Source organism: Lissotriton vulgaris, chromosome 10 (assembly GCF_964263255.1).
Source record: "Lissotriton vulgaris chromosome 10, aLisVul1.2, whole genome shotgun sequence".
NCBI lineage: Eukaryota > Metazoa > Chordata > Amphibia > Caudata > Salamandridae > Lissotriton > Lissotriton vulgaris.
Window position 1 is genome coordinate 545,390,345 of NC_141698.1, and position 72,089 is coordinate 545,462,433.

At 45.9% G+C, this 72,089-nt stretch overlaps 1 protein-coding gene across 5 annotated transcripts; it reads right to left on the reverse strand.

Annotated features, from left to right (window-relative positions):
* Window positions 1-7,691: 7,691 nt before the first annotated feature.
* Window positions 7,692-52,911, reverse strand: TFAP4 (transcription factor AP-4). 5 transcript variants are annotated; one of them, XM_086941390.1, is made up of 7 exons: window positions 52,595-52,911; window positions 25,195-25,360; window positions 24,202-24,300; window positions 23,526-23,699; window positions 20,572-20,706; window positions 12,708-12,875; window positions 7,692-8,686 (listed from the first exon to the last, which is right to left on the reverse strand). In XM_086941390.1, exons 1-7 carry the CDS (start codon window positions 52,681-52,683, stop codon window positions 8,492-8,494), a joined length of 1,026 nt encoding a protein of 341 aa, XP_086797516.1. In that variant the 5' UTR covers window positions 52,684-52,911; the 3' UTR covers window positions 7,692-8,491. The 5 variants fall into 5 exon arrangements, with proteins under 5 accessions (XP_086797516.1, XP_086797518.1, XP_086797514.1 ...); XM_086941392.1 differs by lacking the exon at window positions 52,595-52,911 and adding an exon at window positions 30,467-31,049; XM_086941388.1 differs by lacking the exon at window positions 52,595-52,911 and adding an exon at window positions 30,597-31,003.
* Window positions 52,912-72,089: the final 19,178 nt, after the last annotated feature.

The following is a 72,089-nucleotide window of genomic DNA, read 5'->3' on the forward strand; positions in this document are numbered from 1 at the left end:
ATCAAGGCGAGCAATAGGGCAACTTTCCACGTGAGGAATTTTAAGCTTGCTGAATGGATGGGTTCAAAAGGAGATAGGAGGAGCTGAGACAAAACCAGGTTTAAGCGCCAAGTAGGCGAAGGACGTCAAATGGGTGGAAACATTCGGAAGAGACCTTTGAAAAACTGTTGAATAATTCTAGACGAATACAGTGAGGTAGACCCATCATGACGGAAGCGGGAGAGAGCCTCTAGAAATACCTTCAGAGTGGAGTGGGAAAGTCCTGACTTTGCAAGGGATAAGAAGAAAGGCAGAATCTGTTCTGGTTTAGCGGTCATCGGATCCAAGGCCTTGGTGTGGCACCAGACACAGAAACGATTCCACTTCAACTGATAGGTTTTAATGGTGGAAGGAGCACAGGCGTGCGCTAACACCTTTCTACAGTCTGCGTCGATGGTCAGACGCGCAAATTCATGGTGCTCAGGTTCCAGGCATGGAGTTGGAGGTATGCTGGATCCAGATGGCAAATCTGCCCCTGCTGCATCGTGAGGAGGTGAGGCAACAGATGAAGTGGAATTGGCTCGCTCTGGGAGAACAAGAGAAGGTCCGGGAACCATGGGCGCCTCGGCCACTTCGGTGCGATCAAGATGACTGGACAGGGTTGAAGCCTCATCCTGTGCAACAAGCGTGGAATCAGAGGAAGCGGAGGAAAAGCGTAGCTGAATGCGTTCAACCAGCTGATCGAAAATGCATTTCCGCTTGACTTTCTGTGGGGATGAAGACTTGCAAAGCGTTGGCATTTCTTGTTGGTGATAGTCGCAAAAAGATCTATCTGCGGATGGCCCCACTGGCGGAAAATGAACTCCAGAGTTGGGTGATGGAGTTCCCACTCGTGGTTGTCCGAGAAAGACCTGCTGAGTGTGTCCGCCAGAACATTGGAAACACCCAGCACATGTATGGCAGTGAGATGAATCTGGTGATGAATTGCCCAATTCCATATCTCCTGTGCTTGTTGGGAAAGCAAAAGGGACCTGGTGCCGCCCTGCTTGTTCAGGTAATGCATGCTGGTGGTGTTGTCTGTTCTCACCAGCAGAGATTGACCTTGAACGATCCGTTGAAAAGACTTCAGGGCCAGGAAGATCGCCAGAAGCTCTAGGCGATTTATATGCCAAGTGCGTTGGACCGCAGTCCATTTTCCTTGTACTGACAGGCCTTTGAGATGTGCTCCCCAGCCCTCCAGGGATGCATCGGTCGGAAGCGTTAGAGTTGGAGTAGTTCTTGAAAAGGTTGACCTTTTGAAATGTTTGGAGGGTGAGCCCACCACTCCAGAGCCTTTTGGATGCGGGCGTGAGAAGGATCCCGTCGTTGAACGATCCTGAAATCTGCTTCCACTGCTTGTCTAACTCCTCTTGGATGACCCTCATATGTAGTCTGCAGTGGGGAATCAACTGTATGGCAGAAGAAGCCATGCCGAGGAAGGATTTCAACATCCAGACTGAAACTGACAGTTTTCACTGGAGGGATCGTACCATCTGGAGCATACGGTCTTGTCGTTCCTGGGAGACGACAACCATTGCCAGATGAGAATCTAGTGAGGCTCCTAGAAAATCTCGCTGTTGAGATGGGCGAAAGTGTGACTTCTGGCAATTGATGGAAAGGCCCAAGTCTTGAAACAGGGAGAGGCAAGACTGTATGCTGGATTGCCAGTTGAAGATTCGGAGCCTTTATGAGACAATCATCCAGGTATGGATAAAATTGTATGCCTCTTAGGTGTAGAAAGGCAGCTACCGGGGCCATGATCTTGGTAAAGACCCTCGGTGCTGAACGGGGGCCGAATGGTAGGCCCTTGAATTGGAAGTGCAGGTGTCAGACTGTGAAGCGCAGATACTTCCTGTGTCTGGAGTGAATTGGCACATGGAAATATGCGTCCTGTAGGTCGATCGTTGAGAAGAATTCCCCTGAATTGAGGTAATTCAGGATTTGAAGCAGAGTTAACATCTGAAAGGTTTTGGAAATGATGAATTTGTTTAGGGCTCGTAAATCCAAAATTGGACGCCATTCTCCTGACTTTTTCTTGACTAAGAAAAACCGTGAATAGAATCCCTTGCCGCGTTGACCTAGCGGCACTACTTCAATGGCTCCTTTTTGGATCATTAATTTTACCTTGGCCAAAAGCTCTTTGAGGTGGGGAGAGGGTGGCCCGAAGGTGGACGAGTGGGAGGGAATTTTGTGAACTCCAGGGTATTGCCTTTGGAGATAACGTCCAGGACCCATTGGTCGGAGGTGATTTCGGACCATTTGCAAAAGTACTTTGAGATGCGACCTCCAAGATTCAGTCGGCATACGAAAGGAACTGAGACGGTCAATGTTTTTTGTTGTTTGCGCCACCTCTAAGTTGTTTTCTGTTGGTATGGTCTGGAGGATGACTGACGATTTTGGTTTTGGCAAGAACCTCTCTGCCAGTTATCTCTGTAGTTATTGTATGAGCGATACTGGCCTGATCCACGAAAAGTAGAGAAGCCACCGCCTCTACCTCGTGCCCCCCGAAAGGGACGCTTTTTATATTGGAGAGTAGCTAAGGACTTTGCGGTGTCAGTGTCCTCTTTGATCGCCTCAAGAGCATTGTCTATATGCTTGCCAAATAAAGACTCTCCATCGTACGGCAAGTCAAGGACCTTTGCTTGTACTTCTGGGCGAAAGGTTGCAGATTTCAGCCAGCCTTGACGCCTCAAGACTGCAGCCCCAGCTAATTGGCGAAAGCCTGTGGATGAAATGTCGAGCACGCATTCGATAACTTCAGACGAGATTACCTCTCCCTCCTGGATAATGGCATGCGCTTCTGCACGGATGGCCTCAGGTATTTGAGGGATCAGTGCGGCAATCTCGGACCACATCTGGCGGTCGTAACGGCCCAGAATAGCCAAGGTATTTGCCGCTCTGACAGTAGTGGCCACCATTGTAGTAAACTTTTTTCCTATAGAGTCCAACTAGCGGCCTTCCTGATCAGGAGGAGACGTGAGTGGTGTAGCCGGATTACGAGATCTTTTCTGTGCTGCGTGAGTAATAACCAACTCTGCTTTTGGTTGTGACACCAAACAGGCTGGAGCGGACGCTGGAGCCTTATATTTTTTTGTCCAATCTGGGTAAGACTGCAGGTACTGAATTTGGATGTTCCATTAGTTTAAGGCTCTCCGTCCAAATAAAGTCAATAATTGGAATTGTGTGAGATTGTCTTTGTGAAACGTCCTTAAAATCATACAGGAAGCATTCACTTTCATGTTGCTGTTTCTCGACAGTGATATGAAAGAGTTTCGCAGCACGGACTATTAAATTATGAAAGTTGGCAATGTCTACTGGAGGCGATGCAAGAGGTGAGGTGGGCGGAGTGGAAGGTGTTTGAGCCCTGTAATTGTCCCACTCATTCATATCGACGTCATAGTCGTCATCAGTGTCGTGAGGAGCAGGATCCTCATTGTCAGTGTCAGGACGAGTTCCTCCCGGTGACGCGGGTGGAACCAGAGCAGGTGCTTGTGGAGGTTGAGGTGGAGGCTGGGTAGGAGGTTGTGATGCTGGGGAGGCAGGTGTGGATGGAGGGAACCTGCGGTTATAGTGATCAAGCATGTGCTGCAAATTTTTGACTAAAGATAAAGGTATTTGTGTAACTGGTTCTGAAGTTACTGTTACCGCTTCGTCAACAGGAAATAAATCATTCCCACCTTCGACGTATTACTCTTCGTCACCCTCATCACTGTACTCCTGGCACTTAATGTGCAAATTAGATGGACTAGATGCCTGTCCAAACAGTTGTTCCACCTCAGATTCATGGTCGGATTCTTCTCTACCTGATTGAAACAATTTGTATTGGAATGAGAGGCACCGTCTTCAAGGTAGAAGCAGTAACCACTGTAAAAGTGGTAGCTGTGGCCGGAGGAGGATGAGATGCCAACAAGCCCGTTGATGCAACAGCAGTAGTTGTACGACCAACCTGAGGCGCTGAAATTGAAGATTTTTTCGACGTCGCCGAAGATTTCTTACCCGTCGACGGAGCAGTCGACAAAGCAGTCGACGATATTGGAGCTTTGGTCGTCGATGACGAAGTAACCCTCGACGAGATAGCTGTCGACGGAGTCGTTATCGCTGATGTGATGGCCGTCGACGGAGGCGTCGTCGACGATGATGGGCCCGTCGACGAGCTTCTTTTAGATGACTTGGTCTTCGTCGTCGGTATTCACGTCGACGACGGAACCGTCAACGGTGTTCGAGTCGACGATAGAAGCGTCGACGATGATTTCTTCGCCGACGGTACCGACTTGACACTTGTCGACGAGATCTTAACAATCGAAGTAATGGGTCTCGTCTCCTGGGCTGTCGTCGACAAGGTGATCGTCGTCGACGCAGCAGTGGATGACATGGAACATGTCGTCGTCGACGTAGAGGTTACAGACTTCATCGTCGCTGAAGACGTCGACGGGCGCGTCGACGAGCCCGCCGACGAGCCAATGCTAGATTTCTGAGAGGGAGGCAAGGCTTTGGGCGCAGACGTCAGAGAACCAGGTCCCATAGACGTGCCCTATAGCAAATCCTATGGGGAAACAATCTTGGAGGATTCCAACAGTCTACTCTTCTTAAGAAAAGGAGATGGAACCTCAGTTTCAGACCCACGCTTCTGAGAGGATCTGGAAATACCTGAAGAAAAAATGTCCACATCAGAAACCACAGACTCTGAAGTCTTCAACTTCTGTAGCCACAGAAGGAAACGGGCCTCTCTATCCCTCAGAGTCTTGGGAGGAAAAGTGAGACAGTACTTACAGTTCTTAACCTCGTGGTCTGGGTAGAGACAGTAAATGCATTTACTGTGAGGATCCTCATGGAAAAGGCGCAGTTTACCACAGAAAGGGCAGGCTTTTTAACAAAGATTTATTTGAATACATTTTTGAAGTAATAACAGCTAGAGTTGAAGAAAACTGAGCAGAGCTCAGGGAGGCTCCCTTCACACAACGTGCGGTAGAAAATCTTAAGTCTTGGGCTTCTGAGGAGAAGGTTCTAGAGGGAGCTGCGGCCTGACTGGCCGGAATTTGGACCAAAACATAATGACACTGATATGTTGCCAAGTTGAGTTTCTCCCTTAGGCTTTCTATGGGCCTAGTCTGTTCTATGGTACTTTTGAGCTTTGTGGATATTTTACTGTATTTTATTTATGTATATGTATTTTTTATAATTATAATGATTTTACTTATACATACATATATATATTACTGCTAATTTATGTACTGTGGGACTCCCACTTCGACGACAGGGAATATTCAAGCATGTGAATCTATGAAAGACAACCCTAATACTGGAGAAGCTAAGCTTCACTTTAAAGGTGTGGGAGGTGTGAGGAGTTGTAAAAAAATGCGGCTGAGGCAGAGCGCACGCTGGGGGGAAGTTTGTGGGGCGGAGCGGGAAGAGCTGACAAGATAGTGCATAAACATGTAGGAAATATAAGTAAGCGGGTGCGGAAACGCGAATTATAAGCAGTTAACCCAAAAAATGTGGGCACATTCAACAGCTACAGGGCAGCGGACTAACTGTCACGCTTCACAGGGAGAGTAACGGTTTTGTAGAAATTAACAGTATAATAAAGCAGACGCGGTGAGTCGAACATGGTTCAACAGATGTGTTCATTACGCCACATCATAGATAAACTCTAAAAAAAATTGTTTTAAACACACAAATATTGTTCTTCACGGTGTCTGCATTTTAAGAATCTCTCTAGATTTTGAAGGTATGTATGCTTAGAAGTGTCAGTGAGCTCTGAACCAGTCACGACAGTCGCAAGTTGCACTATATGTACAAAAAACACGTCAACCAGCAGTCAAAATATAGACAACGCTATATAATGAAACTTTAAGTTACCAGCATTTGTAGATAGCTATTTTTAAGTATTTCAGAAGTCGGAATTGAAGCATTTTAGGCGCTTTACTCACCCATTCGACGGGACCTTCACCCCCTTACCACAGTGCTCTGTTAACACCACTGAGTCAAGTGCTCTTAAGTAAACAGAAGTACACACGCAGCGCTTTGTAAAGCTCCTTTATGATGAGTAAATAACGGACGCACTTTCCGTTCACTTGTGCGAATCGCACAGACGGGAGCCACAGTGGTTTGATATCTCTGTGTTTGGTTAATGAAAAATTAGTTTGTCCTGTTGCCACCTGGATGACTAACGGCTCTTAAAGGGCTTCCGCCGCCCACAAACATTGGCAAACCTAACAGCGCTTAGTTTAATGTGCTAATATTACACGCCAATAGAAGCACGCACACATTTTATGTATATGTATAAACACATTGAAGCCGTGCAGAGGCAGAGGAGAGACGGAGAATGAAGGGTAGAAAGAGAATGAAGGGTAGAAAGAGAATGAAGGGTAGAAAGAGAATGAAGGGTAGAAAGAGAATGAAGGGTAGAAAGAGAATGAAGGGTAGAAAGAGAATGAAGGGTAGAAAGAGAATGAAGGGTAGAGAGAGAGAGAGAGAGAGAGAGAGAGAGAGAGAGAGAGAGAGAGAGAGAGAGAGAGAGAGACAGAAAGAAGGTTTCTGCAGCTTAGGGGCGGAGCGGGGAGAGCGGCGATGAGGGAGAGACGTGAAGCAACAGGGGCCTTTGAAGTGAAGCTAAGCTTCACTTCAAAGGTGTGTGAGGAGTTGTAAAAAAAATGCGGATGAGGCAGAGCGCACGCTGGGGGAAGCTTGTGGGGCGGAGCGGGAAGAGCTGCTGGGGAACATATGGCTGGCATTTGATGCTGTGTACGCGCATTTTAGATCAATGCGCTTGCGCATTGACCTAAAAGCGCACTGGCACAGCACCAAATCGCCAGTTGGGTAAAGTCTGTTTAAGTGCCTGTAGTCTCGCTCTGCTCAATGCGCATTGAGAGGCGAGACCTAAAAAAGGTTATGGCTTGCTGTTCTAGGTCACCTACGAGGTTTCTTCTACTCTACCGGAAACAACTTAGGCGGATTCTGCAATGCCCTTTCCCTGTCTGAGCTCCTCAAATGAGCATCCATACAGAAGATGCCTCTAGAGTACAATAAGACAAAGTGATAACTTGTTTGTTCAAAATGTGGCTGTCTCCATGCACAATAAACTAGCATTACTGTCATCCAGTGATAGCTGGCCTTGATGGGATTCAAAGCATACTTGGGAGGCCACTGTAGACGTCACCAAGTCTTCAACTCATGGAGCCATCTTGGTGACTGCAGACAAGGGCTTCAGGTTGGCTAAGCCAGTGACTCCAAGAGAACCATATGAGTGGGACTACTGCACACCAACAGCAACAGAAGGTAAATGTAGGTAATCTTGAGAAGATCAAGAGGACCCTTGCAACCTCATTGCCGACAGCTGCTCTAAGCTTAACAGATACTTACTTTTCCCATTGGCTCAGACCATGGTCTTTTCATCGGCAGCTGTTATCACAACTGACCATCAAGGACACCAGGCATAATATCTCCCAACCAATGGTGGAGTATGATGGTTTGGCAGGGCTCTCTTATCGCAGCGTCTTCTTATAGCAGCAAGTTGGCAGTGGCTTTGACAGTGCACTTTAATTGTTCCTTCAAGGTCAGAACATTGCTCGACTGGTAAACCACATAGCTTCCAACAACTTTAAAATCTCGCAACTGGCTGCCACTCCAAAAAGGCAACTTGCACTAAATTAATTCATACCACATCAGCGAAGTTCTAAAAAACAAAGTACAAACTTTATTTTGTTTCTTTACAAAGGCACCATGGCCTCACTGGTATTTTTTTTTTGTTTGTCACTTTCTTTACAAAATATAACAGCTCCTTAATACAGACCAGACTTTGAAAAATCGTAAAAAAACAGAAATTAAACAGAACAAGAGACAATTTGTGGATGTGAATGGGAGCTTGCCGAAGGCAGGCACTGCGCACACTTCAGACCAGGGACCAAACAGAGGGAGTGGAACAGATGATGGATAAGTGGGCAGGGGGGCAGGATGGGGGTTGTTAACGGGAACGGATGGAGGTTAGGACCACAGGACACCAAACGCCATTTTCCAGACCTACATAATACCCCACAAAGAACGGTTTAAGTGCTTAAGAGGACAACGGTGGGGTAAAGGTAGGGGTGAGGAGGGTGGATAACATGTTGGGGGAATTTATAGTTCCTATTTTATTTGGAAATGCCACTTTCAGAGCTTTGCTTTCCTGCCACCGCACTAGTGTTAGCATCATGTAGGACACTGTACGAAAGCAGCCTTAAAAATGCAGCTCGTCACCATCTGAAGTTCCAGCAAGTCCCTCCCCTTATTGTGCGTTTTCACTCACAGCAGGCAACGCCGGTTGGTGCACTTTCTCCCTTGACTTACAGTATTGGTCAGGTCATAAAAGAGACCCAAAATCTTACGGATTTTGTTTTCAAATGTTCGGCATATGAGATGTGTGAGGGGTGGAGAGCAGGAGAGTTTCCACCCATCCCTAGCTCCACCTTCTCCCACGCAGTGCGTCATCCTGCTGTCAGGGGAGCTCGCCATCCCCGAACGCATCATCCTTGCTATGTTCTGCATCGCTGTCGTCACACTCCGTGTCGGAGGCGGTGTCGGTGTCCGCAACATTCTCCGAACATGGCCAGCTAGGGTTAACGATGACTGCCCGGCGTTGCTCCTCTTCCAGCTGCTGGCTCTCCTGTGTTCCTTCTATGTGCTGGATCGCCTGAGATAAGACAATGAGAACATTATCACTTCCGCTGAACAAGATTTTAAACCACTTTCAAGTGTACAGAATGGATAATAAAGGCCTCAGAAAGCAAGACTTCTTTTCCCATGATCGGTATAAACTGTGGGAGCTTCCCATACCAACAAACTGCAAACCATCCTCTCACTTGTAATCCACAAGCTTGACCAAGCCAACAGCCTATACCTTGGAGCACCCGCATTCATCACATGCAACATTCAAAATGCCAGTGCAAGGCCTCTTGTCCTTCACCCAATCAAACGCATGACTCCAGTCCTGTAATCGCTCCACTGGCTACCTATAGCTAAAAGGACAATGCTCAAAGCACTCTGTATTGTCCCAGAGCCTACAAGTCGAATTCATGCAATACAAACAAAACAGTATACTCCAGGTTTGAATCACTTTTCATACCGCTTTACCATAAGAAATCTGTAGGAGGCATTACTTTCTCAGTACAAGCCGCCAGGCTATAGAAACTCACGACTAGCCAGCACTAGAAGCACTCAGGAGGATATGCACTTCTGAAGATATTTGAAAACATGGGTATTTCCTAGATAACAACCACCCCACATCCCAGCAAAAGAGCCCAGAAAGACTGTATCACCCTTCAAAGTAGTAATCAGCTTACAAAAGACTTTTGATATACAGGTAAGTTCAGAAGGACTAAATACAGCTATGTAATTTCATATATAACATTTAAGGCCCACAATAAAAATAAGACCACCATTTGCTGCTCACCGCTGCATATTGTAATTTATACCACTAACTTTCATGTAAGAGATATCTGCTAAGAGGGTTGTTGAGCAACACTAATGTACACCCACAAAAAACATATCTCCAAATAAACATGCATGACATAACTGTAGAGATCTGTCACACAACGGGACAATTCAGAGAACTCGTCTGCGGGTCCCAAATATCTGTACATTCAGGCTGCTTCTTTACATCTACATACTGCATCCAAGGACACCATAAGTGCACCTCGGTGGGCATCACAGATGACATGGAAACACTTCCCACAAAGGATCAAAACAAAGACAACAAGCTTCCAACCACATACCCTACACAGTGTAGGCATGCGCCTCAGTGGTCCACATACGGGTAAATAAGCACTGCATAATGCTGTAATACAATACAAAAGACGTAGATTACACAATCCAATAAAAACCCATGTGGCCAGATTTCTAGCGCCCCCGCCACCTTCCATGCCAAATGCGCCCAATAATCATCCTCATCATGTGTAACTTGCCTTCTGCTCAGTAAGTTCTTGCACCGAGCTGAACATAAGCTACTGGCCAGCATATACACCAATGTGCCACTTGTTCTGAATGGATTGACAGGGAAGTGCTGGAGGCTGTGTGTAGCGTGTACAGGACATATAACCTTTAAGATCTTCTCTGAGATCAGCTAATTAGGAGGTGGTTTCACTCTCCCCATGTCCAAGATAAGAAAACTGATAGGGTAGAAGATCTAGCAGCCCTCCCACCTATAATCAGGGCCACTGGCATTATGCGGCAGAAGAGGGCCAAATTATGCAGTAGTTTGAGCAAATTTCGGTAAAGAAAAAGCAAATTATGTGGCATAATGCAGCACATTTTGTGATAGTATTGCTTCATTATTTAATCATTTTAAAACTTAGTAACAATGGAGGAATTGGTCGCACCTCATAATTACCAATTTAACATCCAAAATATGGCAATAGAGCTACAGCAAGGTGATCAGTTCAGGTTTGAAAAGGGCCTTCCACTGTGCGTCAACATGTGCTGTCACATTTTTAGTAACTTTTGAACCGTTTGCGCTAGAAACGTTTTTTTTTGTTGGTTAAAATCTGGAGATAAAGCGGCAGATACCACCCATGTCACTGTATGCTCTTGCTAACCAGCAAAACACTTCACAAATTTGTGAAATGCAACTGCTGTGTGTCACGCACCGCGATTAAGATACTGAATTAGTTTCAGAGCCTGGTATTTGAAGAGGATTTATGGGAACACAACCAGGGAACATGTGGAATACTCCATCCAAAGTTCCTCTTTATCACACGGTTACCAGTTACCATGCAGTGCTGGGTCGACGACCTTGGGGGCATGCAGCCAAATCACCGGCGTGCGGTCACCCGGACAGCAAGGTGTCACAGAGGGGGGAAATTACCTTCAGGGCCATTCTAACAACATGACCATCCAACAAATGTAGAAAACTAACACCGAATCAACCAAGGAGCCAGACTGGTCACCCTCATCTGCCTGCCCTAAGAAGCATCAAGCAGAAAAAGTGTCCGCAAGATTGCTAGAAAGTTCAGTCGCAGCAGACATCTGCTGTAATCTGCAGGTTAAGTGCCTGAATATTGGTTTCCCATACACTGGGTATGAATGATTTTATAGTATTGAATGTTCTGTACAGAGTTTGGGAAAGGAAGAGAGGCAAGAGGCACTATGTAAAAAAAAAAAAAAGGTACTATTTATTATTGTGTAGAAAAGTAAATTCCAGATGAGTCGCACTTCCTGGCCTGGATGTCCTCACAGATCAATGGGATACACATTTCTTCAAGTCAGTTTGCCCCATCAGGTTGTAATTGCCTAGATGTCAAAGCTCCCATGACTCAACCAGTTCCCAAAGCCCAGAGATAAAGCCTGGTCCCCCACCCAAGAAAAAAGGATCAATGTGTTACAGCCGGTGCGAGTACCATGGCCGTTCAGGACACCTACTTCCGCCCTCGAAAAGGGCACTGGTTCTTGGCGCATGTAACAGCTCTTATGATGGGGATGGGCTGTGTACGCTGCTCTAACAAGGAATTAAACCTTCAACAGCAATTTGTCAGAGAGAACAGTTGTATGGTTATTGGACTTATACAGCACTTAGTATTCCTAGGCAGCACTGAACTGCTTATGGTGCTTAGCAGGCTACTCCAGAACTCAAAGTCAGTTGTTGATGCAGATTGGTTACTGGGTGAGACCTGTGATTTTAATGTACATCTGGTGATGGTTCACTGCGCCAAGATATTGGTGTTGGGGCAATCGTGCTTTACAAGTAATCGCAACACAGCTATGGTCGTCTATGCATGAAGGTGTAGGTCACACAGTTTTAGGCCTTTGAATTAATGCCTGGGTGAGTTTATACCTTTGCGATCTTGGCAGCGCCATGTAGTTGTGAGCACGGCAGACTGAGTTTCAGTTCAAGCTTGAAGGCTCAAAGCGGAGATTGTAACATCCATGTTATGTACACACTGTGGAGCTAGATGGCTGGCAAAAGCAGACCCCTACATGTCTGCAAGGCGTTCAGAAACTAGAACACCATCATGTGATGCAGCATGTTCTACAGCACAACACTGAGAATGGAGGTAATATGCGCAGAACTGGTATAGTCGCTTGTATCTAGCGGACAAGAGTAGCGAGCACAGTCTTGGAATGCTCCTTATAAAGGTGTGGCATAATAAGAGATCAGATCTATATCCCTTGCTACCCCAGTGCTTAGTAAATAGTAGGAGTATTTTTTGAGCAAGTTCATAGACAAGCTGTTATAGCAGCGCTTTACAAGAAAGTTGATTGAATCTATACAGTCAGATATTGCTTGTCTATTGATATAGTCTGGCTGTGCTGTTGGAGTCTGAGTACATACAGCCACTGGTCTCGAGCATTCCGCCACCAACCCAAGTTCGACTTCTGGTTGTTCGAGATGGATAATTGGTAGCGTGGGTGTGAAAATATATTCCTTTTGTATGTGCATATGGTTGAAACGTGTTATAGTGGTTGGTGGCACCCGGTAACATCTACAACTATGTACGTTTACGAAGAGGTGCTCTGTGGCACATCACCCCATATGTGTACATCCAGCCAGGTGGTGAACCGCAAGCAAGCAGAGCAGTGTCCATCTCAAGCGAGGAGCCCAGTGGACAACTGGCTAATGGACACATTTTTAATTGTGCACACCACCAACTGAGTCTCACACCAAAATGGCCTTGGTCTCCTCCATATCTTTACATCACCCATGCACTTCCGGTACTCACCTGCACAATGGTATCCAGGTTGTGCCTGGACGTGGACACAGTGTTGATTACAGACGGAGGCCCCATGGTGACCACGTTGACGTGATGCGAAGACAGGGACAGAGCAGGGGCTGGAACTATCACCGTCGGGTGATGAGTGGGGGCAGGGGGAATGTTCACCGACAGAAGCTGCAAGACAAAAAAAACAAAAGAAAAGCTGTTAAAGATCAGTGGTTCCTTGTTCACAAGCAAGCACTTGCTCAAACAACTAATATGAATCCATTCACTAGCCATATACAGCTAGTACATGAAATGCTACTTTAAGTAAACTGTGTCCTGCAGAAAAGAGCCAAAGAAAACTTAGATTGTCAGCCTGGTTTGGCACTTACAGGGCAGTCCCACTGTCCCAATCCCATTCAGCCAGTACTTAAATGCCCCTTCTAAACTTTTACAATTCCTGATGTTTACCTGCAACGGGCCTAGCCCGGAGGGGGGTGGGCAGCAGTGTATCTAGCAGGGAAACTTGCAGGGTGTCATAAAAAAGGACTATTGAAGAAGAGAAGGCCTTCGCCTGTATTTTTATTTATTTTATTTTGAAAGTTTTATATAGCGCGAACAAGATCTTTGCAGATATCGGAGCGCTTTACAAAGAGAGGGTACATGATCATAGCCAAAACAGGTAAGTCGGTAGAGCTAACAGTACAAATAGGTGTAAGGCAATAAAACAAATACAAATAAGCAAAGACAATAAAACCAAATAATACAAATAAGCAGAGAGGTCGAACAGGTAGAGGGGATCTGTGCAGATTCTTTCAGAGTCCGAAGTGGTAGTTCAGGTGTACTGTAGAGCACCCTCAGTGTGGACTCAGAGCAGCTCTCCTGCGGGAGCTCTTACTCCTGCACAATCATGGCTCATACCGCAGGGGAAACGCAGATACTCTTCTGTAAAGGAACCAATCGCTCCTCAGAAGTTCTGGTGGGGCATTTGAAGTTACAGAAAGCGCTTTGCTGTAATTTTAATATCACATAACTCCAAAGGACGCACATATTTTGAGAATATCAACAAAAGTAATACATCTGCACTCAGACTGCTTTAATTCTAGGTCTGTCTTTCCATTTTAGATCAAAAGCATACTAATTCACCAAACACAGGAATGGCCACAACATTCGTCTGTTGCTGCAGCCAAGGGTGGGTAATACACACCGACCAGCACTCCTGAACATAAAACAGAACCCGGTCACAAAGCTTGGGACGGTGCGATCCAGTCAGTGCAAACGAGCGACTTTGCTGCAATCATGCACTCCAAATTAGGGTCCATAGAAGAGTGTGTGCAACAAAACAAACAAATACAAAACACAGCCCTGGGGACCGCCGGGTAACACCGCCGAGGTGAGGGGCCAAAGAAGAATGTTCTGGTCCCTCTATCCATGCTCATATTACCCCAAACAAGTTTTAAGTTCCAGAAGTAGCTTGGGTAGTTTACCTCCGAATTTTCTACATTCACGCGTGTAAACAGTGCCACCTCGCGGGGAGTACTAGAAATTGAGTTTATAATCTGGTATTTACGTCCATCGACAGCCTTAATCGGAATGCAGGAAACAGTCAACTGGGGAACAGAGGTGAGAAAATACTCTAGCAAAGTCTGATTGCATTAAAGATGTATGGCAAATTAAGAAAAATCAAGCGATGCAATAAATCGTTTCAAAAGACGAGAAGCAGATTCAATAGTCCTAGGTTGGAATCAGAAATGCTACGTGGGTAAGGGCTTTCATTGAGCACAAAATTGAGCAGGGTTCGGTTAGTATTGAATATGGAACTACAATGTTTGCACGACTGAACTGTAAACTAGCCTTGCCATTTAGGGAGCGGGGAGAATGTATTTTAATAGTGCCTCAGTAGAATAAGTAATATAGAACAACTTTTATGTTGGTTACCCATCCTAGGCTCAACATTTAGAACCCAAAGAACCATTTACATACGAGGTTCCACGTACCTCATTTATTGCAAACCTATCATATCCACTTCATCAGTACAAGAATTTAAGTTTGCAGACGTGTAGGAGCTGGTTTTATGTAGTGATTCCAATGTAAGGCACACCGAGCAAAAAGTCTATACCACCCTCATGTGGTTTAAAGGGCATACTTTAATAATCCCAAAAAGCTCTATTCGTTGTAGTGTGGTCCAGCAGCTTAGGTTTATCAGAGATGAGAGTTAAGCATTTGTTGCAAACAGTCAATAAATGGTTCACACCAATGCTTGATTTGTAAAATGAATACGTTCCAGGGCCCCCGACAGTAGGCCACTGCTGCTTGCAAGTGTGACAATTCAGACTACTCAAGGCCCCAAAAGCTATAAAAATAGCTTGGGAAGCAGGTATGAGTAAGGTTTGAAATTGATAAACAACTGTTATGCTGCTCTCTAAACTACACCTACAGCGCCACCAGGTGGCAGACTGAGATTAGGGCCAGAGATGCCAATTAAGAACCAGTTTAAATTAAGCACTGGTACTCATGCTGGAGGATGTGAGAACATCTTATGCCATGCAAGCATTGTTCCTGGCCTCAGAGCGCAAGCTCTTCTTGCAGGGGGCAGAAACTAGTACGTGGTGGAAGGCTGGAAGATCTAAGTAAGCCAGCACAATAATACTATTAGGGCTACAGGGGGCACCTCCAAGGTGCCCTCTGGGTGCAGGTCTTAATAAATCGGATACTGGCATCAGTACAGATTTAATAAGACAAGATGTTTTATACCAAATACCATTACTCTCAGTGAAGCCATTATGTAGCTGGCTAACTCTTAATGAACAGGGTCTAGTACATTTCCTCAAAATGGCTTCATGAGCACTTGCTATGCCTAGCAATAGAACTACAAAAGGGGGTGGTGATGGACGGAGCATCTGAATCAATCACACACTCACACCCAGTCAAAAGATCTGGGTTTTATCCATCACCGTTCTTTAGGCCACTCTGCCACCCCAGTTCAGACATGGCTATATGCAAATCAGTCTGACCCTGTGCCTCATGGGAACAGTCCAGCCCGAACAGCCAAGCCATGTCTTCCCTGGACCGGAAACAAGCTTCCGAGGACTGGTTTCTGGCATATCAGCCGTCTTCAGCCCGGCTTGCTTGAATCCAGTGGCAAAGTGAGCAAGGGACTCACGTCTGAGCTTACCCTGCCACACTTATGGCGGCCAAAAGCTGTACAAAAGGGGGTGGTGATGGACGGAGCATCTGAATCAAACACTCACACCCAGTGAGGTGTGGCAGAGTGGGCTAAAGAACGGTGATGGATTAAACCCAGATCTTTTGACTGGGTGTGAGTGTTTGATTGATTCAGATGCTCCGTCCATCACCACCCCCTTTTGTACCGCTTTTGGCCGCCATAAGTGTGGCAGCGTATACTCAGACGTGAGTCCCTTGCTCACTTTGCCACTGGATTCAAGCAAGCCGCGCTGAAGATGGCTGAAATGCCAGAAACCGGTCCTCGGAAGCTTGTTTCCGGTCCAGGGAAGACATGGCTTGGCAGTTCGGGCTGGACTATTCCCATGAGGCACAGGGTCAGACTGATTTGCATATAGCCATGTCTGAACTGGGGTGGCAGAGTGGGCTAAAGAACGGTGATGGATTACACCCAGATCTTTTGACTGGGTGTGAGTGTTTGATTGATTCAGATGCTCCGTCCATCACCACCCCCTTTTGTATAGCAATAGAACTAGGCATCACAGGGGCACATCAGCGTGTGCAGATGTACCTTCACATGTAATATAATGCACCCTGCCTCAGGGCTCTAAAGGCCTGCTGTAGGGGGTGACATGTAGTACATGCAGTGTACATCGGCATTGCACAACAGAGAGTAGGCAACATTGTGTTATCAAAAAGGCTTGCACCATTTCATGCATCCTGCAATGGCAGTCTGCCTGCAGTTTGAGTGTGGGTAACTTTGGGTGGCAGAATACTTGCTGCAGCCCTTGGGGACCCTCTTTGGTACTCATGCCATGTGTACCAGTGGTACCATTTACCAGGGTCTTACAATGTTGTTAAAGCCCTTGCCAATTGGGTTGCAATTAACATTTGTACTGTTTTTAGGGAATGAGCACTGGCACCTGGTTAGCAGGGTCCCAGTGTGCTTCCAACCAAAAGCATCAGTATTTGTATTTGTATTTGTACTGAGTTTTGTATCGCGCCAGCTCACCGACAGGTCTCAAAGTGCTACTAACCAAGTACAGCAACAAGAGACAGGGGGAGTATATAAGAGAGTCTAAGGCTAGTAACCGTCTACTGGGAAGTAAATGCGTCTTTGAAGAGTAGAGTCTTCAAGGACTTCCTGAAGTGGAGAAGGTTGGACTCTCTGCGAAGCGCCTCCGGTAGCTTATTCCAGATGATCGGAGCCTGAACAGAAAAGGATCTGCCTCCTTTTGTTGCCAGCTTAAAGCGTGGACAGGATAGCAAAAAAGAGCCGGACGATCGCAGGGCGCGTTTAGGTTCGTATATTTCAAGCCTCTCTTTTATATAGGCTGGCGCCTGTCCGTGGATTGCTTTGTGGCAGATGCACATACTCTTGAATTCGACTCTTTGTACTATAGGCAACCAATGAAGCCTATAGAGCAAAGGGGAGGCGTGTGTCCGCCTTGGCACTCCAAATATCAAGCGCGCTGCGTCATTCAGAATGACCTGAAGACGGTTTGATAAGTTTTTTGGGAGGCCAAGGTATAGCGCATTGCCATAGTCGATTCTAGACACTATAGTGGCTGAGACAATGGTTCGAAGCATATTCCTTGAGAGTATGGGGACGAGCTTACGCAATTGCCTGATTAGATTGGTACAAGAACCAACTACAGCGGACACTTGGTTAGCCATCGAGAGTTCCTGATCAATTTTCATACCGAGGCTCTTAACGCTAGGGCACGGTTTAGGAGTGGGTCCAAGTTCTTGTGGCCAAAACAAATCATTCCAGGGGTAGGACGAGGTTGAACCTACGAGAACCTCCGTTTTATCTGGGTTGATTTTCAAAAAATTGGACGACATCCAGTTTATTGTAAAACGTAATATGTCTTGAGCCATGGACTGAGCCGATGATGTGTTATCGATACTCAGCAGCAGCTGAGTATCGTCGGCATAGTTAAAAACTTTACAGTTCATGTTTGCCAGAGACTCTATCAATGGCTGTAAGTAAAGGTTAAATAGGAGTGGAGAGCGCGCAGAGCCCTGCGGGACTCCACAGTCTAAGGCACCCGCCTCGGAGACCTGATCTGCTACCTGGATCCTCTGCGTCCTCCCAGATAAGAAGGCTGTTAACCATTTGAGGGCTTGCTCTCCTATCCCGAATCCAGCCAATCTGCCCAGGAGCAGTGCATGGCTGACAGTATCAAACGCCGCTGAAAGATCTAATAATATCAGGGCGCTTGGCTTTTTACTGTCAGCCATGCATCTAAGCTCGTCTAGTACAGACAGCATTACAAGTTCTGTGCTATGGTGGGCACGAAAACCGGCTTGCCGCTCCTGGAGAAGATGGTACCAGTGGGCAAAATGTGGGAGTGACCAGGTCTAAAAGAGGCACTTTCCTACAGAATGAGATTGGTTAAAAGTTGGTACTCATTCACTTCTTGTAAATGTGGATGGTGTATGGGAAAGGACAGAAAAGAAAATCAGGGTAGTCTACTCTAGGTAGGTTTTAACAGCCCCAGAGAAGCAATTTTTGGCTAGATAGGGTGCCTCAGCACATTGGCTCTTGCCACCAACCTTTGGACTCAGAAGACTCCTAATAATCCTAGAGACAGAGTTCTGCACCTTAATGGGGCATAAAGATCTTCACTATTAATATGGAAAGGTAAGAAAGAGCTTCTACGCCTTTACCAATGGGACCACCACAGCAGCTTGAAGATGTGATGTGTATACAGGAGGATGCGTTGCAGCAGCCAACAGGAAAGCTGTACTCTCCTGCACAGTGGAAGCAAAGGACCGGAAAAAGAGAGTGGAGGAGGCAAGGTGTTGGAAGAGACGGCAATGGTTTCCATTTTCATGGGATTTAATTTCTCCATCGTGTGCCCCAAACTGTCCAACTGACTTTACATTCTTCGACTGCCACTCTAGGCTAAGAGGCAACAATCCACAGGGAGCACTGAAGCCGCATAAAAACTAAATATGCAGGTTACCCGTAGGAAGCATTCTACCTTTTATGGCATTTGAGCACGTGCAATCTGGTACATCTGATCAGTTTTGAGGTTATGCGGACGAACTTGGCAACTTAACTTTGGCTGCCTCTGCGAGTTCCCTCTATCCAGTCTGGCACCTGCCATAGGGTCTTGTCATTAGACGGAATGCCTCCCCATAAGTGGCTTTTTTTCCACATAAATGGATCAGGCGTTATATATATATATATATATATACACACACACACACACACATACACACACACACACACACACACACACACACGTCATCCTTTAAAAAGATCCAGCACCACTTGCGCACTAAATTCGAAGCATCCGGACCGAAAATTCAGGCATGATTTTACTGTAAAATACATACCTCACTGAGCTGGGAACCGTTTTTGTACCCAGCCCACATAGTTTACAGACAGCGGGGAGAGGTAAATTTCGAGAGTTCCAGAATTCGGTTATTTGCATTCACTGTTGAGATTAGTTTTGCACCCATTTTCTTAAAAAATGCAGCATTTTCCCCTGCTTTCCAGTTCAGTTATATCCGCTGAACAGGAGTCACGATAATTGTGAGGTAGAGGAAAGAGAAATTAGTGTATTATTGAAAAGGGCGTCACTCCTCCTGGGTCTGGCAGGTTTTTATGGCTCGTAATTTGTTAAGTAGTAGCTAGTTACTGGTTTCGGGTGTATAGTTTAATTTGATTCCCAATCAGCTCTGCTAGGTGAGCTCGCCCTCCTTCCGATGGTGCTACTTGCGTCCAGAATGGGTTGCATAAAATTTCCTTCACGACTATGGCTCATTCTTACATACCCACTAACATCAGTGGGCACGTAGGCACTTTATATCAAACTACACAGTGTGAAACCTGCGTAAGATATTACTGGTCTTTCCGTGTGTCTGTGCACAGTCTTCTCCAAACATGTATCAGCCATGTTGGAGTTAACCATTTCCCCTGAACGGGCACCATCCTAGCCAGGTTCTCAATATCATGATTTCCAGCCACGATGTACAGCAAAGATCAGCTATCATGAACATGCTGGTAAATACTGGTCCCAACATGGGTAACCTGCAGACTGGCTTGTGAAGCAAATTTCTATGAGATTTGGAAGCTAGATAGTCCTTTATTGATGCACTGTGATTAGCTGAAATCACATTACTGGTTTCAAACCTTCAGAGCATGGGTCACATGGATAACCACATATTAGCTTGTTAATTCCGCAGCATCATAAAAAAAGCATCAATTTTGGAGCAGGATTTCATTTTGCCGCATTAATGTCAACAATGTAGAATAACAAAATATTCCTCAAAAATAAAACTGCAATGCTACGCCACATAAGCTTTTCAAACAATTATAGGACTGGAGGTAGAATGGAAAACATACTTTCTGAAAAAATTATGTATCTTTGCAGGTGAGACAGCTATATAGAGCTCCAGGCGTTTTAGCATATCACATCAGTCGAATACACTAGAAATAGAAATTACTTTACGAAGAGAGGCCACCTGAGATGAAAGGTACTGAAGCCTGAAATGCAAGTGCAGCCCTTCCTTTACCACTCACGAATCAGATATTGGAATGGACTAAACCAGAAAGGAGTAGGGGGCACCATCTGAAGGCTACCCAATGATCAAATCTAGGATTTAATTTCTGGAAAGACAGAGTCAAATTGCCGACATTGAGGGGGGCGTGCTAAATCCAAAGTCTTCTATAAGAGAAATGGAGCCTCACCTGTGTGTGGATCTGCTGCCCGGGATCTGCCGTCTCCTGGTGCAGAATTCGCACAGGCTGCTCTTCCTCCATCTTGACTTCCTGGGCTATCTCCTTCAGCTTCTCAGGGTACATGTGAGCATCCAGGAAGCGCACCTGCCAGCCAGCCAGAAAAAGAGAGAAGCCCACACCATTGGTCTCCAGAAAGAACTCATTTTGTGCCAGCATAACGGGTCAAGGATCAAAGATGGGGGGAGGGGTTGGGATCATGCACAAGAGTGTGGCCCAACAATACACAAATAAGACAAAGCGACTGAACACACCCATGGGGATGAGGATAGAACTACTGAAGAAGGTGAGCACAGATTACAAAAAGTGACAATTTGCAAATCTGATAAGATGAGTTAGTCAAAGTTCACAGCACCAAGAGGATTGTATCCTGTCCCTGACAGATGGACGAATTGTAGAAAGCTGCTCTCCACAACCAGAGGGTGCCAAGAAAGAATACACAGCGAATTCCTATTATATATTAGAACCAGCAAAACACAAGACGTTGCCAGTGTCTAAGCAGATAGAGAGATCTAAAATCAAAGCCCCTAAGCAAACTCAGTCTCTTCTTTCCTGCCATCGGCCAGGCACATTCAACAAGCCTGCAACGGAGATACGGGTGGCGCAGCCTGTACGGAACCAAAGCAGAAGGTATTGGGTCAGAGGCGCAAGATGGTCTTAATGGATTGTTATTCAACATACGAATGAAGTGGTCTTTCAAAACAAACACAATTTTAACCTCCAGATGCTTTAAAATGATGAAGCTCAAATGGAGAGGGACTGCGGATCCTGTTCCAACTCGAGACATACAATACTTCATCAGGCAGCAGAAGCCCTATTTTTCAACAGTTCCCCTCCCACCTGTGCCATTATTAACAGGCGTCCAAGACAGACCTCTGGCTGGTCAAACCATATATATCTGCACATCAGACGCATGCAGCGTTTGTTTTCGAGTGTGATCGATTACTTGCAGGTAATCTTCAATACCACAGGTTCTAATCACACTGAGAACAGTCCTCATCCACACTGGCACCGAGCTACCACTTAAAGGTATTTAAGACGTTTTCCAAACCTGTTGGCTCCATTACACTCATACCTATAAATGCAGACCCAGCATGGAGAACCTCTAATACATAGCAGATCTTTGCAACTGAGGAAGCGAGATCAAGACCATGATAAATAAAACCAAGACGCTGTGTAATAAGGATACCCAAGGCAATAGTATGACTGTGCCCTGGAGGGGGGGGGGACGGGGGGGTCACAAAAAGCATTTGATCATGTCTTCTCACCCCCACCCTCCCACACCTGTAGCATACATATTACAGCAGAGGCTGCACAGGTGCATATTTCGCACTCACACAATTTCAAGGGAGGTGTTCCCTCATCAGTGTTGTGATCCCCATGCTAACAGAACACCAGTGACAGAACATTATTACTGACATAGGCACATGGGCACACAGGCAGTCAGAAGGCGCACCTCTTGCGCACCACACAGAAGAGGTGGAGTGTGACCAACACTACCACCAATGGAGCTGCTTGCGAGAGGAACGGGAGTTTTAGGGATTTACCAACTTACGGTATGCCACCTCAAGTAGGCAGTGTCTTACATACTGCACACACATGCTCCTTCAACTCCAGTCACACCCTCTGCATTAAAAGCAGATGGTCAGTTTCAAAACAATGGTCTGTCTTTCAATGCTGTGCTCTCAGGTTTGCAGGCTCAAGTTCAGAGATGGACTAGGAAGTATTGTGCAAGCTAGTTATTGTGTTAACTAGAGCACGTGTTAAGTTATTTCACTAAAATATATTCTGTTCGGCCAATCTGCTAAGAAAGCTGGTCAGTCTTCAAGACCTTTTCCGAAATTGTGCTCTAATTCGGTCACATTACCGAGGAATAACAAGGTCCAAATCGTGCCAACAATTAACGCACTTTAAGGTGCAGGTGAAATCCAGCTTTATCTTATATAAAAGAGTGTGCAGGTTCAATGGGTTCCAAAGGCTGGTTTTAAGACAGATTCCGGCTCAATGGAGACACCACAAAAAAATGTGAGTGTAGAGGTATATATACGAACTGAGATATGGCTATCTTCGAAAAGTATGCGTTCGGACGTCTTACCCTCCCCCACAACTTCCCAGCTGGATCAACATTTGGTCTGGGTCTTATACATACATATTAAAAGAACCTTCTTCGCAATTAGGGAAGTGGACTTGGGTAACAATCACACCACGGGCAGAGAATTGATCTCCGAAAAAGAGCTCCTTCACCAGGCCCATTGGGCCTTGCAGTACACACAACGAGGAGCCGACCCAATGAGAAGCATGCAACTTCAGTGGGTGAGGGTCTACGCATCCTATGGAAAGGGGTCTATGTCAATCTGAGAAAACTAGCAATTGGAGCCTAGGAACTACACGACAGACCTGCGCACACTTTCGTAAATATCATCAACTGGGAGGAAGTGTGCTGGATCATAACAATTCTTCTCACCTAACCTTTCCCTTCTTTCCCATATGAAACCAGTTTTTTCCTCATTACAGTGGAAGTGAAACTGTACTGCATCACTACCTAACTTTTGTGTTCATATCTACCTAGAAAGAGGTAGGTTATAGAGCATCTTTGTAGATGCCGGGGTAATCCCTTTAGCATAAGTAGCTGAGTTCAGAGGCTGCGGGGAGATATAAAAGGTATATCCCAGCCACTGACCATGTGGAGCACCCTCCACTGCAGGTAAAGAAGAGCCAATCAAAGCCTTGCATTTAGAACCTGCTAAGTGTGCATACTCCGACTACTTTGCAAGCTACTTTTTTGGTTCAATCTGGGGAGAATCAGAATGATGGAGACAAGAACAGCAAACACGTGCCACACAAACCTCCCTACATGCAGCGATGTTGCCCCCCCCCCCCCATATGCAAACAGTTGCAGCCCTCACCTGTTCCTCCAGCATCATGCGAACCGACCGCTCCTTGTCCAGCTTCTGCCGCAGTTCGAACATTTCCCTCCTCAAATCTTCTGCCTTCTCATCCTCCCAGATGTCAGGGGACCCAATGCCCTCATCCTTGTCTTCTGCTCGCCGCCTCTTTGGTGATGAGCCACTGAACTCTTGCTAAAATAAAGAAAAAGTCAAAGTCAGCTCAGTGGTGAGCACAGAAAAGGGCCAGCAGGGCTAGTCCCCAGATGTACAGAGGCATAATCAGTACAACAGCGTGAAGATTAAATAATTTGCTACTTAGTGGCCACAAGGTGGGGAGACAGAGACAACCTAAATTTGGCATTTGAATCTGCAGGGGGTGTCATTAGTTAATAAAATTACAGTTTTGCCAATTTTCAATATCGGCCAGCAGAAAGGTAAATATAAGGTTACATATACATCAAGGACAGGAAAAGCTAAAGACGAGGCCAGAGCCGCTCAAAATAAAATTTAAAAAGTGAGTAAAATCGCAAACACATGAAACAGGAGTCTCAAGGATAAGGAAACGGCAGCAGACAAAACATGCTCCAATGACATGAAAACAGAAGGGAAATCAGGTGAGAAGCGTGTGGACGACCGACAGGACACACAGCGGAGGCAGAGGCCAGGCAGGCGGCAGTGCAGTCCGTCAATGTACCTGGATAAATCTCTTCAGCTGCGTGTTCTGCTGTAATAACCTCGTCTTCTCCTGCTCCAGTGAGAAGATGTATTCCGCGGTCTGTTGAAGAATCGCCGCCTGTGAAAAGCCAGATAACATCACGTCACCACAAAGAGCTTCCTTGAGAGTCCCAATGTAATCCTGGCAACACTGCGCCCTCTCTACCTTGACGGGTTACTGATCCTAGGGCATATGAGTGGGACCCCGAGGTTCGACTGAGAAAGGAGGAAGGAGGAATTTCCAGGAATACTGGGCCAGATCCGCTAGTAATTCCTCATCCTCCCCAAGAGATCAATCAGTCAAGAGATTGACTCCTTTCAGCATCTGGATCCCACGGGTAAAACTTTACAATTCAGAATTACTATGGGGCAGGTTATGCAAATTACCAGCACCCCTGGAAGCTCGCAACAGGGGCCTACATTCTAGCAAAAAGCCACGGCTGCTCTGGCTTGAGATGGTTCAGTGACAAAAGGCGGCCAACCCACATCGAAGATGTAGCATGGAACAACACTGCAGATCCATACCAGTTTGCTTACCAACAGACAACACCATGACAGCTATAATCCTGCCCTCCACGAAACACAGCAACTACTCTAAAAACTCCATTCTCTCAAGCCAAACAAGAGTATCTGGCTTCTCAAGAATTAGAACAGGGCAGCTTAGAGTGACAACACTGCAGGAAAAGTGTGTCCTTTACTTTGGAACTGGGTAGGGTTGAACCTGCAACTCTCTGAATACTACTAGGCCACACAAGCATTCATGGACTAAAGAAAACGATTCTGAGATCGAGGCCATTCCCACCCTCCCTTGCAACTTTGCTGAGCCTTTTGCCAGGTTCCAGGCCCCTCTTCCTCAATTTCACCCTAACCTACTCGCCATGCTAAACTTTGTCCAAAATACTGCCTTTTGCAGCTGCTTTGCTCCCCGTCCAAGTTCACTTTTTCCAAAATCCCTGCAGACCAGTGCCTTTACCTTGCTGAGCTTCTCTCCGTCTGTGTGTGGAATGAGTGTTTTCAGAGACTGGAAACCAGCGTTGATGCTCTGCATGCGCCGCCGCTCGTTGCTGTTAGCAATCTCACGCCTTATCCTACGCTCCTGGTCCCGCTGGGTTTCTGGCGTTAATGGGATGTTGGCGAGGCTGAGGAAACAGGGTGCAAGAGACTCGGGTTAGTTGGACATTGATGTATAATGCTTACAAGTTGCTAACAAGACACAAACCGCACGGAGTCACAGTGCATCACTTTCCCTAAAGACACAAACTAATGGTAAGGTGAGAGAGGAAACAAACTTGGTTGAAGCAAGACATTTTTAAAGTTAAGAACACATTCCGATTGCAGCAAGGGAAAGTAACACTAGATGAAAATAGCCATCTTCATGGCGCCCAGGAAAGCAGATAAGTCTCAATGGGAGGCATAAAAATTATAGCTCAGGCAATGGAGCATTATTTCTAAGCGGCAACTACAGCGGCTGGAAAACCCAAATGGGAGTAGAGTAGACTATCATGGCAAGAGCAGACAGGAGGCACGGAGGATGTGGTTGGTATTCGTGGAGGAATTAATCGGCTTCACGTATAACCCCCGAAATAACCAAATCTAAAGTGTGAAATTCAGTAAGGCAAGCATCGTCCTTCAAAAAATACAGCAAGGTAATGGCAATGGCCAAATAGTATCGATAACACCTCCGGAAATTCCTGGCCTTTAAGTTAGCCGTACTTTGCATCCAATAATTTTAGGCCATAAAGTGCTTATGTGAAAAGAAATAGTGACAAGGCTAGGAACGCAACACGCTTTTTGCAAAAAAAGAAAAAAAAAACCTTAGGGCTGATCTTAAGGTATGTGTGGCTTGGATAAGTAGCCCGTGTTAAGAGGGCGATCTCTAAGCACACAAAATATTTATAGAGTCCTTACCCCAAAACACCCCACCCCAACATACAGCAAATCAGGGGGCCTAGCCCTGCAAATAAATTAGAGGCAGAACTGAGGGTATACACATTTTCACTGGGGTAAACCCCGCTGTATTACCCCAACGATTCCAAGGAAACGCTCACGATAGTGTTATGTAGAATTCATCATCTTGATTAATTAAGTTCTTGCTCCCTAAATAAACCACAGATTCAGTGCAGAAAAAGACCACAAGATGGCACCCGTGTGCTGCAACTGTACGTACATAGTCCAAACTCTCAGCTGCACATGTTCGAGGACAAAGCAGGTCTGATTGTATACTACAGCCACCAAAGTGAGTTACCTTCACGTGGTGAAGAGAAAACAAATATGCACCAAAGTTTCGAAAGTTTAAACGATGCACATTAAAAATGCGAATGCAAGTGTACAATTAATCTAAATGAATGGCATTTCATGTTTACGTTTAGCGTACCACGCCAATAACATGAACCATCGGCAGTGCACTTCTCAAGTAATGAATGGACTGCTCGACAAAAATCATTTACATTATGACACTACTTTCCCCCCCCATTATGTTCAGTTTCCCCAAGTAAAAAGTATATGAAAAATAAACCATGCAATTTATAAAGACTGAAAATAGTGAATTCATTGTAAAGTAGGAAATAACATAAGGTATGGGTTAGATTTTTCCAGTACTTTAAATATTATAATTTTTTTTAAACACAAACATCGGCATTGCCAATGTCTCGGCCCTCACAGACAGGTGAAACCTACTGGCTTTGCCTATGCTTAATTTAGGGAACGCCAGTTTGCAGTTTCTCTACTATCAAAGCCAGTGATGCACAATGGAAACTTTAATGTATAAGTACCTTGGAGACCCTATCCTTAACCTTTTTAAACTTCGTGAACATTATTGCACACTTCACATCCCCCTTGACAGAAAGAGACAAACAAAATTAAAAACAGCAGCACAGTCAGACACACAACTATAGAACATTTTGTGCAGATTGGTAGAGACGAATAGCATTGCAACTCTTTAAATACTGAACTGTCCGATGGAACGCCTACTAAGGGCCCGATTAATAGTTTCCGATGGGGGAGCAGGCGCCACAGCACCACTTGCTCTCACACGACAAACAGAGCTGCCCTGCCAGATTAGGAGTATTATCGTGGTCTGGCGGGTTGCGTGGGGGTCCCGCGGGGTGCAGTTTAAAAGCTCATAGTGAGCCTTAAACTGCACCGCCGCGGGACAGCCAGTGCACGTTCCTACAGTAATAGGTGCATGCACACGGCGGGGGTTGGGGGGGCTAGTGTGGTCTTACATTTAACAAAATAAAAAAATAAAACATAATAATATTAATAATAATGTGCACAAACTATTCGCTCACAAGAAGAGCTACTTACTGCCTTAAAACAGGCATCACTATCCAACACAACAAGTTTGCTTTTATTAAGCATGACCAGGTGGCAATCTTCTTCGACCAACCATACTAGAATGTAAATGCAACAGATATATAAATATGAATATCTAGGGGAAAAATGCACATCAATGTTGCACGATGTAAAAAAAGTATAAAAAGTGTCATTGGACTTATTAATGGCTGCTGCAGAATTTGTGTTGCATGCAGGATGTTCAGTCAAATCTGACCAATCCTTCATTCCTTGGCAATAAAACAAGAATCAGGAAAGCCAACCGGACATTTGTATGAAGTGGAGACGGGGTGTGAGCACAATGTACAGAGTGCCAAATTTGCTTTGTTGTCTGCCAGCACTGGCCTATCAAATGCATCTAAAGAAATGGATGCTACAGGACAAAAACCCACTCTGCGGTGCTGCCAGCCCACCCGTGAATCAGTTTCATATGAAAAATGGTCCCTTATGTACTCCAAAGGAGCAGTGCACACCCATCAACCAAAAGAAAAAACAATTAGGCAAAAATACACCTGTAGGCTGGGCTAGTCCAAGATGCGATTGACAATGTCTCAAGCCAACGGCTTAAGGGGGCTGACCCAAAGGCATTTACAGTACGAATGATTATGCTTGCTATGAATGGCACAGGTGGTATTCCGATTAAGCCTAAAAAGCACCACACGAATTGCTTATAGGCGATATGCCTAAATACAATTCAGCTATGTTGTACATGTGATCAATATTATTATACAGTTTCCCTGATCCAAGGGCCAAGCATCTACAGCGATATGAAGTCTTGACAAACTAGAGAAAGTCCCTTCCGCTCCCGAAAAGGATTAGAATAACCCCTCTTTCCTGACACCTATTTTGTTTCAATAGACTCTCGAACGCATCCATATCCTATTGGAAAAGTACCTATTCGCTGTCTTGGGATGCATTATCCGGAGTTTTCATAATCTGTTACTGGATATGGACTGTGAAAAACCTAAATAGCGATTAATGTTATCCCGCTCAGCCTCTCCAGTAGTAACAAGAGGCTGAGGGAGCAGAGGATGGCAGCGACTCCAACACACAGCATATGCCGTCAGGACAGATCGCATAGCGCATAACCTGCTCATTTTAGGTGGAGGGCATGCTGCATGGAGAGCAATAGAAACAAATTTCTAGCCAGGCGGGCCCTCGTCATGGCTAAAGTTCTTGTGCCAAATAATTCCGTGAAGGATTCCCGAGACATACTCTAGTGACATGCAGTAGAGGGGCGAGCAAGATATGGAAAGCATTTTGAAACTGCTTTTAAGCGACCACTTTATGTAAAGCAAAAGACAATCACTGGTATCCAGTGTGAACCTACTGAGGAGGGGTGCTTCAATTTAAAAAGAGGAACCCAATACATCATATCATGGTGGTGCCTTTTTCCATCTGGACTTCGTCTACAGCTACGTTTCTAAGGCTGGACCTCTTCTGAGGAGCAAATAATTACAATTCTGTGATTCTGTCCAGGATCATCACGACATGTGAATCACTTATCTGCAATGATTTTAGGGTAATCCCAGGCCTGGCCACGTTGTGTTTCAGAGATGTTACCATGTTTTGACCATTTTTTGGACAGGGGGTGGGGGGGGGGGGGGGGGCAGGGTGTACAGCTTACAGCCAGCTTCTCACAAGCCTACTGGAATAAAAAAAAACATGTTTTAAAGGAACTACATAAAAGGGTGCTGCGCCACGCTTCTTTATCCGTTGATCCATTCCACTGTCACATTAGCTTCCATCTGCCACAGCCCACTTCAGCCATTGGCTCTACTGCACTTGCGAGCGACCATGTATTGATCACATGTTTACATCTGCATAAAAAGAGCATTTCAGTGGCAGAAATGGTATGCCCTTAATTTACTACAACAATGCTTTTCACTTTCCATCAATCACCATTTTCCCACTTATTTAGTCCATGTGCGTTTGGAATAGGTCTTCAGATTATACCATGAATTCATTTTCTTTGCTCCAACACAAATCATTTTAATGTCATGTGCTTTGAAATTAAGCACTTCTACATCTGTGCCAAGTATTCTTGCCTTCCAGGAAGCACCAATAACATGCAATAAAACTTGTGGGATGGATAGTTTATTTTTATATTTAAAAAGGGTAGTGCTTGCATACAGCGGACATGTTTAGGGTGCTAGTTTGCTCCATATCCCTTATTAGTTGTGTGGCAACTGCGCCCAATAAAAATTAAAAAGAATATTACCCGTGTATCAGCGTCCAAAGGCTTGACCTATTAGCACTGCCAATGCTAGTTTTCAAAGCTGTCAATCTGAGTGACTAACAATATAAACACTAAACTGTCAATAAAGCAATGAATCTTAAAATATCCAAATAATTTAAAAGAGCCCACCTCAGAGAATATACCTGATCTTTTATGATCAATATTTTTCAGGCATGAACTTCAACAGTGGTCTCGATTTCCTTGGATGAAAAGGATGTGAATGTGTAAATCAGTTGCTACTAAAACCATTACCACCAAAGCGGCCAAATGTCATATTCAACTCCTTTCAACCAGTCATTGCGTTGTGCCACAATTCCTTTCAGCCAGTCATTGCGTTGTGCCACAATTCCTTTCAGCCAGTCAACATGCCACAATTCCTTTCAGCCAATCATAGCGTTGTGCCAATCAGCATATAGATTTTACTCCATCCTTAAAAAGCGATACTACATGAGCCAAAGTACTACATGTTGGTTAAAATCCGAGGATTTCCTGAAGGTGACCAGCCAGGAGCAGCTTGGGAATCAATGCACCAATCAAAGGCTGTCACTGACCAACCAGTAAAAGTACCATTATTACAAGGAGCATTTAAAAGTAAATAAAAAAATTAAAACACACAATTGGAACGTCAAGTTACGCTTTTAAACAACGTAAGTATATGTACATAAATGCCTACATTAATTGTGCAGGTGGTTTAAGGGCAGGAAGAGACTAAAGGTAACATCTCATGGGGTGCACCTAGTAACTGCGTTTGAAGTGTCGGCTATTCAATGGGGGCACAATATTTTTTCTCAACCCATGACCACCTGTGCCTTGCCAAACACATCCATGTTCCATTGGAAGTTCGAGCTAGGACCGTAGTATTGTTAGTGCGCCACAAAAACATGGACAGTTGCCAGGATGGCCTTCGGAAGTGGATGTATTGAAGTCGTTGCGCATGCAAGAAAGAGACCAGTTTTCGACTCCAGGTCCTCGGCCACATTCTGCAAACTACGAGTTGGGTGGGCCCTGCACTGCACAGCTCGTCTCGGACATGTACTTCGCCAACTTTCGATGAACACAAGGCCTCTAGCGGCATGCTCTGCACCGACGCCACCGGCCCCTGGCCCGCGCCCCCGCTAGTGTCTGGCTACAGGAGGCAGCCCTGGGGGCGGGGGGTGCTGCGAGACCCCCCCTCCCTTTAAACCTCCTGACTGGAGGAAGCGGATCAGAGACATTCCTCGGCCGCTAATGGCTTCCAGATGAGAATGCAGGGAAGGGCGGCAGGCCCCACCCTGCTCGCAGGCCTCGCCCCTGCTTCCGGACTCGCGGGCCCCCTCCCTCGGCCCTCTCCGTTCCCAGATGAGCTGGCAGCTCCGGAGCAGGCATTCCAAGGAGAGGGAGCGGGCCGCGCGCGGGGAGAGGGGCCGCGGCGCGAGGGAATGTCGCACTCTTTGTTCTGCGCGCGGAGAGGCCTCGTGAGCCTCGCACGTGCCTCGCAAGCGTCGGACAAGCAGTGTCCAGCCAACAAAGGGGTTTAAAGAGCTGCAGTGACGCTTGCTTCTTAGAAAGGTGCACAGCTGTCTTTCAACACACGGGACAGCTGTTGCACTCTCCCATTTTCACAAAAAAGTTAAAAGTATCTTTTAAACTTTAGACCTCCTACTCAATCTGCTGGAACCCAACAGTCAATTTTCCCCTCCATCTCATTCTTGGGATTTACTAGATAGTGTTGTATACAGGGGCGGCTGGTGACATTTGAAAGTGGTGGGGCGTAAACTAATTTGCATATTGCACCGCAGCGAGTGAGCACAGCGAGCGAGCACAGCGAGCGAGCCCGAACCACCTTGCATCCATCCATACATCATTCATGCATCCAGCCATCCATCCACCAATTCTGCATTCATCCTGCATCCATCATTCATTCATGCATCCACCCATCCATCCAGCATCCATCATTCATTCATGCATTCACCCATCCATCCATCCTGCATCCATCATTCATTCATGCATCCACCCATCCATCCATCCACCCACCCATCCATCCATCCTGCATCCATCCATCCATCCACCCATCCATCCTGCATCCATCATTCATTCATGCACCCATCCATCCACCCTGCATCCATCATTCATTCATTCATTTACCCATCCACCCATCCTGCATCCATCCTGCATCCATCATTCATTCATCCACCCATCCATTCATCCACCCATCATTCATCCATCATCCATCCACCCATCCTGCATCCATCATTCATTCATGCACCCATCCATCCACCCTGCATCCATCCTGCATCCATCATTCATTCATGCATCATTCATTCATGCATCCACCCATCCACCCATCCATTCATCCACCCATCATTCATCCATCATCCATCCATCCATCCACCCATCCTGCATCCATCATTCATTCATGCACCCATCCATCCACCCTGCATCCATCATTCATTCATTTACCCATCCATCCATCCTGCATCCATCATTCATTCATCCACCCATCCATTCATCCACCCATCATTCATCCATCATCCATCCACCCATCCTGCATCCATCATTCATTCATGCACCCATCCATCCACCCTGCATCCATCCTGCATCCATCATGCATTCATCCACCCATCCACCCATCCATTCATCCTGCATCCATTCATGCATCCATCCATCATTCATGTATTTTTATGACCCTATAACTTGCACACAGCTTGTCAGTGTTTAATACCAGTCTCGAACCTTGTACTCCAGCACCAATGATACATGATTAATATTAATTGTTTTTAAAAACATGTATTTATTCGACACCAATTTCACACCTTAGTCGGAACATCATTTTTATTTGTTTTTTAAAATATCTATTTATTTAACACCAGTGTAAGTCATGTATACATTTTTATGGTTCGATAAGAGGCTCGAACCTGGTTTCCCATCACCAAAGTCGGCCGTGCTATCCGTCAGGGGTTATGTAACAGGGCTATGTAGTGACCAGCCAATCCTGCGCCAGGATTGGCTGGGGGGGGCACCATGACTCCTCGCCCAGTCGCCCTGTGTAACCCCGGGGGCTGCGGCCCGCCCCCTGGTCCTCTCTCTAAGGGGGAATTCACAAGAAAACGATCTGCGCATGCGCGGGCATGTTTGTGCCCAAAAATACACTTGCGCAGCTGCAGCAGCCCGATCCTTCCCCCCCCCCCCGCGCGCCCCCCCCCCCCTTGCGCACTCCGGGAAGGTCGGGTGTCTCCCGGTTTCCCGGCCGGCAGATAGCGCGATTTTTTTAAATAATTGTGTTTGGCTTCTAGTGACGACGTGGTGGGTCCATGGGGCTTAGTGGGGCTTCGCCCCTACGCCCCAATGGACGCACCGCGCCTGGTTGTATATGGATTCAAGTACCAACACTTCACAGTAGAACACGCGCTTATTTAAGCGCAAGTATGGAGCCCTGCAAGTAAAACAGACCTGCTCAAACAAACACTGGCAAAGCCTTTCGAGCCGATTGGCTTTGCCACCGATATTGGAAACATTTCACCGAATACACATAGCATGTTTCACACGAGTATAGTCTGTTTAACTTTTTTGTTTTAAATCCAATGTAATTGACTGAAGGGTGAATTCTGGTGTGGGAGGGTGTTCTTATTGGGGCACAATTGAGAGCACCTAAGGCAGCAGGGTCAGTAGTGGGACAAGAACTGTCCCACCGTCACTTGCAGACAGTGTTAAACTGTCCAGCCCAGTCCCCCAGGCCTGCTCACCATTCTATACAGACACCAGCTGACGTGTGCTGGAGAGGGTGAACATATAGGGAATCGGGATGCAGCCCCCAGCTAGGTGTTTTAAAGGAGAACTTAAGTTTTGAAAATTCTTATTAGTGGGAACTAATTAGCATACACAGGATGTCATGCCACAACCGCAGAAGTCAGTGGCAAAGAAAGTAACTTCAGCAAAATATATACATAAAGCCAACAACAAAATAAATGTGAAATTAACATAACGCTAAATCGTCACCACTTAAGCCTCATAATTTACAAAAAGTAGAACAGCAGCTGTTATGTGCCCAAAACAACTCATCCTGTTAAATGTCGAGGGGTCTGTGGGAGGGCTTCTCTAAGGTGGTATCACTTAGGTCCAAAGAGCTGATGTGCACGTACACACGTTTAGAGGGCAGTTCTAGTCCTTACCATCAGGTGTGACATTTAGCCTGCTTTTATCGAGATCTCTAAAAGACAACTAAACGTGCATTTTTCACTCAGCACCCGATTTTTTTAAAGAGATGGGGGATTTAAATTATTTTGGGATAGTACGGTTTCGTTGGCCCCTCCGTCCATCTCATTCCCTGTTCACTCACTAATCTAGTAGACTTGTGTATTGAAGCCACTCTGGAAAGAAGGATCACTGCTTGCTTTAAGATGTATTTATTCCGATTTTAGATATTTACTTACTTTATTAGTTACTATTTTATAGATGCACTATGCACTTTACATATGAATTGTTTTAAAGGACTTCTGTGCTGTAGTTTTATTTTTTTGAGCAGTAACTATTATGTTTTATCGTTATTGGATCATTTATCTTTTAGCTTGTGGCCGTTGATCTATATAGATAGCATAGCGATCCAGTATAACGTATGTGAGGTTCCGGATTGTTATGCTGGGATAAATAAAAAATAATTGGCCGAATGCATTTCTCACATTGATTCATATAAAACCATACCCAATTTCAGATGGGAGACAGCTAAATTAAAGCCAGTTTTAGCTTCGAAACCTAGGAGTCGTCTCCCACCTGAATCATGTGTATTAACAATTAGGTGATGGTAACAGAGGAGTTGTTAGCTTCTTCTCACGATCTGTGTCCTTCGGCCAAAACGTTTTATAATTAGCGCACAAGATACTGTCTTCACCCAGGAGCCTGTCGCGTACAATTATGGCAAGATTAGAGGATTTATTTTCCCTTGATAGTCATACTTGCTTAACAAGTTAGCATTTGTCAACGAGCTTTCAAGAGATTGTGCAGATCACACACCTTTATCCTAACCATGCATGGAGCAATGCTTTGGTCAGTTTCACTGGTTTGTTTAAAGAAGTTGTAGAAGTTAACAGCTTTCACTTGAAGGGTGAATTATAGAGGCGAATCAAAAACGGTGTCCATATTCAATAATGTGTACAGATTCTGCCATAGAATTGGATATTATGCAAGAGCAACTGGATGTTGGAAAGGAAGGAGTTCAATCTATTTTTATCTCTCAGCTCTAGGACTTCCATTCTGTTAACAATTTAGCAAAGATGTTTGGCTTCAACCATTCATCAGTATAGAACAGGCACTATAGGGATTAGTTTAGCAGGCTTGTCATATAGCTGGACACAGCAGGCACAACAATATGACGGACAGAGTGCTGAAACTCATTCCCCCCCCCTGTCAAGAGATCTGGGTATAATCCATCGTTCTTTTGCCCACCATGCTACCCCAGTTAGGATTGGCCATATGCAAATCAAACTTGCCTCTGCTCCTCATGAAAACAGTCCAGCCCGAACACATAGGCTCGGACTGGATGCTTGTTTCCCTGGACTGGAAACAAGCATTCTGGGACCGGTTTCAGGTTCCCAGCCAGGCAAGCCTGAATCCAGTGGCACAGCGTGCAAGGGGCACACATCTGGGCATATCCATGGTCACTTAGGGAGAGTGGGAAGGGTAAGCCCATACGTGGGTCCCGTGCTCGCACCACAACCAGATTCAAGCTAGCCTGGCTGATTAGGGGTGATATCCCAAAAACGGCCTCAGGATACTTGTTTCTGGTCCAGATAGGACCTGGCCTGGCAGTTTGGGCTGGACTGTTCCCATAGGGAGCAGGGTCAAGACTGATCGGCATATGTCTTGGTCTAAACTGGAATGGCGTGGCATGCAAAAAACAAATGGATTTAATTTAGATCTGTGACTGGGGGTGAGAGTTTCATTTATTCAGCACTCTGCCCATCATCTGTTCTTTTTGCATTTGTCATACAGCCGGAGCATCAGGATATATTTTAAAGCATACCTAAATTGAGCACTATAATCTGTGATAACCACTCATGTGGATGTTAAAAAGCAATTCATCACCTGCATCCTAGGGAAACAAAGCAGATGAAGCCTAAACTTCACAAAGGAGAACCCGCTCCCATGTACCAAGAAACTAAAAGGCCTTTAAAAACTTCTGGTACTGTGTCCTCAATGGTAGGACATGCCCAAGAACTGCCGGTAGAGTGCAGCATAAAATAGAATGTGTTTGTAGAGAAAAGCTGCACCATTAAAATGTAGGCAGCCCATTGGGGAGGTATTGGCAGGGTGTGTGCATCAATCCAAAATATGGCTGTCTATAGGAAACAGAAAACTGTTTTGAGAAGGAATAAAACCCTGATATTAGGATGGCGATATCTGGGCTTAAATGATGGGGCACAACTTTACTTAAATGAAATAAAACAATTGTACCAGTTTACACTTTGTTCAAACGTCAGTGCACGCTCCCTTTCTTACATGTTTAGCGCCATCTGTGAAAAGCCTTTCAACGAATAATACACCAAGGAGCCCAACAGCATTTAATATGGTTTCATGCTGCTGGGCAATGCATTGCCCTTTGGAAGTAAAAGCAGAAACCGGCATACTAGTCGTAGAGGAGGCAGGGCTCCCATCAGTGCACATTACGTTTTCTGATCACGTTGCACAGGCTCTTCCTGTTGCTTAACTGACGCCAGACCCTTTCCCTACTTTTGGTTTCATTCTAACTCCGAGGAGAACTGGTGATGTAACAAAGATTGGCCTTTTCACAGAGGACTTCTTGCAAGATTAGGATATGCTTTGTGCAAAAGCACAGACTACTGTGTTTGTGAGATGGTGTCTGTCGCATGCACTAGCTGTTTGAATTGTACAGGTTGTGCGAGTACCAAACTGCCTACTTTTTTTAATAGAACTACTGTGAGCACTTATGTCGGTTAGTGTGCTGTGATCATTTAACTCTTCTTCACACGTGCAACGTTTGTCCTGCTTCTTCTAATAAAGTGACAAATGTACCCAGTAACCTCGCCTCGGACAAACCTTAAAAAGAAAGGTTAGCCTCAGTGACCAACGTATTCACACCTGCTCTCTAGGGGGTAACATATCTATGGAATTAAGTCATCGCTACTTTCAACCTCTGGCCTCTCTGCTGAACTAATATTGCATGTGCTCAAGAGCACAAGCCACTGAAACGTACCTCATCATGGGAGACTCACAGTCAGTTTGCGCCTACCATGTGATGGACCATACCACTCTCCTATAGCCCGAGTACAGATATGACCTTCGCAAACAATAGATTTGCACAAGATTCCTCTTCTGTAATATGCCTATGTTCAACCACAGATCAATAGTAGTGTTTTGCCAGTATGAATGCAAGTGAAATGCATTATTCCAAAGCAATTTCCCAACAACGTCACAGAATTTAGTGTTAGACAACAAGCCAATCCAATCAAGGACTTCAGCAACACACAGGGAAATGCAGAGTGGGATCAAGGAACAAAAATAATCATTCGTGGTTGATTCCTTATCTAATATAGGATTACAATCAGCACCAAAAAAAACAATGTTAGTGACTCAAGTTTGCCCAAATTTATTAAAACAAATCCACCAAAAATAACTGTAGATCACCACTCGCAAAACATATTACTCTACAAATTCATAGCATTAGCTTGCACCGAACCCTTTTTTCCCCCCAAGAATCATTAGTTACACACGTTATTATAATTTCAAAGAGTTGATTCGGATACAAAGGTGAATTTGCATCTGTAAGGAAAACATGCTGGTTCTTCCTCGAACCTCCTTAAACCATGAAACAGAAGAGTAAGTCATGATTAAGCAGTCAGCACACATAGGAGCTAAACTATACTTAAGGTATCAGTGTTACCCCACTTGTACTGCAGAGGATGGCTACCTGCCCTAAGCCATCTTCAACTAGTCTCCTTGTCTGGAAGAGTGAGTCAGCTTATCAATTCCAGGGGGGGATCACATAGTCCAGATACTTGATACTGGATATCTGACAGCCCTGAAAGATCTGAACTTTTGCTCACTGTGTTACTCAGATATTTACAGCATTTTAGAGACGAAATTTTGGTGCTAACAGACCTAACCAGAATGCAAATCTGTCCTTGCCACAACTCCGAGGATTTAGTTCAGCTCCACATGCGCCAAGATAAATTGGCCCAAACTGGAGCTTCAAAAAAAATAAAAAGTTCATGTAGTATTCTAAATTGAGCTAAACAGCCTGATCAAACTACGTTTCTCATGTCAATGAATCCTGACAGCCACACATAAAAAGGGTATTAGAAATATAAGTTTATTATATTCATCAAAAGAGTACTAAAAAAACCAACAAAAAAAAATAAAACTTCCATGATCTGCACAAGTATTGACAGACCGGTAAATAAAGATTCTACAGATAATAGCCACCTCCCTTCTCTACCCAAATAACTGAATAACACATCCACTACTCAAATTACTTTATATTTTACTATACTAAACTAATTTTCAACACTAATCCTTTATGGGTTCCAGAGTGGCATGCTACTCGCCAGAAAAGCGCTTCAACACCCATCAGGGGTAACAAAGAGCCATATGAATGCAACCCTTTCTTCCCCTTTTATCTCTCCGCTATCCTTCTCACTCCAAATAATCGGACTAAATATCCACCACTGAAATTACTTCATATTTCACCATATTAATTCACCACTAATCCTTTATGGGCTTGCTGAATAGCGTGCGCCAACGAGCGCTATATAAATGCAAACCTTTTTCCTTCTGCTATCATTCCAAATCCAAATAACTGACAGACTGACTAACCTATCCAACACTTAAAATGTACTTGCATGTTTCATTATACTAATTCAACACTAATCCTCTATGGGTCCTGGAGTAGCATGCTACTCGCCGAAAAAGCGGTTGGACGCCTCGTCAGGGGTAGTAAGCGCCATATAAATTTAATTACAATACAATACATCACAGGTGTCCCCAGTGAACAAACACACATGGGCCCTTTTCTACCCAAAACTAATCATCAATAACTTATCAAAGTAATTGAGACTGTGTTTGGGTCAAAACGTCCACGTCTCACAAATAAACTAATGAACCCAAGTTTAATGTGCAGCGGGTGGGGGCAGAACAGTTCATGGATTACAGTGGACACTGGTGTGAGAAGTTGGCCTAGCCTAGCCTAGCATATGATGTCCACTATTCTACTGGGCACCTTGCACCAGTCCAAACGACCCTTATTGATGATAGGTTTAACCACATCGCTGCTGTGGTTATTTTTCCCCTGTGCTGGAAATTGCCATTTTGCTGGTGTCATGACGAGCTCAGCTCGTCATCAGCACAGCTCAACTGTGCCTCATGACGAGCACAGCTCGTCATGAGCATGGAAGGGGTTAAAGTCAACCTTTATAGAAAGCTATCCTAGTGGTAGCTGTGGAGAGCAGCCTTCAGGCTAAGACTTGGAGGCGAGTTAAACTAGTTGTTTTACCAATTATAATCTCTTGAATTATCAAATGAAAGCACACCACACAAGTTATATATCAAATATATATGTATTTATTCAACAAACCACCCCTCTGGACTCCCTATGAGGTCAGAGGTAAAAGTACAATACAAGGAACTTAATTATCATACGATAAGTTGCACAGTATACGTTATGCCCTAGGGGCCTCACAAACCATATTCTAAAATAGTGGTACAAGAACCCTGTGAGGGTTAGAAAGCAGGCCTAGGGCCTGTAGAACCACTAGGGCTACCAGGAACCACCTAAGGTAGGGACACAGGAGGTCCACAGGGGACGCGTGCAGTGTCTAAACCAGGGGTCTCTAACCTTTTCTGTATTGAGAGCTACTCCTGTTCAATAAAACACAATAACAGCTACTAATATTATTATTGCAGTATAATTTCAATTTCTTTATTTGTATATTAATTCAATCAAGCAAAATATTTCTAATTTAATAAGCTGGGCTGCACACAGGTGAGCTACTCAGTTAGATCACGAGCTACTGGTTGGAGACCCCTGGTCTAAACATAGCCGTGGATCACCATTGACTTTCTATGGAGAACGAACAAGTTACAATTTTAAAGATTAAGGGCACTGAGAGGTGAACTACGATGGAACCCTTTTAGACTAGGACACTTCGAGAGTCAAGACACACGGGAGCACTGGAGTACTTGTGTTACATCACCCAGGGAAGCCGGGTGCATAGGTGACTTTTGGTGTCAGGTTTCGTGGTCTATTCCTATGGAGAACTGCAAAGAAATGCTGCAGGCGACCAGAGGAAAAGTGTCCGGGTGGATTAAAGGGTGATTGGAGATGTGAAGAACCTGAAAGCAGAGGGGACAGTGTCTGGGTCACTAGCCAGTGACCAGGAGGACAAGGAGAAGATGCCAACCAAAGTCAGGTGTTTGCAGGTGAAAGAGGTGAAACAGGACTCTTCAGCCACGGGGACCAGGAGGCGTCGAAGACAACCAGGAGCTGGAAACGAGCCGTCCCACGAAGGATGTCGAGTGCTGCAGCGTCAGAATCCTGATTGAACCCAACAAGCCTAGGCAACAGCATACAAGCAAGATGTTGAGATTGGCTTCGGTTCCAACCGGCAAGATCTGGGGGTCTCCTCCTTTGGAGGGGAGTCAGGGCACGTCTGGAGCAACCAGGAAAGCTCAAGAAATCAAGGATTGCCCTTCGTGGGGGCTCACTAGCCAACAGACTAGGACCTGCGAAGGGGCCTCCAGCTGCAGTGAAGAAAGGGGACTCACGGGTCACTCGTGGAGTGCTGGCCTCTGTACTTCGGTGCAAAAGGTGCTGGGGCTTCAAATACCCCAATGCACAACTTCAGGATACCTCAGGAAGTAGGTGCACAAATGCAGGATGTCCAGGAGTTCCGGTCCCACGTCTCTCGTGTCAGCTACGGGTTTCAGATTTGGTGGGATCTCGGGTCAGCTTAAGAGATGTCTGGAAGTTTGTCGCAGATTCTTCAGGATCCGGCGGGAGCCTCGAAAATACAGACCAGCAAAGATTAGTTTGTTGCCCGTTTGAATAGGGTGGTCACTCCTTGACCACAAGGGAGATTTCTTCCAGTCAATATGGAATGTCGATGGTCCAAGATAGGTTGCAGAGTTTTGTTCAGGGTAATCTAAAGTCCTAGTGACTGGGATCCTATTCTTACAGCAAGTTTAGGTATTGGACTAACTCCAAGCTCCCTCCTATGGGTGGACCTGGGGAGGGGGTGGTTACACACCTTCCCCTTTGCCCAGTTTCGCGCCAGAGCTGGGGCCAAGTGCCCCAGCAACCGGTTTGAACTGGGAAATGCATGGAACACCTTTTGTGCCCCAGGCAGTGTCTGAAAAGCTTTCACTGAATGCAACCACCTTGCCCCAATACACTAAAGCCTGTCTGGGGAGGTGCTAGCACCTCGCTGGACAGGAAACCCATTGTCCAGGCCTCCCCTGCCGGAGTTTCGTCCAGCAGCAGGAGGGCAGACTTGTGTCTGTGGCAGCAGCATCCATTTTGTGATGCTAGGACTCTGTTTAACTTTAATGGGGTTTATCAGTATGTACATGTCTTCTCCCTCTAGAAGGGTGGAATGCTAACCACACCGCCAGAAGTGGTGGGGTGAGGGGGTAGTATTCCAAAGTGTTTGACACCTTACACGACATGTTTTGATAAAGCCCAAGTTAGCATTAACCACAAAGATTTTAAATGCACTTAAGAGTATATGGTGTGGCTATATCATAGAACAGCTTTAAGGAGATGGTTCTGAAAGCTGGAGAAGGGCTCAGCTCATGCTAGGGCACCCTCTCACACAAAACCAAGCGCTCTGCCTTCAGGATTGTCAAGGCCTGCCATAGGAGTGACATAGGTTACTATGTGTCTATATGTAAAGGTAGATATAGGTATACTATAGCCAAGTAAGGGGTGCTCACACCACCTTACCCAGGCTGCAAGTGCAGTCCTATGGTGTCAGTTTGGAAGGCTAACCAGGGGTGGCACAATACATGTTCAGCCCCTGGTAGGCCTCTGGGGTACCTATGCCCTGGGTACCTAAGGTATATACAGGGACTCACAAAGGAGACCCAGTAGCCAATCTGGTATGTACCTCAAGTACATGGAGTCCATTTTATCGAGAAAGCAGATAGACGGGGGCCCTGAATAGCAGGGTCCCAGTCCAACTAAGTCGAAAACCAGCAAGACAGCAGGGAAAAAGTGGGGGTAACCATGCAGCAAGATTCCACCTTCCTACAACTAGCAACCACATTTTGCTCATGCTTTGCTGAACCCTGTTGGGGCATTACTAGACTATTTGCCTCACCATCTGCCCATGCCACCTTAGGCAAGATGGTGCTCTAATTCACATGAAGCACTATCTTGCAAAATGTGGCCCACAAAACAAAAACCACAACAGTAGCTTATGTAGCACCAATGGGTGATAATGATGTTTTTAATAGAATTCATTTTTATTGTTCCAATTTGGATGTGATTTGCAATAATTAATTGTCGTGTATTAACTGTAACACCTATACATCTGACCATGTTTCAACCTGTGCTTTTATGGTATTTTTTTTACCGAAATAAGATTTTATGATGAGGATGATCCACTGTGTCGTTGCACTAAAAGAATGTATTCAAAGTTCTGTTGTCATCATACCTTCACTTCAAGCAATCGATCATGTGTTGGTGGTCCTTTTAAGCACTACTCACCTACTGCGGGAATAAACAGCAAACCACTAATGTAGTTTAGATGTTTACATGTGCTCCTAGAGAAACTGTGGTTTTAAACAGGTGTGTGGTTTTATTCCTCTTTTAGAGGGTTGATCTCCAGATCCCCACAAGACGCAGTACATAAGGGTTTAATGGCGATGTACACAGTGATAGTGCAGTAAATTAAGCATTCCCCGGTAAGAGTTGTAAACCTGGTATGGTTGTTTCGGATTTCCAAGAACCATTTAGAGAGTACAGTTATTAGAAAAAAAAATCTGATGTGCTCCAAAACGGTTATGTAGGAATGTACATATATTGTTATAAAAGATTGATTCGACCACTACCTCTGCTTCCAACACGCCTCTAACTACCCCGTCCCAAACAGTCTTGCCACATTGTTTGTTCACAGAGACTGTGTACTGTGGTTGAGCGACTGTGCTACTTCTGGAGCTGCTAACTCCCAGGGCACTCCCTACTTTTCCAAAATAACACGCGCAGCACACACTTTCGCTTACTACAGACAGGTGTTTAACGAATTGAAACACGCCCGCACCCTGCAAACAATGACTGGCGGAGGTGAATGAACCGCCAGGTGCAGCCAGCGCTGGCACACAACACCTGCACAGGGTGCCGAGGTGGGGAGGACGTACAGCCCGGATACTCTGCCCTACCCATCTATAGGTCGGTGTATACCGCTCCAAATAAAAATCACTTCCTCGTAAAGCCCAGGAAAAAACGCGTGGGCTCACCCACTCGCCGTTCAAAAGTTGCATACCTACGTCTGACAATTTTGCAGCCAATGTAAGGAAGAAACTATACACTTCTTCAGCGTTATCCACTTCAGAAAGCTTTGCCGGACAGGATAAGGGAGGCACTGCAGGAAGACACTTCGATAACTTGTGTGCCCTCTGGGTCACAGTGCAGCAGCTTGCCAGGCCGACGTGCTACCTGAAGAAGCTGACCATTCAAGGGCGTGACCAGCTCGCTCTCCGATGGTACAAGGCAGTTGCACAGCCTGGCCTGCTGAAGCAAACACACTTGTATGTGAACAGCACTTTTGCCCCAAGGGCCGTGTACGATGATGGTGTGCCCAATAAGGGGGCTTTGGGGGCATCCGGCCATAAGGAGGTCTGCCCCCTGGGTATTTTTGGGAAGTAGATCAATCAGACGACTGTTCAGGGTTTGGGCAACTTAGTAGCCAAGAGACATATATATAGGGCCATTTAAGGTACCAGCCACCATTTTTGTATGGTGACACGGTGGCTAGTACCTAGATTTGTTGACCCTCCCCACTGATCCTGTCCTTAGGCTTTGGCAGGAGCAGCTCCTCCGCTAAGGCAGAGGAGCAGTGCCCCACTGCTTTAAAGCAGTGCAAAGTAAAAATACAATGGTAATAACGGAACGTCTGTTATTTTATTTTTGGTACTGCAGTGAAGCGAGGGTCAGGGCGGGCTCCCCAGATGTCCAGGCAGGAGGAGGAATGGTGGCTACACCGTAGGCGAGCATAACATTTTGGCCGGCCAAACCACCATGTGCATATTTTCCACAGGCTGTATTATACAACCTTAGTGGAGAACATGCCCAGCCTCCCAGTCCCAGTCTGAGCACTGCGGCGTTGTGATTGGTCAGGCGAGTCTGGGAGCTTCCTGCTCAGAGGAGACGATCACCTGGTAGGTTTACTTTTCTTTCCCTATTATTTTTTTCCAACGTGCCCCCCCTACCCCTGATCCCTACCCTACCAGCCGCCACTGGGTTTAGGCCCTCATCTCTGTTTCTTTAATTTGCAAGTTGGTGCGATTTGGTAGAATACAGGTATGCAGGGGGCTATGCTGGTAAGTTTGCCGCTTGAAGCAGGTGCACAAGCGATTGGCAGAGACACCTGCCATTTTTTTTTTTAACAAAAGTGTATTGTTGTCAGCTGCAGTTCAGGCTGAAAGGGGATGGGTGAGCACGTTCACGCCTGGGCGAGCCAGGTAGTTTAAGGTTCTGTGGGAAGTTTAATGGGTTAACAGATAAATGCAGGTAGGAAAGAGGGATGGGATTTTAGGGGGCTCATCCGCATTTCACCAGCCCTGGAGTACATACACAATTGATGCATTAAGCGGTTATGAAGGGGGGAGGAATATCTCTGGGTGACTGGTACCGTAACATAGGTGAGTAACTTTGTTTAGTGAGGTTGTAGTTGTGTAAGGCGAAGGCTAAGTTTGTTATATGTGATGTGCGCCCGTTTTAATAAAGCAACATTTTTCACTCAAGTCTGGCATCCGTGGTCTGTGCTGCTCCCCTCTTCCCCCAAATAAACGCTTTGAAAAGTGAAACAGTTTTCATGTTTTACATTAAAAAAAAGTCAGCTGTTTCTTATTTGGTTTCAATGAACTTCACCACTGTAATGCCTATTACGGACTAAAACATACCTCCGATCTGATGTGAAAGCTTGCACGGCAGATACTCGCTGGTTGCCAAAGGGTTTATATAAGCTTCAGCCCCAGCTGCGAATATAGCACGTAAATTAGTGGGGGCGACGCCACGCTACTTTGAAACCCCCAGGACTTGCAATGGGGGAGGAAGAGAAACTCACGTTCTATGTAGTATGGAGTCTGTCACAAGGAATGCCTTGCAACTATTTGTTTTTGACCTCACACCGTGGTAAACGGTAATTTACATATGCAATGTGCTGTTGTCGTGCAATGCACCCTGCAAGGGGGAGAGAATGCATACTTCCACAACTACACTACATTTTTTACGATATTGACAATGTTTTCATGGCTTGGTATACCAATCACTCAAATGATTTGCACTGGCCCCACTCCCATTCTCTAACACCTTTGGATGCATGCGTTCAAACACATTATGGGTATCCGCCAATTACATGCTGAACTTTTTCCAGTCCAGCTTTCATCAATGCCAAAAACAAGACCCTCCCACATTTGCCCATTACAAGCACCGCACACCCAGGTTCCCCTTATCTGACCACACTATGCATCTTATCAGCGATTCATACTAACATTTAACCCTGCAGAAGCTGCCTCAAGTAGTCTAACATGCAAAATCTTATCACACGCCACACCAACTCCCTCCACATTTCCTGGTTCATTCTTGGTTATTCTTATCTACAACTTCCCTGAAAAACAACCCCCATTTGCTTCTAACGGGATGACAGTCTGATATCGCTCTCTGTGCCTTCATTTACAGCCCATTTCCAATCGGTAATAGAAAGTCAAACGTTCTTATCCCCAAATCTACAGAAACTGTGAGCCCTTTGCCTACATGGTCCCAACAGCCATGTTCCACCGGAAAAAGAGTACCCTGGCCCAGCCTGAAATATCAGCATGCAGTTCGGATCCACCACTGCCAGTCAAACAGCAAAATAATCAACACTCCGTAGCACATGCTCCAGAACAAGACTGAGTAAGCTTTACTAAACCAACAGCTAGCTCATGTGACTGACACAGCATTGCCTTCTTTTCAGTAGTCTCAAAAACATGTGTGCAAGTCTTTCATTGGAATGCCCCGCTAGGTCACCACCTCACATTGCAAGATCAGCACAACCGCAAGGCCCAACGCTCCTTAACCCATGAAGAAAAACACCATACCTGCCATTGCGCTAGCCTATCACCAACCAGCTACGAGTTCAATGTAGTCTGCTTTCTAAACGGCGATTGAATGTTCGTTTCATGTCCCATCTGCGGCCAATAACTATCCATTGGTAGTGCAATCATGTACAACAAGCTCTTTGCAAGCTCCATTTGCAAACAGTCTTTCATAACTGCTCCCCAAATGCTTTGCAACTTCTTGTACGAAGATGGCTGCATGAAGCCCATTCCTTTGACTTGCAACTCTGCTACTGCTGTGTTGACTTCAGAGTATACCCTGTATTTGATGCACACCTAACCCCCCACTCCCCAACAAGTTTAGCTTCCTTTGCTTCTGGGCACTTCCAAGGACTATTTTCAGAACGAGTTTGAGGATATCATACAGAGCAATCCAAAAACCGGTTAGGTACATCCCCTCAAGCACAGCTGCTTTTAAAAACACATTTCTCCAACACCTATACATAGGCACGGCTACACTTTGGCTGCAGTACAGTTTGACAATATCTGTCATACAATACATAACACCGACACACTTCCCACCTAGGCCACATTGTTGTTGTATACTTCCACAACGGAACACAGGGCAGTAGGTTCCTCTGCACCATGGGAATGTACACGAACAGTATGCACTTTATTAACTCCTTGCACATGCACTCTATATAAAACAAGCATTAGAAATGCAATAGGTCTCGCAGCATTAGAGTTAGTGCTTTTAGAATTGTTTATGGGTTTTTTTGTAAATCTTTAGCATGAGGTTGAGGGTGAGTGAGGGTGAGTGAGGGGTTGAGGGTGAGGGTGAGTGAGGGTGAGTGAGGGGTTGAGGGTGAGTGAGGGGTTGAGGGTGAGTGAGGGTGAGTGAGGGGTTGAGGGTGAGTGAGGGGTTGAGGGTGAGTGAGGGGTTGAGGGTGAGTGAGGGTGAGTGAGGGGTTGAGGGTGGGTGAGGGTGAGGGGTTGAGGGTGGGTGAGGGGTTGAGGGTGGGTGAGGGGTTGAGGGTGAGTGAGGGTGAGGGTGAGTGAGGGTGAGTGAGGGGTTGAGGGTGAGGGTGAGAGGGTGAGGGTGAGTGAGGGGTTGAGGGTGAGTGAGGGTGAGTGAGGGGTTGAGGGTGAGTGAGGGTGAGTGAGGGGTTGAGGGTGGGTGAGGAGTTGAGGGTGAGTGAGGGTGAGTGAGGGGTTGAGGGTGAGTGAGGGTGAGTGAGGGGTTGAGGGTGAGTGAGGGTGAGGGGTTGAGGGTGGGTGAGGGGTTGAGGGTGGGTGAGGGTGAGGGGTTGAGGGTGAGTGAGGGTGAGTGAGGGTGAGTGAGGGTGAGTGAGGGTGAGTGAGGGTGAGTGAGGGTGAGTGAGGGTGAGTGAGGGTGAGTGAGGGGTTGAGGGTGAGTGAGGGGTTGAGGGTGAGTGAGGGTGAGTGAGGGGTTGAGGGTGAGTGAGGGTGAGTGAGGGGTTGAGGGTGAGTGAGGGGTTGAGGGTGAGTGAGGGTGAGGGGTTGAGGGTGGGTGAGGGGTTGAGGGTGGGTGAGGGTGAGGGGTTGAGGGTGAGTGAGTGTGAGTGAGTGTGAGTGAGTGTGAGTGAGGGTGAGTGAGGGTGAGTGAGGGTGAGTGAGGGTGAGTGAGGGTGAGTGAGGGTGAGTGAGGGTGAGTGAGGGTGAGTGAGGGGTTGAGGGTCAGTGAGGGTGAGTGAGGGGTTGAGGGTGAGTGAGGGTGAGTGAGGGGTTGAGGGTGAGTGAGGGTGAGTGAGGGGTTGAGGGTGAGTGAGGGGTTGAGGGTGAGTGAGGGTGAGGGGTTGAGGGTGGGTGAGGGGTTGAGGGTGGGTGAGGGGTTGAGGGTGAGTGAGGGTGAGTGAGGGGTTGAGGGTGAGTGAGGGTGAGTGAGGGGTTGAGGGTGAGTGAGGGTGAGTGAGGGGTTGAGGGTGAGTGAGGGTGAGTGAGGGGTTGAGGGTGAGTGAGGGGTTGAGGGTGAGTGAGGGGTTGAGGGTGAGTGAGGGGTTGAGGGTGGGTGAGGGGTTGAGGGTGGGTGAGGGGTTGAGGGTGGGTGAGGGTGAGGGGTTGAGGGTGAGTGAGGGGTTGAGGGGGAGGGTGAGTGAGGGTGAGTGAGGGGTTGAGGGTGAGTGAGGGGTTGAGGGTGAGTGAGGGGTTGAGGGTGAGTGAGGGTGAGTGAGGGGTTGAGGGTGAGTGAGGGGTTGAGGGTGAGTGAGGGGTTGAGGGTGGGTGAGGGGTTGAGGGTGGGTGAGGGGTTGAGGGTGGGTGAGGGGTTGAGGGTGGGTGAGGGTGAGGGGTTGAGGGTGAGTGAGGGTGAGTGAGGGTGAGTGAGGGTGAGTGAGGGGTTGAGGGTGAGGGTGAGTGAGGGTGAGGGATTGAGGGTGAGGGGTTGAGGTTCTGTCATCAGACTTTGACCCAGAGCAGGAGTCAGAAATGCAGAAAACAAAGAAAGCAAAAATGGCAAACCCTGCACGATTGAGATCGTCACAGGAGTGGAAGGAAGAGGCGTGAGGTAGAATCCAGAGTAAGCAGCCTTGGTATTAAGCAGCGATCTCTTAAGAAAAACTTTTGGAGTTACACTTTCAATTTGTATAATCGAATTAAGCACTGGGGTTAGATAGATGTGTGTGTGGGCCGAAGGGCGTTATGTTGCGATGGCCTTGCATGACGTGCAGATAAATCAGTTGTGTTTAATCATCTGTGGGCTGTCTGACGTGTTCTGGCGTTTGTTTGATGTTGGGCTGCTGATGTGTCACATGGGCGGGCAGGCCAGTGTCTCACAGTGGATTCTGCTTGTATATCCGGGTTTTCCTTTGTGTTGTTGGGGGTGGCTTTACATGGCACTGGGAGGTGTTTGCATTGAGCGGCTGCCTGGACGGACAAAAGGTGGTGCTTAGCGGGACAACGAATGCTGCCTTCTCTTTTGTTTTGGTGCTGTCATGTATGATGGGGTCCGCCTGAAATGACGTTGTTAGGGACGTGTGTACAGCATCGGTGAATCGACTACCATGGTTGAAGATCTGGAAGGCTTTCCTTCTCTGACGCTGGTTCTGGTCTCTGTGGCGGCTCCCTGTCCCTCGGAGCGAAACAAACAAGGCATCTTTGTGCTTTTTCCCTTGACCCAGTAAGCGCAGCACGGCTTATTATGGCGGACTTAAATGGCGCTCTGGATTGAGGTATTGAGAGCAGAGGGGGAGGGGCGGGGGGACCTTATGCAAGATCCGGATTCGTTGTAGGTGCAATTGGCGTTGGAAGCAGAAAGGAAAGATTGTTGATGCCTTCTGGTTAAGGGCCCCATCAGGATGTGTTTGGGTGGTGAACATGGAGGAAGTGCCGCCCGAGCATGAATACGTGTTACTGGGTATTCTGTTTACCACTGTGCCATGCCGTTCTGAATCTGTCCCTAATCTGTCGTCAAATGTTCTAACAGGGGGTTATACTGGGGGTTGAATAACAAGACGGACGGACGGAAGAGAGGGGAGGGGGGAGGAGAAATGCGACACGGAGGGAAGGGGAGGGGGCGGAGCGGGGAGGGGGCGGAGAGGGGAGAGGTGCGGGGAGGAGAAATGCGACACGGAAATGCAGAAAACAAAGAAAGCAACAAGAAGCACAGTCATGCTCTTGGAGTGGGTTGGGGGAGGGGAGACAGCCTCTCCCGGTCGCACACAGGCTCTCACCATAAGGCCATTAATCTACCCCTGTGTATTGATGCATCAGCTGCAATGAACTGTGTAAAACTTCCAGATCTTGGCAGGGTTGGCTGAGAACTTCAGCGTTTCGTTGCTGATGGGGGTGCTCGGTCTTTTAGATGGACGACAGCAGAATAGGTATCTATCTCTGATCACACACACCAAGCCGTAAAATAGTCAAACATATATGCGAAATATTAACTGCAGCAGTATTCTTGAAATAAGAGCCTGTGGCTGAATCATCGAAAGCGGGACTTGAATGTACCTAGCCAGACAGCGCTTCAAGATCATAATAATGGTAATATAGCGCTATAGTATTCTCAAGTAACATAACACCACTGAGAAGCAGATTCAGGTTGTGCAAAGCAAGCATACTACATCTGGGAAAACAAGCACAGCCTAGAGCTGTGATCTGCTGGACTCACATGACAAATATCTGCAGACAGACACAAACGCACCACATAAGAGGAAAGTAAACGCAAAGGCAGCATCGAGACAGTGAGCTTGAGGGAGAGATTTGATACAGCTTTAACGGTTAGAACCATGATCACGGTATTTCCCACGTCCTGTGAGTGCAATTAATCCAGTATGGCTTTCTATGCAATCTCCTACATTTCCTATTCCAATTAAAACTGTTTGAATCAAAGTATCAGACACACATAAACAGCAGAACCGGATGGACTTACGCCATGCAAGAAAAGCGTCAGTCTTGCTGTAGGCTGCGACACGGCGGGAAGGGGAGGGGGCGGAGCGGGTGAGCTGCGCGAGGGACGCAAACCGCGTGGAGTGTTACCGGGGGAGGGGGGGGTGGGCTTGGAGGACGGAGGGTTAGCCTTATTGTTAGGAAAGACGAGTGATGTGACCGTTGCGGCGATGTTACACAGAAGGAAAGTTAGACGGAAGGAAGAGAGGGGAGGGGGAGGAGGTTACACGGAAGGAAGTTAGACGGAAGGAAGAGAGGGGAGGGGGAGGAGAAATGCGACACGGCGGGAAGGGGAGGGGGCGGAACGGGGGCGGAGAGGGGAGAGAGAGAGTAGGCAAGGGTAAACAAACACGGACGTGCACGCGCCCGTGACTTTTAAGGTCAATGCGCATGCGCATAAGCTTAATGCGCATGCGCATTGACCTTAAAAGTCACGGGCACTGCAAGGAATCGCCACGATTCCTTGCAGTTAGATAAAGAGTGGATGAGCCCCTATAGTCTCGCTTGCTCGATGCGCATGCGCATCGACAGGCGAGACCTAAAAACAGGGGGGTGGATCTCAAAGCTTAACGAGGCTCCTCTGGTCCTAAGTCAACGGAAGATAGAAGTGAGTTTTCGACGAAAGAAAACATTTTTTATCCCAGAAACTTCCTCCTCAGAAATGCAAAACTATACATGTCCATAAAAACACATACTTTAAAATAGTAATCTCAATAAGTCACCGACTAAAGTAATTCAGTGAGCAAGCAATCAAAATGTAGATAGATATTTGACGTTCAAATAAAGCCTATATCTGAGAAGTCACAAGAGTATGATTCGGTTTGGCTTGTAATGAACTGAGAGATTAGTCTCGATGGGGAAAGTGCAAACTTTTGAATGATCTTCACGTATCTATGCTACATCGCCGACTACTGGGGGTGAGATAAAAATTCAACACTTGGGCATAAAATAATGTCTTCCAAATGGATCGGGGCTTCATCAACTCCTTGGGAAATATTCCCCTGAAATATTATTTTTCTCAACGTTGTGCCCCATAGGAGGTGTGGGATACAGGATCTCTAATTATCTAATGTATGGAGCCATGTCCTGTGTGATCTGCTCGCAAGAAGCGTGCACAACCCACTGCCATGTGCTTGAAACAGGAGGAACTCGGTGAGACCACATGTGTAGCCGGTGAACTGACATGGTGGTACACATTAAACTCCGATCAGGGACGTGAGGGGCGGAGAGACCCTAAGTGAGAGGCTCGATTCATTGCAATCCGCATGAAGGGAGGGAGTATACGGGAATCACAAGAGGTATGCTTCGCCCTCTTCCCGGCAGCAGTTTGCAGCACGCCGCTTTGTGAGCTGTGGAAAGCATGGCCGCAGCTGGCCTACACTTCCCAGAATCCGCCAGGTGGAACTACAATCCCCGACAGCCAGCCGGACTCCCAGGAGGCTGCAGAGTCACGGCAAGGCCCAGCTGGGAACACACCCCCTTGCACAAAAAACAGAAAGCACCCTTTTAAACTGGCGCCCACCCAAAGAAACATACCCGCAACCCTCACGCGCGATACCTCATCCACATGAGGTCACCGCCGCAAGCGAAAATCGTTCGTAAAGAGAAAAAGTCAAATAAAAACAAAATATTTTAAGAAATAAAAGAAGGAAGTGGGGCAGCGGCAGTTGGACCCCAAGGCAGGGTAAATCCAAGCATACTACCCACCTCGGATCCCTCCACCAGCACCCCCATGTCCCCCGTGCGGGGTTTTGCAAGAACAGGAGAGGGGGCGGGGTGCGCTGCAGCAGCAAAAAGCATGGCCGGGCTGCAGGAACCGTAGCACGTGGGTCTGTTTGCAGACGGCGCCCTTCGGGGTGGCGGCGCAGCAGAGGCGGGAGCTGCGGCGCTCCACGAGGCCTGACCGCCGGGGCCGCCTTCCATCCCGCCCCAGCCAGGGGGGGCGGGCTGCGCGGACGGCGCTCGCGCCGCCGGATGGAACGCAGCGGACAATGCCTCGTGGAACGGCGAGCCACCTGCAGCTCGCGCCCAGCACCTCTGCGGAGGGCGCCCCGCGTGCTCAGCCGGGACACGTGCACAGCAGGGAGACGCCGCCGCGGCGGGCAGGCAAGGGTGAGCTTGTAAGCGGGGATAGGGGAGGAGAGTCTCGCACCTGCACAGGCCGCCGATGACCTCCTTCTCCGTCTTCCTGAAGTGCTGCAGCGAGGACACCTTTTGGGCTGGCACCATGAAGTACTCCATGCCTGGGAGGGCAGCAGCTGGCACCCCGGGGGGTCGGAGGGATGGAGCAGGGCGCGTGCTGGCCTTGCAGGGGGCGGCTACCCGGCTCTCCCTCTCTCTCTTTCCCTGTGTGTTTGCAGCTGATCAGATGTCTGCTTCAAGGCGGGAAACAGCTGGTGGAAGCCGCAGCACCGTCCGCCCCCTCCGCCGAGTAAGGCACTGCATGTAAACAAAGGACTATTTTTCATCAGAGGAGGGGGCTGGGCCGGAGGCAGGGTAAAGGTGGAAGCAGGGGGCTGAGCAGACCGCGTGAGGGAGTAGCTCGACAGGGGCGAAGCAGTGGAGCGTTTACGAAGAGGGCAGGGGGTTGTGTGAATGGGGGTGTGTGTACAACGGATAAATCCGCCACTATGAGTGAGGTGGCTCCATCAGCTGACTGGGAGGCGAGCAACAACGGGAGAGCAGAGTAGCAACGCACTGACCATGCTACAATAATAGGAAGAAGTGAAATTAAAGTGTCACGCTGCAACCGCAGCAGAGGAAAGTTTCGAATATGCTTGGGCAGAGGCAGCGTGGTGGAAGTGGAACGGTTGACGGTACATTAGCCGCTAGGGCAAAATGTACTCCGACGACGTAGGAACAAAAGCGGAGTTATGCGAGCTGAGTGTGTAGTGAACACGTTGGAAGAGTAGTGACAGCAAGCGAACTGGCAGCCCTGGAAAGTGGCCTGTTTAGCATCGAAATGCTGGTCCAGGTTTAAATTCGTATGAATATATGCACGTTTCTGTACAACACAAGAACCGTGCCATTTTGACTAAAAAAAGGTCAAATAATAGCTGGACTCCCAAAACTAAAGCCACTTGAAAATGCGCACTTATTTTTTATTAAACACATTTCATTGTTTTTACTAGTTTTATACCAATATTACTTCACTACGTTCAGTACTTTACATGTTTATACATTTCTTTACAGCTCGTTCAATAATCGCAAGTTCACACATTTTGATGAGGTTATCAGATCCCTCGCAAAGGGTTAACGAATAGTAATTTTAAATAGTTGAAACGAGCGTGTCGCTGGCATCACTACTTTAGCATTTAAGGCACATATATAGGTGACATAACAACAGTAAAAGCAAACTTTAACCACTGGAGAGACAATGCTACTTTTCCTTTTTTTTGTAGCACAATTCATTATTAAAACTTTTTCAAAATTACATATCAATATCATTGGTGCATACATTGACTATTGAATGATATAACGAAATAAAGATATATGATCACAAGAAATAAGGAAATATGTGTTCAAAAACAAAATCCTTAGTTTAAATCAGTTGACCATAAATAGATAAAATATATTCAAAGTCATCACAAATCAATAAAAGAAGCCCGTACATGGTTAAAATGAACCACATTTTCAGTTAGTTTATAGATCATTATCTCAAAATGAGCCACATGATCGAACATATCCTCAAGCCATGAGTGAAGAGGCGGAATAACTGTCCTCTTAAAACGTAAAATGTAAATTTTTGCTAAGCTAATAACAGTAGAGAACCATTTAAAAGCACGAGGGACATGTGCGGAAGTTTGGAAGTATTATGTTAAAGTGACCAACATTTTGAGAGGCAGACATTAATAAAAGAGTGTATCTTCAAATAATCTTCAATCTGAAGCCAAAATATACAAATGTTGAGACACTCAAAATATATGAACAATATCACAGTCCGAAGTCCCACATCGCCAACAGAGGGAATCAGGATTTAATTTAGCAGAATGTAACTTAGATGGTGACCAATGCAGTATATTGAAGTCATTTAATTTAAGATGAGAATTCCTAAGTCCTATGTTGCATTTAACTAAAATAGTATTCAACTCCTCATTCGTGAATTCTATACTCAAATGTTTGAACCACAAGGATCTTAAATGATACGAAGTTTCAAGAGAGAATGAAGAATCAATTAGAATGGCATATAGACTGGAAACTACCCTTGAAATGTTTACAAGTATAAATATAATGTGCAATTGGAGAGTGAGATGTTATATCAGAATTTTTTGCCATACTTAAAAGGATAGTTGAGTATCTGTTTAATTGTGACGAAGGTAAATCAAATTCTTGTAAACTCGAAAATAACTTGATGGAATGAGAAGGCGTGAGTGCATCGGGTATCTTATGTATTTTATGTTTATTCCAAAGAGGCCAATTGAGTTCAGTACTTATATATATGATGTCTACATTGTCCCATAGTGCAGCTTCATAATGAAGGCGAATATTAGTCTTCGTATGCTGGTGTGTTTTCTGCCATGCTAGTTGCGCAGAATGGATAATGAGATTAGTGGAGTTTGTAAACTTCAATCGTTTGGTATAATAGATTGCTAATTTCAATTCAGATTTGAAGATAGAATGTTCCAGTGTAACCCATAACAGTGTATTCCTAAGAGTTGGTAGCATATAAATAGAGTGTTGTGCTGGCCAATAAAATTCCAAATGAGGAAGACGCAAGCCCCCTTCTTCTGATGAGAAATTATTATTATTTTTTTTTATTATTATATTTCTTATATAGCGCCAGAATCGACCCCCGAAGGGGTATCTCCATGCTTGCCTTGGGAACCCGTCCTGGTTTTTCCCTGTGAGATAGCCCCTACAAGGCATCCCCAAGGTGAAAGCCAGGCATCCTGCCGCGGGGGGGCGTTGTGGAGATTAAGCAAGCTTAATGCCCAGAGTTGCAGAGTGTGAACCCATGATTAGGTCAGGCACCGAAGCGAGAATTATCGAGTCCATGGACATTTGAGCTCAAGACCCTGCCGCGTCGGGAATTGAACCCTGGTCCCGGGTCTGACCTCTGCTTCAGGGTCTGCCTGCTCTAACCAGTGAGCCACAATGTAATTGGATCCGCTTAAACAAGGTTTTTCACTGCCCCATACAAATGTAGAGATAATGAATGATACTACTTTAAAGAAAGAGCTCGAAAAGATCTCGGAATGGAAAGTGGAATAATTCTAAAAACATAATTACATTAGGGAGTTGTATTCATTTTTAGGTCTCGCTGAGCCAGCACATGCGCTCCTCTGCGAGACATTTAGTATCAGGATTTTCAAAGTGCTGCCACAGGCTTTTTTTGGTGGCCTAGCTCTTGCGGTCACGCCCACAGCCGCCATCTGCCTCCCTTCCAGTGCGATCACTTTCACTTTGTTTGTGCTGCTGCGCATGCGCGCCAATCACTAGCGTTTTTTTTTACATTACTATAAGCTTCCAGCGTCGCGTTGCCAATGCTTGTTTTTATTGGCTATGAGGCCATAGAGAGGCTCCGTTGATGTCAGTAGACGGAAGATCCTGGTGCCCCATGTGAACTGGGTAGTTGCTGGCGGGTAGATTTCCCCAAGGTGGGCTCACTTACATTCGAACAGGTCTGTATCATTTTTACTTCCGTAAGAACATGTGTGCTTCCCCCACATCGGCCCTTGACGTTAATGCACTCACCTCTTCCTCGCTGGGTTGGTCTGAAAACCTGCTTGTGTGCCTTGCTGCCTGCTGTAGCAGCGGAAAGTACAATGTTTTCAACTCTCGCCTTCAAAAGAAAACCACCACTATATTTGGACTGCTGGCCCACTTGCCCCGCATTGTCTGGATTTATCTATGTTGCCAATTGCAACGGCAACATTGACTTAAAGCTTTTCATACCACACTTCAGCCATTTCTAAACATTATTATTAGCAGGTGTTATTGCCCATTTGAATAGTACTAAGTTTACCGACTTCTAAAGGATGGCTTAGGTTTCGAACTTGGTACTTGCCTATCATATTTTATTCCACTAGTGAGCGTTTAATGCATTGTGGCCTGAAGCACTGCAAAACAGTTGCACTTGACATGGTACAGACAGACATATTCAAATTAAAACCACTTACGCTGTCTTGTGACGGACCCCTCGCTGATATTTTTTTTTATTTGTGGCTTTGACGTGTATTTCTTTGGAAGAGGAAACAAGTTTCGAGCAAAAAACATATCTGTATATTTTTCACAACATATACAATACACAGATCCTGCACTTGCTAAATTTCTGAGTAGCTCATCAAGTTACGTTTTTCCTTGCGCTATCAAACTTTTCAATTACAAACGTAAATTTGCAAATATATTTGGGCTCAGAGGTCAAGTAAAACACATAACATTGCAAACTAAAAAATAGATTTAGTAGGTTACACTCGGGTTCTCATTTGTATCTAAGCTCAGTTTTGTATATATTTTCTTGTATTCCTGGAACTCCACTGAAAATCATGCTTTTCAATTTATTATAATATGGGTGCACTTCCAATTACCACAACTAATCTGTTTCTTCATCGATTTGATAACATTTTAGTTACATTCAAAGATGTTGGTTAATAAGCAATTCCTTCATTCATAATCCTATTTTAAATGTTTTGAGAAAAAATACACTCCAATCTTAGTGTAATAAGAAACATTTACTTGCTGTTTAGCAATGGTTTTCATTGTTCTTCATGCTTCCAATCAACATTCATAAATGTATTGCTTAACACCATTGAAAACCTATACACGTGTTTGAAAGCAGTACATTATATTATTTTGCAACCCCTGTGAATACTGCATGCTTTGTGTTGTGATCACTTTATTCGTAGTCTGCCTTTTGATGTTCTGCATCTTACTGATGAGCCTGCTTATGAAATACTTGTTTGAAAGAGAAGAGCATAATGTTAGAAAGGACGTCTTATTAACATTTTTCAGCAGAACGAAAATGCTGTGTGGCAGATGTATTGTTAACAAATTTATGCAATATATTTGTTACTCTAGGGAGCCAAACCCTAATAATGTACTGCACCCCAATATTTGGGTCATCCGTATATTTACCTTTGGCAGCTCAGCTCTGGCAGCCATGATCGTGTGATAAGTCATCAGTCTCATTGACATCAGGCCCATAATCTCAAGTAAATAAAATAGTGACTAGGACCACTCCAGTACTAAGTTCTAGATCAAAAAAAGTTAAAGGGTTTTATTGCAAATCTCAATAGAGGCATTACAGAGAAATGCAAAATATATTCCATGATGGATCAGGTACGGAGTACATAGAAATCTGGATTTTTAAAGTCCCAAGAAGCAGCAAAAATCATAAGTGGGATGGTCCGCATCCCTGGGAGGAAAAAGGAAAGGTTCTTAATTTAACAGTCAGAATCGCAAAGGAAGGAAACAGCAGCTCTAGTAGAAAAGAGAAAGCCTCTCTGTTGTAAAGAGAGACCGGCCAGTTTTGAGACAACATGGTGTCCCTGGAAAAAAAGCTGAAAGATTCACACTTCCCTTTTCCTGACCTCTCACCCCGTTTTTAGGTCTCGCCTACGCAGTGCTCTCCCTCTCTCTCTCGCTCTACCTCTACCTCACTCTACCTCTCTACCTCTCTCTCGCTACTTCTCTCTCTCTCTACCCCTCTCTCTCTCTGCCCCTCTCTACCCACCTCTCTCTACACACCTCTCTCTCCCTCTCTCTACACACCTCTCTCTCTACCTGTAAGTGGCAGCCGGAGCCTTAGAACACTGCTTGACCTTTTTTTTAAAAAAAAAAAGCATTGGCATAGCCAATAGGTCTCGCCTTTGGGGCCTTATAAGTGTTTAACCATGCAACAGTTAATGTTGTTGCACCAAGGATATTGTGCTGCATAACAAAATACTTATAAGGTCCCAAAAGCGAGACCTATTGGCTATGCCAATGTTTGTTATATTCTGCACCCTACCCCATAATGATACATTCAAGAGTCCAATGTTAAACATCTCTTTTAGTAAAGTGAATTATAGGATTTCAGTTATCTGCAACCATTTACTTGAAGCCTCTATTTAGGAAAATCCCTAAATATTTTAATTTTGAATGTAGCCATTTAAATGGAAGGCCGTCAATAGCAGCCGCAGTGGTAACATGAGTTATTGATTGGGCTTCACATTTAGCCCAATTAATCTTAAAACTGGAAAAGTTTGAGAATGTACTTAGTTGAGAGATTACATTGTTTGCTGATGTTTTTGGGTGCAAGAGAGTCAAACTGATATCATCTGCATAGAAAAAGGTTTTAATTTCCCCAGCGGCAGTGTCCATACCCTTAATATCCGCCTAAGATATTATGGCTATAGCTAAAGGTTCCAAAGCCAATAGAAACAACAATGGAGAGAGAGGACAACCTTGCCTAGTGCCGCTGCAAATGTTAAAATATGATGATGTGAACCCTCCTCATGATTCAGATGTGGTGGATAAGTCTTACCTGTTGCAAAAATATATATGTATTGTATTGTAATTGCATTTATATAGCGCTTACTACCCCTGACGAGGTGTCAAAGTGCTTTTTCGGCGAGTAGCACGCTACTCCGGGACCCGTAGAGGATTAGTGTTGAATTAGTATAGTGAAACGAGCAAGTACATTTTAAGTGGTGGATAGGTTAGTCAGTTATTTGGATTTGGAATGATAGCAGAAGGATCGTGGGGGACAAAGGTTCGTATTTATATAGCGCTTGTTGACGCACGCTATTCAGGAAGCCTACAAAGGATTAGTAGTGAATTAATTTGGTGAAATATGAAGTAATTTCAGTGGTGGATATTAGTCAGTTACTTGGAGTGAGAAGAATAGCGGAGGGATAAAAGGGGAAGAAAGATTTGCATTCATATAGCACTTGTTACCCCTGATGGGTGTTGAATCGCTTTTCTGGCGAGTAGCATGCCACTCCGGAACATATAAGGGATTACTGTTGAAAATGATGAAGTAATTTGAGTAGTGGATATGTTATGTTATTTGGGTAGTATATTAGTATAGTTTAATATGGAATTTGAGAAGTGAACATGTTAGTCTGTTAATTTCGATTGAAAAGGATAGTGGAGGGATAAAAGAGTGAAATATATATATATATTTTTTTAGGTCTTAGCAATAGGAGGATGCTTTTGGATGAGTAAAAAGGACTTTTGGAGGAGAGGCCTCAGAGGAAAGAGTTTAGAAAGGTTTGTTTTAGGGCATCGGTATAGTAAAAGAGGTGTCATATGATGCAAGGAGGGGTAGAGTAGAGGATATATTGATAGATGTATAGGATAGGATGAGAGATAGGGTAGTGCATTGGAAGGAGTAGTATAAGAAGTTTGAGATGAGTCAGAAGGTTGGGCTTGAAGATATATTGAGCAAAGTATAGGCTGAGAAATAGGGTAGTGCACTGGACATTCTAAATTAGAAGAAAGTGATAAATATATATAAGAGAAGTTGGCCTGGTATATGATGTTCACTATTCTAGTGAGCACCTTGCACCAGTCCAAACAACCCATATGGTGATGGTTGTAAAGTCAACCTTATAGACTAGCTATCCTAGGGGTAGCATGGACAAAGCAGTCTTAGGCTAAACTCAAGAGGGTATGTGAAGCCAGCTGTTTAACCATATGCAATCCTTTTAATACTAAATGAAAGGACACCACACAGGATATATATATTCAAAATATATATGTATTTATTTCTAAACAAACCCCTGAACTTTTTATGAGCACAGAAGCACAAGCGCAAAACAAGTAACTTAATAGAATAGACAAAAGTTGCACAAATATGGATAGGCCGGGGTGGCCCGCTAAACCATATACTAAGAAAGTGGTATAAGTACCACGTCACAAACAATGTTAAGGCCTAGGGCCTTGGGAATCGCTGGGGCTACACTGGACTAACAATGGTTAGTGAGCAGGAGGCCCACGGGATGCGTGTGCAGTGTCTAAAGGCACACGCATTCACACATAGAAGTCAATGGGTGCGTAAAAGTTATAAAGTTAAAGATTAAGGAGTCTTCCGACTGGAATAGAACATAACCACTTGAAACTAGGACACTAGGAGTGTAAACCTCTACAGGAGCACTGTAGTACTCGCGTTACCTGACCCACAGGAAGCGAGTGCATAGGTCCCAAAGTGTGTCGGGTTTCGTTGTGGAGGTCTATGGAGCCTTGGAGAAAAGATGCTGCAGGCGGCCAGTAGAGAAGAGTCCGGGTGGATCGAAGATGTAGAGGACCTGAAAGCAGAGGGGACAGAGTCTGGGTCACTAGCCAGTAACCAGGATGGAACCAGGTGATGTCGCGTTGCAATCAGGTGCTGATGGGAAGCTTGTCTCTGCAGCCACGTGGACCAGGAGGCGTCGATGGCGGCCAGGATGGAGGCACGAACTGTCCCACGAAGGCTCTCGCTGTCGGCGGTGTCGGCTTCAAGATTGGAGGCGACAAGCCTTTGCAAAGGCAACCCACGCAGGAATCGATGTAGGCTTCTTACTCAGACCAGCAAGGTCTGAGGGGCTGCTTCTTTTGAGGGAAGCAAGGGCCAGTCTGGAGCAACCAGACCAGCGGTGTAGTTTCACAGATTCGTCACCAAGATGGCCACTAGCCAACAGGCAAGTGACCGGGCAGACGCGTCGAGCAGGAAAATGCAAAAGGGCCCCACGCAGAACTTGTGAAGTGTGCAGGGCTGATCTTTGGTGCAGATGCTGCTTGGGGCTGGGGCTTCTCAATCCCCAATGCACAGCTTCGAGGGGGCCTCGGGGGCTGCACAGTTAGCAGGTCGCAGACTTTTCAAGATGGCCGGTCCCACGTCTCTCGTCGCCTCCACGGGTCTCAGCTTTGCAGGGTCTGTTGATCGGGCTGTTGGATGTCTGGGAATACGGTTCTTGTCAGGTTCTGGGCTCGGGATCTGGCGGGAGGCGGCGGCAAAGCAAGTCGTCGATCGCTGGATGGTACCTGCTTGTGCAGGGTGGTCACTCCTTGACCACAAGGGAGATTCTTCAGTTGTCTTCTTCCAAAGTAGAGTGATGAAGGTCCAAAGTTTCATTTCAAAGTTTCACTCAGGATAATCTAAAGTCCTGTGACCCAGCTCCTACCTATATAAAAATCTTAGGGGCTTGATTACCTGCTAGGTCCCTCCTATGGGTGGGACCAGGGAAGGGGGTGGTAACACCCCTTTCCCTTTGTCCAGTTTCGCACCAGAGCTGGGGCTGGAGTGCCCCAGCACTGGTTTGAACTGGCCTATGCATGGGACACCTTGTGTGCCCCAGGCAGTGTCTCAATCCTTTCAGCCCTCTCTGTCCCAATACACAAAGTCCTGTCTGGGGTGGTGCTAGCACCTCCCAAGGCAGGAAACCTATTGTCCAAGCCTCCCTCGCTGGAAGGGCTCCCAGCAGCAGGAGGTCAGACTTGTGGTCAGACTTGTGTCTGTGGTCAGACTTGTGTCTGTGGCAGCAGCATCCATTTTGTGATGCTGAGGCTCTGGTTAACTTTAACCGGGAATAGGAGGAACAACATGTCTTCTCCTTCTAGAAGGGTGGAATGTTACCCCCGTTGCCAGGACTGGTGAGGGGGTAGTATTCCAAATCGTATGACACCTTACTCGACATGTTTTGATAAAGCCAAACCATAGTTAGCATTTAACCGGGAGGTTCATAATGCACTTAAGAGTATATGGTATGGCAATATCCTAGAACAGCTATAAGGACATGGTTCCGAAAGCTGCAGACAGGCTCAGCTCATGCTAGAGCACCATCTGGCATAAAACCAAGCCCTCTGCCGCCAGGATTGTTAAGGCCTGCCATATGAGTGACTTAGGTATATATGCGTCTAGATATAAGGTTAGATATAGGTATACTATATCAAAATCAAAGGGTGATTACACCACCTTGCCCCAGCTGAGTGATCAGCCAGTTGTGTCAATTTGGGTGGCCAGCCAGTGGTGGCATAATACATGCTGCAGCCCCTGGTAGGCCTTGGATGCACCTATGCCCTGGGTGTACCTATAGTACATTATATAGGGGCTCATAAGGTGACCCAGTATCCAATTGGAGATGTACCTAGGGTATATGGAGTCCATTTTAAAGAGAGAGCAGATAACCTGGGGCCCTGATTAGCAGGATCCCATGCCAACTAAGTCAAAAACCAGCTAAACACTAGGCAGAAAATCTGGGGTAACCATAGTCAGGTATCCACCTTCCTACATTATAGATCCATAATTACATTGAAAGTATATAGATACATAAAGGAGGTAAGTATATGTAGATTAAAGATATTGATAGAGGCACAGGATGAGAAATAGGGTTGTGCATTGGATATGCTTTTTCAGGAGAAAAGTAACCGACACAAAGATCCAAGTACATGGAAGGTACATACGTGCACAATGGAAGTATGTACATGTAGACCAAAGATGATTTTAATTCATTTATTATTATTTCTCTCTCAACAACATAATTATTTTACATGTTTATACAAAGTAATACACAAAGATAGGTACATATCTATAGTGAACTCTTGAATAGTTTTCTGAAGATAAGGTGGTTGTCGGAGGACCTTATGTTGGGGGATAAAGAGTTCCATGGTTTGGCTGCTTGAACAGAGAAGGATGTGCTTCCCATGGTTTTGTTTTGTATGGTGGTATTTTGAGGCGAGATGCTCCTTTAGAGCGGAGGTTCCTTTGTTGAATGTGTTTGGTGATTTTATTCCTGATGAAGAGCGGTCCCATTCCATGTATTGCTTTGTGGGTGATACAAAGCAGCTTGAACGTGGATCTTCTTGCAACCGGTAACCAATGCAGGGCTTTCAATGCAGGGGAGATGTGGTCTCGCAGTTTGATATGCAAGAGTAGTCTGGCAGCCGAGTTCTGAATCCGTTGTAGTCTTTTCATGGTCGTTAAAGATGATCCGTGGTAGAGGCTATTGGCGTAATCGAGTTTGGACAGAACAAAGGAGATGGTAGCTTGGACTTTGTGTGGAAATCCCAAATGAGGGAAAATTCGTCGCAGCGTTTTTATAGTAGCAAAGCTTAATCTTGCTAGTTTATCCACTTGGGCATTCATCGACAGCTTGGAGTCCAAGGTCATTCCAAGGTTCTTACTTCCTTCGATACTTTAGGCAGTGATCCCAGTTCACCAGGCCATGCGGCAAGCGGGTTGTAATGTTTCCAATCGCCACACGTGAGTATTTCAGTTTTTGAAACATTCAATTTGAGATGGCTCCAGGTCATCTACTGATCCACAGCTCAGAGACAGCTGAAAATTGGTGATTTTCCAATGTCTTTGGGGCATTCCAGTTGAGGAGTATTTGCGTGTCATCTGCATAGTTACAGCAGGTGAGGTGACATTTATTGATCAGTACTGGTAATGACTTCATGTAGATGTTGAAAAGCATGGGCGAGATGATAGAACCTTGAGGGACCTTTGCTTTTGAGGAGTATGGTTTGGACGAGAAAGGTGGGGTATGGATGACATTAGTTTGTTTCGAAGGTAGGACGCTATCCAGTCTAAAGCAGTTCACTCTATGCCGGCTTCCTAGAGTCTTTGTTTCAGAGTGTCATGGTCAACCGTGTCAAAGGCAGCTGAGAGGTCCAAGAGGAGTAGCACAGCAACCCAGTTGCGGTCAACTGTATTCTTTAGGTCATCCCAGATGGCAAGGAGGGCAGATTCAGTGCCTCTTCCCGGACAGAATCCTGTTTGGAAGTCTGAAAGTATGTCATTCTCTTAAATGAATTGTGACATCTAGGCAAACTCTGCTCTTTCTATCAGTTTGCACAGCAACGGTCCATTTGTAATGGGTCTGTAGTTGTCAGGGTTCAGCGGGTCCAAGTTTGTTTTCTTCAGTAAAGGACGTATGTATGACTTTTTGAGTTCTTCTGGAAATATTCCAGTAGTTAAGGAATCATTGATGATTCTTCTTACTGGCTGAGGTTGTTAAAAGAGTTGTCTTTAAAGTTTGTGGCAGACAGGGGTCAGAAGGGCTGCCGGCAGGCCTGCTTTCTTTGACCAGGTCCATAAATTCATCGTGTGAGATGTGTTGGAAGGAACGGAGAGGCTTGATTAGAGTATTCTTGGATTGTTGTTTTGTACAAGGGTTAGTGCTGGTGCTTTGTTTCTGTTTTAAGTACGATTCCAATGTGTCTGCTTTGTCCGTGTAATGATTTGCCAGTTTGTCTGTTAAGTCAAGTCAAGTCATAAAATTTATATAGCGCACTACATACCCAGAGGGTTTCAAGGCGCTTAGGAAGGGGAGGAGGATTATTTGTCAAATATCCACGTTTTAAGCTGCTTTCTGAACGCTAGGTGATTCTGGGTGAGGCGAAGGTAAGCGGGGAGTGAGTTCCATGTTTTGGCAGCCAGGTATGAGAAGGATCTGCCTCCCATGGTGGTCTTGTTGATGCGAGGTACAGTGGCGAAGGCTTGGCTGGAAGAGCGAAGTTGGCGGGAGGGGGTGTAGAAGGACAGTCGAGAGTTGAGGCAATCTGGTCCGATGTCGTATAGTGATTTGTGTGCGTGAGTAAGCAGTCGGAAAGTAATCCTCTTATTGACGGGTAGCCAGTGGAGGTCTTTAAGGTGACCAGAGATGTGTTCGTTGCGTGGGATGTCTAATATGAGCCTGGCTGAGGCGTTTTGGATTCGTTGTAGTTTCTTCTGGAGTTTAGCGGTGGTACCTGCGTAGAGGGTGTTTCCGTAGTCCAGTCGGCTCGTGACTAGAGCGTGGGTGACTGTTTTCCTTGTTTCGGAGGGGATCCAGCGAAATGTTTTTCTGAGCATGCGAAGAATGTTAAAGCAGGAAGAGGATACGGCGCTGACTTGTCTGTTCATTGAGAGTGAAGAATCCAGGATGACGCCAAGGTTCCGTGCGTGGTCTGTCGGGATGGGTGCATTTCCGAGGGCTTCCGGCCACCAGGAGTCGTCCCATGCAGAGGGGGATTTACCTAAGATGAGGACTTCTGTTTTGTCTGAGTTCAGTTTCAGACGGCTTTGTTTCATCCATTCGGCGACTTCTTTCATTCCTTCGTGTAGGTTAGTTTTGGCGGTGCTGGGGTCCCTGGTGAGAGATAGGATCAGTTGAGTGTCATCCGCGTAAGAGATGATGTTGAGGTTGTGTTGGCGGGCGATGGCCGCGAGGGGGCTCATGTAAACGTTGAAGAGGGTGGGACTGAGTGAGGATCCTTGTGGTACGCCGCAGATGATTTCAGAGGCCACGGATTTGAATGGTGGGAGGCGGACTCTCTGGGTTCTTCCGGTGAGGAACGAGGTGATCCATTCCAGTGCCTTTCCTTGGATTCCGATGTTTCTGAGGCGTTGTAAAAGGGTGCTGTGGCAGACTGTGTCGAAGGCTGCAGAGAGGTCGAGGAGGATGAGGGCGACTGTGTCTCCATTGTCCAGTAGAGTTCGAATGTCGTCTGTTGCTGCGATGAGGGCGGTCTCAGTGCTGTGTTTGGCTCGGAAGCCAGATTGTGAGGGGTCGAGTGATTTGTTGGCTTCGAGGAAGGCGGCGAGCTGGTTGTTGACAGCTTTCTCGATGACTTTGGCCGGGAATGGAAGAAGCGAGATGGGGCGGTAGTTTTTGAGTTCGGTGGGGTCTGCTGTTGGTTTTTTCAGAAGGGCGGTGAGTTCAGCGTGTTTCCAGTCTTCTGGGAAGGTAGCGGAGTTGAGGGAGCAGTTTATGACGTCTCGGAGGTGCGGGGCTATGACGGAGACTGCTTTGTTGAAGATGTGGTGAGGGCATGGGTCTGTGGGGGATCCAGAGTGGATGGAATTCATTAGGCGGATGGTGTCCTCAGTGGAGATTGGGTTCCAGGCGTTAAGGGTGTTAACGGGGGGAAGATGGTCAGCTGATGGTAGGGTGGGTTGGCTTCCGGGTTGGTTGTCAAAGCTGTTGTGGATGTCAGCAATCTTGCTGTGGAAAAAAGAGGCTAGGGAATCACAGAGGGTTTGAGAGGGGGTGATGTCGTTGGAGTTGGCCGAGGGGTTGGAAAATTCCTTGACGATGTTGAAAAGTTCCTTGCTGTTGTGGGCGTTGTTGTCAAGTCGATCCTTGAATGCTGTTTTCTTGGCTTTTCGGATCAGTTGGTGGTGAGTACGGATGGCGCTTTTGAAGGCGTCCTTGTTGCTGGTGGATGGGTCTTTTTTCCAGGCCTTTTCAAGGGAGCGGCACAGTTTCTTGGACTTCTTGAGGTCATCGTTGAACCATGAGGCCTTCTTGATGCCAAGTTTGTGTTGACGTTTTTTCAGTGGTGCTAAGGTGTCGGCGGTGTTGGATAACCAAAGGGTGAGGTTGGAGGCGGCTTCGTTGGCGTTAGAAGAGAGGGCTGGGGAGGTTTGAAGGAGCGATGTGGAGATCTGCTCCGTGGTGATATTGTTCCAGTTTCTTTGTAGAGTTGGTTGGAGGTGGATGATGGGTTTTGGCTTGTTGTAGGTGAAGTGAACGCAGCTGTGGTCAGTCCAGAGGAGATCCGTAGTGTGGCTGAAGGAGACATGGTTGCTGGAGGTGAAGATGGGGTCGAGAGTGTGACCTGCGATGTGGGTGGGGGAAGTGACCAGTTGTTTAAGTCCGAGGTTGGCGAGGTTGTCCAAGAGGGTGGTGGTGTTGCGGTCGTTGATCTTTTCAAGGTGGAAGTTGAGGTCTCCCAGAAGGATGTAGTCTTTGGAGGGGAGCGCGTGTGGGGTGATGAAGTCCGTGATGTCTTCACTGAATTTTGCGCGGGGTCCTGGTGGTCTGTAGAGGAGGGTGCCTCTGAGTGTGGTCTTGGGGTCGATGTGGATCTGGAAGTGAAGGTGTTCGGAGTTAGCGAGGTTGGCGTCAGAGCTGGTTGAGATGCGGATTGATTTCTTATGGACGATAGCGATTCCACCTCCTGTATGGTCGGTGCGGTCCTTGCGTGTGATCTTATAGTCATCAGGGATAGCGATGGCGATGTCAGGGGCGGAGGAAGCGTTCATCCATGTTTCCGTTAGGAAGGCGACGTCAGGAGAGATGGTGTCTAGTAGGTTCCAAAGGTCAATGGCGTGCCTGTGGACTGAGCGGGTGTTGAGAAGGATGCATTCTAGGTGGTTGGGGTCGGGAATCTGTGTTGTGGTCGTAGCGGAGAAGTTGTCGGAGCCGCTAAATTTGCAGGAGAAGCAGGAGAACGGGCCATGGGTGCGTCCAGGAGCGGCTTGGACGCAGTTGGGGGCACGACCGGGGTTAAGGGCTAGTAGGGTGGCGGCATCGTAGGTAACGCGGGGGGGCTGGGCAGCGCGAGGGGCAGGGGGACTGGCGCTGGGCGCGGTCCAGGCGCGGACGGGCGTAGACGGGCTTACCTTCGGCGCACCTTCGGCGAGGCCGAAGCGCGTGGACGCTGCGCGTTGGGACATTTGGCATTTGAAGGATAGTGGAGGGGGCGGAGCGTGGGAGGGGCTGCTGGGAGGCGGGGAGCGGGGAGGAGACACGAGTGACCAAAGCCAAAATGGACGGGCGGAAACAAGGGATAGCAATCACAGCGTCTACAGTAATTAAAACAAATAAAACACTTTTAAGCAGCGCGATATGCAAGGAGATGCCTTGCGTTATGAAGACGATAGTGAAAACGATACCAGGCGCTATGTTTCCTCGAGGCGCTCAAGGAGTGCAGGCTGCGTCGGAGCGCGATCACCCAGGTAGGCAGAGGGTGTTAGGAGCAGCAGCTGGGGCAGGCAGTCGCCAGAGGCAGCAAGCGGAGCAGGAGGAGTGCAGCAATCAGCCAGGAGATCGTGGCTGGGAGCATAGGGGAGCGACCACAATGGAGTAGGTCCAGGTGGTCACAGAGGGGTGTGGGCAGGGTCGGGCTGCTATGCTTGTGGGTGGGAGGGGCTGCTGGGAGGCGGGGAGCGGGGAGGAGACACGAGTGACCAAAGCCAAAATGGACGGGCGGAAACAAGGGATAGCAATCACAGCGTCTACAGTAATTAAAACAAATAAAACACTTTTAAGCAGCGCGATATGCAAGGAGATGCCTTGCGTTATGAAGACGATAGTGAAAACGATACCAGGCGCTATGTTTCCTCGAGGCGCTCAAGGAGTGCAGGCTGCGTCGGAGCGCGATCACCCAGGTAGGCAGAGGGTGTTAGGAGCAGCAGCTGGGGCAGGCAGTCGCCAGAGGCAGCAAGCGGAGCAGGAGGAGTGCAGCAATCAGCCAGGAGATCGTGGCTGGGAGCATAGGGGAGCGACCACAATGGAGTAGGTTACTCATCTTGAGTAACAGGATGAGTTCCTTCTAGGCAATTTGGTTTGCGAAATTCATTGAGTATTTTATAGAATTATTTATTTGCACATTTAGCGTTTTGAATTCTGTCTGAATAGTACCTTTTCTTAGCTTTTTTGATAGCAGACTTGTATAATCTGTTAATTTTCTGTAGGTGAAATTTGACTTGTTTGGCGTTTGCTTTGAGCCAGGTACGTTGCAGCTTGTACTCATACTAACATGAGGCCCATAACTCCAAAGGGCTTCCTATCTGACCTTGCCCGGAGCAGCTTCCAGCAGCTATTCTGAATCAGCCTTAGAGGTCACTTTCCTTGTCCTGATCTCATCATAAGTTTCCTTATCTGGTTGTGCAAGTAGCTTACACAGTACCGAGCCAGCCTTTCTGGTCTGCCCATATCTAGCCATTTATAATTGGCATGTTACACATCCCTGTTAGCCATATTTGGTTTGGTGCCTTATTCTAGTTCTGCTGACATGGCATTACTAAATGTATATAGCACCCAGAAACCTGTCACTTTGGGAAGAAGCAGTCTGAGAGCCCCTAATTCAGGAAACCTGACTTCTTTCTTGCTAATTAGCAATGATGCATGCTTTTGGTACCAATAAATACATTTCACTCTGTTTCTGAGCAAACCTGCTATGTCTGGTGAGTTTCATTCATTTGCTCCTGGGAGGGTGCCAGTATTTCCCTCATCAGAATGGTGTCAGAAAGTGGGACACTGGAGGACTGTGATGTCACCATCGGTAAGTGAGATGTGAGCTAAATAACTAACTTGCCTTGCTGCAAGAGACCTTTCAGTCTTTCAAATGCGCATTTAACACACAGTATTAATAAAAGGGGCATTGACTGGCATTTCAAATAGACTGGGGACTGTAGAGAATGTTTTAAAAATATTCTCTGTATCAATACACTAACTGATATGTGGCATACACTGCAGGAGAACCTGGGTTAGAGAATACTATGTGTACCTACACATATAAGAAGTAGTGAAACAGGTGACTGATAAGCAACTAAGTTACTTTATGTCAATAAATATTGATAAATGACTAGACCCTTCAGGGTTTTTATAAAAATACATTGCAGGAGACCCTATGCGAGGATGGGGTATTGATTTTACCTACAAAAATAAACCCTCCCAGAATATAGTGAGTGGAGAGTCTGATTTGCGAGTTGCACCGGAACACAGGGAAATTATTTTGAAATATGTGTAGTTTTGTCACAGATGAGTGACTGCATTTGAATAGGGCACTGATCTTCAGTACTGGACCTCTATATTTACTTGAAATGTTTCTTTGATTTATATAAAAATGGAGCGCATTAGTGCATGAGAGAAGGAAATTGGTTTTATATGTGCTGTCTCTGGCTGGTCCATAACTGTTCATTTTCCTCTTTTTAACTTATTCTATCCACTACTTAACAAAGTTTCCTTTGTAGGAGACCTTTTGCATTTATCTTTCAGGGTATAAGTGGACATTGTAAGAAAAAAAAACACATTTCACCAGAGTGGATCTTGAAGAAAATCATGGTAAGCCCACTAGAAAGTTGTTTAAAAAATGGCAGGAGAGAATAGTTCAAAACAAATCATCACCTGCAAATAAAGGTAAGAATATGAATTATATAAAATATGTTAAGTAGCTGCACGCTACTATGGAAAGTGAAGCAGCAACAAAGTATAGTTGTGTGAACATTCAATTATTATATTGCCACAATGGTAAAAAATTAGAATTAAAACTCAAGGCAGAATTGCCTAGCATTCCTTATAAAAAGAGAATGGACTTTGCATACATTGTCCTGTGTTTCATAGAAGATATTTTGTGTTTGTTTCTGTACATAATTGATGTATTAAGGATTGTTCATGTTTTATGTACCACTTGTAAATCTTATCTCACAACAAATAAAGCGCTCTGAGACCTTTGGATATAGCGAGAGCTATATAATGTTAAATAACTCTACCTAGAAAAAAGCACTCCATGCGAAAAAGTAGGCCTCACAGAGAAAAACGAATTTGTGTGTTTTACACAACTAGGACTTAACAAAATTAAAAATAGATGCTCAACATTTTGTTAGTACTGCCTATCAGCTGGGCAAAATGTTATAGCAGTATCCTTAGATACATCATATTAAATATTAAAAGGCATTCACATTATATGAGTAATTGTTGCTGCTAAAATAAAAGCTGCAAACAATAGATTTTGACTGGCTTGGAATGCCTGGTTTCTAATAGAATGAACTGAGCCTCATTCCCAGCACCAGACAAAGAGCTTTTAGCAGCTGCTCAAGCTGTCTGTCGAAAGGAAGCTGTCAGTCAGAGCAGAGGGAGGTAATGAGTGGTTTATCAATTTTTGGGGGTTTCTGTGAGGACATTAGAATACAGCACATTGCTGTCATATTAGAAACATATAGCATCATAAGGGGCCCTGTGACATTAATTATCAGACAAGATTTATCAGTCCTAGAACACAATGCCTTCTCTCTGGAAAAAATGTAGAAGCTAACACCTGCCGGTCATAAAACACAGCATAATAAATAAGACAGGCCTTACCTAGGCACAAGCTACAAATAAACACTGTGGCAACTAAGTTTTAAGTTAGTACAAAATGGCATAAAAGCATGTGCATTAAAGACTACTAATTTTGCAAGTTAGAAATACAGCTTTGTTATTTTGGATAAAAGAGAAAGGATAAAAGTAAGGACTTTCTTTCCTGTTGCTTTCCTAAGAAGCACATCTGTGGATCGGATGGTAAATAATTACTACTTTCTAAAGGGTGAAATACTTATTTCTAAAAGGTGAAACAAACTTTCTATGTTTCAGTAAAGCTTCTGTGCTTAGTTTCAAAAGAAGTTTTGTATGTGTTTATAAATAAATGCATTTAAAGACAAAATGAAAGGAATGAGGCTTGCTTTTCATATGTAGAAGCAACAAAAGGGTTAGTGATTATTATTCAAAAATGACAACGTGTAAAAGTTATTTAAAGTCATTGCACTAAAATCGTTTTTGCATTTTTATGATCTTTATAATGTCCAATAACATCACTGTGAAAATGCAATAATATTTAGCAATGTAAAAAATGACCATGTGGAAAGTGCGCATGAAGATTTCAATGTCTAAATGGTAAAATATGTTGTGCCTCAAAATTAAAAGGGTGAATATTAGTTCCTCTAACAATGACAATATTACAGTATCTTAGTGACAAACTTAAAATATGATTTTTAGTATGGCCTAATGGCTGCAGTCTCAAATACAATTAAAAGTTATGCAAAAAGAGTAGCGCTAGAGACATGTGAATTGCATAGCACACCTTAATGCACAATAGTTCTGGGCGCATTAAGGCATTCTGAAAACTAATTGCACATGAATAAAAAATAGGAATAAAAAACAGCAGAAGTTAGATCCTACCTTTCAAATATCAGGACGGAAGCCCCTCAGTCATGCTTC

Excerpts from the sequence above, each read along its gene's own strand:
- TFAP4 (XM_086941388.1), bottom strand. The coding sequence starts at position 30,868 with ATGCCGCTAGAGGCCTTGTGTTCATCGAAAGTTGGCGAAGTACATGTC. Across the intron at positions 12,876-20,571 it reads GGCAGCAGATCCACACACAG|CTTCTGTCGGTGAACATTCC; the intron begins GTGAGGCTCCAT and ends TTTGTCTTGCAG. Across the intron at positions 8,687-12,707 it reads ACCTGGATACCATTGTGCAG|GCGATCCAGCACATAGAAGG; the intron begins GTGAGTACCGGA and ends GTCTTATCTCAG.